We start from the raw sequence: 72,089 nt of genomic DNA on the forward strand, positions 1-72,089 counted from the left end.
AAAAACACTACATAAGGGAATATCAGTCCAAAAGATAGCATATAGACCCATGGTCCTAAAGCATATATAAAAAGTCAGATATTTTTCTTTACTACCAAACTTTTTAATCACTCACTTATATGCACAATTCCATAAACAGCTTCAAAGATGCAACAATGTTTCCAGTATGGAACCATAAAAGTGTGTATTGGAAATAAAAGCAATCAACGTCATCTATTAGAATCTGGATTCTAATAAAAAATAGCAAGGCCTCAGCAACTATGATCATAAGAAACCAGACAAGTTTTGTTAAACAATACAAGAGAGTACAAAGACGAGAGGAAATGATAATTGACACAGAGTTCCTTGTCACTCCATTTGGAGAGCATCACCTTGCAGGTTCTTACAAGTCGCTGGTTTAATATCATTGCCATAGTTCAAGTAACCTACCATGAAGCTCACTCCTTTTACCAGGTTTTGATTTCAAACTAATTAAGAGAGAAGTAGACAGAGCGCAGATGTCAACACCAAACAAGAACATCATGATAAACAAGAAACTAAACCTTTATAAATCGGTAAGTGAGAAACCTCCAGAAAAACTATAGAGCTTGATGTTATAACTCATTGTATGATTATCTAAGATAATACTATAGAACTTGATGAAAAACTATTTTTATGAAAGATTTTATAAGCCTACTTGAAAAAGAAAGGCAATTTCCAAAAGTTGCATTAAAGAAACTCGTCATGTATAATGATCCTTTCTTAAAGAAACTATATTTATGAAAGATTTTATAAATCTCTTTTGTATATATATAAACTTTTTTAGGATGGTTTAGGGACTTATTTAATATTTTAGTAGTAGTTTAGGGATGAAGTTGTATAACATCTCTTAACATTATCACATCGTCAATTTAACGATGATGACGGTGAAGTGATTATTTTTTTTATAAATTAATAATGTTAGTGATGAGTTTATTACTTTAAAAACTTGACGAGAAATGAAAATGAACTCAAACGTTAATGCCGTGCAGTTCACCCAAGAAATTAAAAAGCAAAAATAAAATAAGGGTAAACTATACTTGTGACCACTATTGTATTATCCTTTTCATTTGACCATCAATATTTTAATTTTTCAATTAGATCATCTAACTATTTAATTATTTCAATCAAGTCACTAGTCGTTAACATTTAATGAAGACGTTGTTATGACCGTTAAAAAAATTGATATAACTATACATTTGGTCATCATTAGTTATATATTCTATCAATTTAATCCTAATTTTAATGTAATTAAAAAATAACTTTCTATTAAGATATTAATGAGTAAATAAGAAAATAATAATTGAATAAGAATAGTAGGACATAAATTTGAAGAATAAAACAGATATAGTTGATAGACTAGTATGAAATATTAATACAGTCCATGGGAATGGCTTAAGCAACTTGGAGGTTTAGGGTTAATTATTGTTGTGAGAAATATGGGACGATGAGTTGACAAGTTTGAGGATAGAGAGGAAGGAAATGAGAAGCATGAAAGCCAGTGCAAGAAATGAGGCAACAAGAGCTCCAGCACCACGGTCGCAATACGCCCCAAATTTATCACAAATCTTGTCCAACCTCGCATGAGAATTACCGTTCTTCCCCAGCTCCGCCATGAACGCCGCCGCATTTGATACACCCGATAACAATGCCACGTTCAGCTGCCCCCATGCATGCATGCATCGTCCAAAATATAAACAAAAGCAAGCTCTGAAGTACGTAAAAAAACAATTGTAGTTAACCTACCACGTCCAAAATAGCAACCATGGGAAAACGGTAACCCTTGTAATCGAACTTGCTCCTCAACAGATCCGCCATTATCATCACCAAGTTGTGGATGCTGACCAGTCCCTTAGCTATAACAAAGAACCTGTATGACATGGAAAATATGAAACAACACTATTACTCATAGGTATAATGACAAAAAATGCCAGAAACGTTTCGTTTTGAGACAAATAGAGACCCCTATGAAGATAGAAAATGTTATCCAATGACCTGTCAACACTCTAAAATAGGTACTTTGACCCTAAAATAAAACGTTGAGGCCAAAATGCTCTAAAATAAAAGAGTAAAGGCTAAATAAGGAGCTATTTAGTCAATTTTAAGGGCCTTTTGTCCAAAAATAAACGCTGGGCCAAATTTCTTTAAAAAAAATACGAGTCAAATAATTATTTAATCAAACATTATAAGTATTTTTTTGGCATTATGTCTACTCATAAATCATAATATATGTATATAACGAAAGGAAATGAATGAATATGATAAGGAGGTAGGTTAGTTACACAAATGCAGGGGTGTGGTGAAACTTGGCAGTGATAGTAAGCTTGATAGGGGTGGTTCCAATGGTGGCGACCACAAAAGTTTTGGTCTGTTTGTTGAGAACCATCACAAGAGTTGCAGGTGCTGCAGCAAGAAATGCCAGCAATGTAAGCACCAGCAAGCTCCATATTCCTTGGGTACGACCAGATAAACATGGCCAATTTCTCTCCACTTTGTACAGCCATTGGAGGAACCAGAGATAGGTAGCTAGACTTGATGGAGGTTTATCCATTTATAAAGGGTTAATTAAATATCGTGGGATATCACGAAATCAAATGGTTGAGTCCAACAATTAATCAAATTAAGGCTGGGTGGTGTAACCAATAACCATCCACTTTTACCACTTTATATAATATTGGTGTCGGTAGTTATGGATTTCTTTTTCTTTCTTTTTTTGAAGTACATCAGTTGTGAATTTTTTTTATCACTCGTATTTAGTACCCTAAATATGTGGTGTGGTGGAGAAATTGTCATTTGCATGAATATAATATAACGTATCACATGAATCCGTGATACGGTCTCATTGATAAAAAAGAATGTTATTTTTCTTGAAGATTTTAAGTTCGAATAGTTACCTCTACAAGGTATGTATTGTCAATTGATTAAAAAAGTTCTCAATAAATTTTACTTCATAATCACTTTAAACTACTAAAAAATATATATAATGTAACACATAATATATATGAAAATGTTCATTAAAATATATACTACTATTTGGAAATTACGGAAGAATAATTATGTTTTTTTGTTAATTTTAATTATTATTTTTTTGATAATTTTGATTTTTTTTATAGAAGATTAGGCCTCATTAAAAAAAACCCTTCATACCCTCCATATTACAACAGTAACATGAAGGACATTAGAAGGAGGAAAAGGGTGTATGAATTTTATTAATCAGAACAATAATACACTGTCAGTACCAAACATCCTGCTGTTACACCATAACACTGATTACATAAGACTGAAAACAAGCTCCCTACATTAATACAAACATTTCCCTACACCATAACACACCAAACACATAACCTATTAATCAACCTATAACATCTTTAGCTAACTTGTCCGCTTCCCAATTGGAAGCCCTCAAGATATGCCTTGTAGTAATATCTTGTCCTTCCATACGAGAAGTTATATCCTTCACCAAGGACTGAAACATAGGGGTGCATAAATTCGGATTTTTAATCCACTTCAATGCAGTAGTTGAATCCGATTCTAGAATAATCCTCTGATTAAGAACAGATCCTGATTCTTTAAAAAGATACAACCCCCTTTTGATCGCCAATAATTTTGCCAGAATAGGAGGTCCACCCTAATCTTTTCTGAGAACCACTCAAGCAACACACCTCTGTTATCCCTAATCAGTCCACCTATACCTCTTTTATCCCAAACCTTCACCATCGCTCCATCAACATTAAGCTTTATGAACCCATCCAAAGGAGGAGCCCACCAAGTTGAATGAGAACAACCCGTTTTCTGTCTTCCCACCGATCTAACTAATTTTATATCACCCACTAAGGAGTCGAAAAGGATATGCACATCATTAAATCTAGCACCAAACCAAGAAGCTATTCTAAATCGAACAATAAAGAACAACATCACATCATCCACCTTCCCTTTCTGAAATATAACCTCATTCATGCATTTCCAAATCCTCCACAACACCGCCCTTGGAATGAATTTCCAAATAATGGATTTTGGAAGTAGATCATCCCACACGAAATCAATTATGTTATTTGAAATCACAAAAGAAACATTCCAAAAATTCAAAAATCTAGACCACAAACCCCATATTACCTCACAATACAAAAAAAAAAGATGTGAAAATGTTTATACATGCCTACCACACAACAGACATAAGGGATCATCAATCCCAGCCACTCCTCACTTCAACAATTCCTCCTTAATCGCCACTCTCTGATATGCAACTTGCCAAACAAAAGTTTCCACACGGGGAGGTGCTACCCCTACCCAAATATGTCTTTCCCAAGTATCATGATTCCCCTCATTACAATCCGGTCAAAGAAATTGTTGAAAACATTTTGATATTTCGATATAACAAATTAAGTTAAATGAATTTTAAGATTTTCTAAAAGATTTTCCGAGTATATTCGATATAATTATTCAAATAACAAAATATGACTCCAAATCTTTCAAATGTCATTTTTAATCCTTACTCAAGTGTAAAATTAAGTTTTAATCTTAAAATAATTTCAAAACAATTTTACAAAGTATTTCGAACTGTTTCAAGTCAAAAATTCCAGATTGTCTAGAGGGAACCGATTCCCCCTCCCCCCCCAAGGGGGAACCGATTCCCCCTCCCCCCCAAGGGGGTACCGATTCCCCCCTGATCAACGGTCAAAATATTTGAATTTTACACTTAGTGAACCGATTCCCTATGAGGGGGTATCGATTCCCCCCACGCTCCAAGCTGTTTTATTAATTGATTTCACACTAAACGGCTCTATTGACTCCACTAATCATCCCCAACGTTCAGAATCATTTGAAGGTGTATTTAAACAAGCTTAGAAGACATTGATCAACAACAAGAAAACACAAGAAACAAGAATCAAGAGAGAATCAAAGAGAAAGCATCAAAACTCAAGTTTGAGCATTTCAAGCCTATTTTTCATTCAATATTCATTTTGCTTTCAAGAACACTACTTGTACTCAATTGTATTCATTTTTTAGTGTTCTTTTATTTGTTATAGAATTGTGCAAACAATCTACCTTGTGAGGATTTCCTTGTAAGTTTATAAATTTGTAATCTTCTCTTTGAGAAAGAGTGTTCTCAAGAATTGAGTATATTCTTGAGGGAGTTGTAAGGTTATCTCTTTGGCCTCAAAAGAAATAACAAATTAGTGAATTTGTTGGAAAATCCTTAGTGTGGATAGTTAAGGTAGTGGACGTAGACTTTGGTTGAGAAAGTCGAACCACTCTAAATCGTTGTGCAAATCTTTTCAATTTTCTGCAAAAGCTTCCACCAAAATTTTAATTGCCAATTCACCCCCCTCTTGGCCAATTCCATCGATCGATTAACTCAACATAAATTATTGATACATGATTTGGTTGAAAAAACAACCCTTTCCATTCCCTAACCATATCCAACAATCTTCCTCATAAGGTGACAGATTGATATTATTCAACAGAGAAATCAGTTGTAGTCATTGTTCAACCTCCCAATCCACCAAATTCCTTCTCATTTGAATATCCCACACCCAACCCGAAGTTATTCACCCTAAACTCTACAATTTTACCCATTTTATTGTTTGAAAGAGCAAAAAGTCTTGGGAACTGATCTTTAAGGGGAACTTATGCCAAAACTCCACTAATTCTCCATTTTCAGTTTTCAAAAGCACATTTTTTCTAAGACAATCCCCAAAACCATCACTAGAAAAGAAGTTTTAAACAGCTCCTCTCCAAATCCAAGAGGCACGTGTTGTCCAAGTATTCTCAATCATATTGGAGTTCGGATCCAAGTTGTACACACAACACACCACCCTTCTCTACCAAGAACCCTTTTTTGAAGCAAATTTCCATACCCATTTCCCCAAAAGAACTCTGTTCAAAAATAACAAATTCGGGATCCCTAGACCCCAACCTTTTTGGCTTACTAACCAAATTCCAATTCACCAAGTGAATGTTCCTTATATCTGTCGAACCCCCCAAAGAAAGGAAGTAATGATAAAGTTTAATTTCTGTAACACAATACATGGAATTCGGAAGATAGAAAGAAAATAAATATGGAGAAAGCACAACACTGATTTTACCAACACCACCCTTCCTGCTAACGATAAAGAATTTGCCTTCCATCCAGTCAACATGTTGTGAAATCTCTGTACAATTGGCTCCCACAATGTAACAGAATTTCTCTTGGTCCCCAAAGGTAAGTCTAAATACTCTGTTGGAAAATAAGCCACTAAACAACCAATTTCCTTAGCTCAAGAAGCTACACCTCCTCCTCAACGTTAATTCCATAAATTCTTCTCTTAGCTAGATTTAACTTCAATCCCGCCAATAACTCAAAAATTAACAACACATTTATAACATTCATCAAATCACGAATAAAAGCTTTGCTAAAAGTTATAAGATGATCCACAAATTGCAAATGCGATAACTTGAAGGAACGATCATAAGCCCCTAACTCAAAACCCGAAACAGTCCCATATCCACTGCTTTAATTAACAGTTGTAACAACTCACCACCCAAATTAAACAACATAGGAGATAATGAACAACTTTGTCTTAATCCTCTTGCAGTGTGTATTTTCTCCGTATGTGTCCCATTCACTATAACCGAAATTGATATATGCAAATTGTGCTAACACGATTTTAATTCCTTGAAACTTGTAGATAATAATACTTTTGGAATTAAAAAACCTTGTTAAAACATGTAAGGAATTTTTTAACCCTTAAGCTATCATTACATACATCCTTTTAAATATACTAAATTTCTAACCAAATTATAAGGAATTCTGTAAATCCTAAAACCTTATGATTACAACTTTTCTTACAAATCTACAAAGCTCCTTATGAATAAGACAGACCTTTCGTAATTCTTACGATTTTACTATATTACGAAATTCTTGAAAATCCTAAAGCCTTACCATTACGAAATTCCATACTTTACCAACTTCCCTGTGAATTTATGAGAAAAAACTTATATTACACACGTCGACCCCACCAAAGTATGAACTATACGAAGCCTATGGAATTTCTAATGTTATAGTTTTAAGAACTGTAAAATTCCAGAACCCACTAAGTAGCATTAGTGGTAAACATGAATATTGTTCTCTTTAAAGAACCCGAATTCAAACAGTTGTGTACGTAGGGTGTGTGTATTGTCAATAAACTAAAAAAATCTGAAATGTCTAAGAATTTTTCCCATATTCATTTCTCCCGCAATGAAATAAAGTAAAAACATGGTGCTTAATAGCTGCAAGGCCATATGGGTGACTTTATTTAGAAGAGATGAATCCATATAGCAACCCAGCTGCATGTGAGTTAAATGCTGTTGTACTTTAAAGTTTGCAGACTTTATATGCTCATGTACAGTGGGTGTATTTATAGATCCTTCACATTGCTCAAAATGTGTAGTTAGTTATACCCCTCTACTACTGCGCTAAACTAAATTCAAATTTATCTATTAATTTGTTAGAGGGTGCTTACTTCTATTCCACTCCCATATAGTTTTGTATTGGCATGCAGAAACTTGATGCTGGGCCCGAAGATCGTCATCCTCGGGTAGAGTGCTCCTTCTAAAGACAGCAATCTGTGTGGCATATCCTGGTTCCTGGTCGGCAGCACCACCAACCCCACCGAACTCAACACTATAATTGTGTTTAACAGCCAACTCAGATGCCCAATGTTTGAATTGCTCCCTCGTCCACTCAAACTTGTGGTCATGGTTGCGGAATTTACATGATTGCGACTGAATCTTCTCCTCTGGATCATCTTCTTGGCTCGTTAGATTGGATTTCTGGAGTATTACATTGTATTCGTAGTTGGGAGTTGAAACAATAAGAATCCTCGGACGAAAAGAACTGAGCACAATGTCACCAAACAGACTGGCCTGATCCTCCTCCATATGTTCTATAACCTATTAATTTTCAAAATGTAAGCAATCAGAACAACCGAAAGGAAACTGCATTCTTTTATTGTTAAGACCAACATGATATGATTAGCTTTGTCCTACTAGAGTAGAAGATACGCCATGGATGTTGTTAATACCTAAAGAATTTTGTCCTACTAGTTACGTCCATGACTTGTGCTTAGTTACAAGACAAAAAGTGCTTCAATATATAAGCAAAATGTGCATGTAAACATGTCAACACTTCATGTCTAAACTCAAAAGAATAAATATATTAAGTTATGAAATTTTCCGAATAATTTTGTCAGTAAAAAGAACTACCACCACATTCTTCCAAAGTTAAGCATAATCAGTAATATGGCACAAGAAGAATTATTTAAGGTTCTCTGTAACCATCCTCATCCTGAATCGCACATATTTCCATTCCTTCATGCAACCACTCTTCAAGAAATCAGTAATCAAATATATACTCCGAGCTTTCCATGGTCAGTTAATTACTTGATCTTTCAACAACAATGCAAGGGAATGCTTTCTATAGTCAGTTCATTACTTGGTCTTATGACAACAGTGTAAGGCGATGAAGCAGCGATTTCTTTTCGTTCCTTTTCTTTGCCCAATTCAAGTATCATGTCCCATTGGGATTCATCTTCCCAAGAAGTATTCACAAAATTATAGTGTTCAATATCTAGTTCAAACATCATTGAAGCCATCATCAGTTCACCATTTAATAAATTATTCTACCAGAGTTGTCAAGAGCACGCCACACGGTGCAATCTAGGTACTAAACCATTAAATTGCTTGAGGCATAAAGCACAAAGAAGCATTTCCCTAAGTAAAGAGTCCAAACCTAACCAGACTTGTCACTTGTCCTGTGAGAGGTCTAATGGAAAGTGTATTTCCAAAACTAGGCCCAGAAGAAGAATTGAACATATATAGTTTTGTTTAAGCGTTCTAATAAAGAATAAAGACTACAAAGTTGAAAAACATAAGTGCAAGATCAATTATCAATGGTTTGAAGGAAAAGGTTCAATAAACGGGTTAGTTCTAAATACCTCTAAGCATGTGCCAAGATCAAATCCACACAATCGAGAATCAAAATCTGTGATAGAACCATCATAGAGAATGGCAGATTTTATACTCCTACACGGTGCATCAGGATCTAACTTCATGACTAGTTTTGAATGAAGAACCTGTGCAATGAAGATATCAAAGATATTCAACCACCACACACTTTAACTTGTGAAAATATACTTAGCAGACAGATAATTTAAAATTCTTATCCACACATTTATTCAACAATTTGTTTTATTCATATCTTTCAAATAATGCTCAAAATTGGTCTACTCAAATTCATTTGGCCGTATATAAACCCGTAATACGATAGAACACACCTTTGCTGCATGACTAAGGCTCTTCTGTGAAATATCAACTCCGACAATTGTTTCCAAAGAAGTTGGATACTCCAACAAAGACTCCAGTAAACTACCAGAGCCACATCCAAAATCAACCTACAACAGAATATAGCATGATCTCATGCTGAGCTTGTTTATTATCAACACTAACAAAAATGAGGAAACAAGACAAATACCAAAGAAGTAACACAAGATTCTTTAATCTGTTGCACTGCATATTCTACACGTTGCTTTGAAAGTGGTGGGCTGAAAAGTGCCTGTTCCATTCTGTCCTCTGGGGGTTCTGTCACTTGCAACAAGATGATCGTGTACTCCAAGAAGCAAGCTAATGCAAAGAAAACCACGTACGGCCAATTAGATCTCTCAAACAATTTAAAGAAAAATGCCACAAGAATAAAATAAGCTCCATCTATTGTTACTAATATTTGTTGCCCACATGAATGCTTCGAGTAAATATACATTAAACATATAGTTGCAAAATTGTATATACAATTGAAATTAATGAAGTGCATATAAACGGACATTAGCATAGTAAAGTGTTTCCTGTGAAAAATATATTACACTTCCCCTGCTGACCACAATTTCTTTAATCTAAGAGATACGTTCATCCAAAGATTTAGACACCACCAAAACATTGCAGGCAGTCCACATTCCTAGTCAAGACAAGGAAATTTATAAACTATTATTTAGTATTTAAAAATGTGTTTACTCACGTGAAGATAAGAATGCAAGAGCATTTTCCGAATCCTTAGCTGCAGCCAAAACCAAATCTTCAGGAGGCAACTCTGTATAGAAACAGGCAGACTGGCCAACAGACATCTGAGAGACAACAGCTTCAAGACCGGGAATTACTGCTCCAGTCCCCATCTCAAACTCAAACTCCTCAATACTTTCAAGAAGCTCTTTCTGAAGTTCACCTTTTTTCACTAAAGATACAGAATAACATACACACGAAAGGGATCCATTAGATGGACAAAGACCAGAATCTGGACCTTCTATATTTACAGAGCTTGCATCATTTTCCACCACACAATATGAATCGGGATCTTTCCCTCCCAAAGTTCCATTCTGCCGACAGTTATAAACAGATCGACACTGTACAACTTCCTTGGAAAAATTTTGGGGATAAAATTTAATGCCAAAGACATTGGCTAATTGGTTTTCCTTCTCCAAAGGCATAGGTGTGTCCTTAAAATATGTGTTCAACCATGATAAAACTTTTAAAGAAACACTCTGGACAGCATCATTTTGCTTCTTATACAGAATATCGGGTGTACACTCCAAAATCAAATTTTGACACCTAGAGTATATTTTTACTTCACAAGTAAAACTACTTCCAAATCCCACTGATTTTGCATCAACAGAACCATTTCGACTGGTATACTCTCTCTCTTGCTCAGCTGATTCTGGAACCTCAGGTTTCTTGTTTGATATTGACAACTCCGATGATGCTTCTAAAGGAATATTTGACATGCTAAAGACAGGTTCTAATAGTCGGTACTGGCGACAGAATGAACTTAGAATTTCTCTTGGGAAGGAACCCTTCCAGTTTGTCCTTGTAGTAAATGTCAGGGGCAACTCAGCAGAAAGTATAGCCTCTCTGGACAACTTATAAACTCCACTTGGGATTTTACTTATAAGCATTCTGCATAAGTCCATCCAAAAAGATTATATGGTGAACAGTGACAAACTCGAGAGATGCATCAAACTAGAAATATCACTAATGACTGATAACTTATTGAATAAGCAGTCATATTGCAGCTAATACCCTTCAGTTCCACTTTTTCCAACAACTAGGCACAATGACACTTCATCATCAGTCAAAGAAGTATTCATCGTGTATTAATGAAAAGATTTCCAGGGCAATTGACACCTACTCCTTTGTCTTTAATGAAATTAAATACTCGGGACATTTTTGCCGCAGCACAAGCTTAATAAAGCAGTTTGAGGAAATTAATATAGAAAATCCATTTAAATATCTAGATATTGATGATTTTGGAAATTTTTGAAATGGAGTTGATTAATACAGATAGTGGCTGGTACCTTCTATAAATCCAAAGTTAATCCCTACACTTTAGGATTAGTTTTTCATATATATTTCCTTGTTTAGGTAGTTTCTGTGTTTAAATAAAGAGATTAGGGGAAAAAATTCCTAAAATATTGGTAGTTCTATTTTTCCTAGATTTAAGGGATTTGTTTGTTGCTAGAACTGAGGATCATACCTGTCGTCATATTTCTCCTATATATTCAAGCAGTCTTTTTTATGAAAGTAAGCCAGAGTTTTCTTCTTTGAAATTCTTTAGTTTCTTTCTTAGGCCGATGCATTGAGGTAGTATTGAGCTTACAATTGCATAAGCTTGAAAGATGACATGGGAAAACCTAAAACTATCTGGAACTATGAGATTTCTTATGGTTTGATTTTGAATTCCATAACAGAAAACACTTCAAAAGAAACAATCGAGCTTGATTTCTAAGCCCTTCAAGTTCAAACGGATCAAAGTAAGACATACTAACAGTTGTTTAAGCCAGGGATCATTAGCACCCAGGGGCTTCACAAGTCCTGTGCACTAATTTGAACCCCCAAAGTAAAAAAGCTTTAACAGATGAAATAGTATCAGAAGAAAGTTTATATGTGAATGGAGAAGAAACCTGTAATATGATTGTAAGGTGACATCTTCGTGGAAAAGATCTTGTCCTTTCCAAGTGTAACCAATGGAAGCCAAAATTGAATCACCATATATATCTTGGCCACAAATATAGGTGGCCCTTGCATTCAAAGTTCCTCCAAGTGTAACACCTTTAGCATTTAAAGATCAGACGACTTATCCAGCAGATATGACTTTGGAGCCGCAAAGTAAAATCTTGTTTCAGATGAAGCTTTACCAATAGTCCTGTTGAGAACCAATGACAGTTAGTTCCTTCCTAAAGTTATTTAGCATGACTAATAATAGATCAAATTTTGTCAATAATATATAATTAAATATATTATTTATAACATGAAAGGTTATTTAATGTTAGGAATGGAAATTAACATACTTTTTCAAACCAAAGAAAAAAAGAAATTAACAGGGTAGTTCTGCTGTGTTGCGGCCTAACCTAAGTGGGTTTTAACCTAAAATGTTACCATGTCCAACCAAAAAAGCTATAAAATTGGTAATAATTTCAGTTACAACAAAGAATGTTATATTGCGGCGGGTTTTAACTTAAAATATTACCTTTCTACTCAAAAAGTTACACAATTAGTAATAATTTCTGTAACAACTGAGAATGTGTTAACGGTAGCTTTTAGGTTGAAATCGGAATAGTTACAATTTACATGAATTGTTACACAGTTTACTCTAAAAAGGCACACTCCTGGTAAGTTTTTCGGTTACAACCAATTTTATGCCTTTTTTAGCCTTATATTAACTGGTTGCATTTTAGACTTAATAACATACTTTTTTATATTAATAATAATTGCGAAAATGTAAGATTAATAAGATAACATTAGTACATAAGTAGATACCAACTTGAGTATCTAATAATTTTAGGGGCCTTTCCTTGGTATTTATTTAAGAAACTTATTCATTGCGAAGTTTTGCTTCACAATGTAACCAGGTCAAACTAAATCTTCAAGGACCGTGCTGCAGAATTTCCATTTATAACAGTTTCAACGTACCTGGTGATGAAAACCATGTTGCCATCTGATAATCCAAGCTTTTGTGCAATTGTGTCAAGGTAATAACCTGCTGTTGAAATATTAAGTATCAGTGGTTCAACAGCCTTTTCAGGTGAACATGGTATATATGGCCATATTTGTTATGTATTCAGCGACATCAGACTGTTGAGATATTGATGATTCTATGACATCAGAAGGATAAGGATCTTTCCTCCAAATCGAGAACTGTCCCTCAGGACTAACAACCAACTCTGGTAATGCAGCAGCAGCTCTCATAATATATGATAAGACCAAGAAAGGATCAGACTCCACAGTGGGATTAATTATTTTGCAAAGATTATAGGGTTTTCCGTCACATATAGCAATAACAGAAGCCGGAACTGAACCATTGAGATCCCCAATTCTTCGTAAAGCTGCTTTGAAGTGACTGCTCAGAGGATGCAGGGCTGAAAGGAACTTATTCGATGATGAAAAAATAAAGGTAGAAAAGATCAGAATGAAAAATGATTTAATTTAAAGAAAAAGGACTATGCCCTTAATTATAATATAAAAAAATAGATAAAATTGACATTAATGCATGATAAAGAGATGACTTAACAAATGAGTAAATAAAGCAGAGTTAAGAAAAGCTGGCCATTGCAACTAAATATCTTGTGCTTATAGAGATAACAAGAGGAAAAGGCCAGGGGAAGAAGAAAGTCATTCTATTGAACTTGCTTAGTGAAGATGAATCAGGAAGCAATGCATTCTTTAAAAATAAAATTTTCACACTAACTCATTCAAATTTGGACAAATGTCAGGATAAGTTAGCTTCCCCAAGCTACCAGCAAGCAAGGGTATGTCAAATGTCTTATACTGTTATCTAGTAGAAAGTTATACAGTTCAATGCAAACAAATGATTACTTGATGTACAATGAAACAAGAATAAAAGCCCACAGACAATTCCATGTTTACATGCATCATGGTTATTAGTTGTGTATAGTTTGAGGGAAAAAATAGTAGCATAAACATACATACACCCCCACCCCCAATTAATGCACTTTGAAATGCACAAATCCACTCCATTAATGACACGCACCAAACAATAAATAGTCCACCAACCTCATTTGAGAATATAAATTTGATGCGAGCAATCAACTCTCTCCATGCTTCCTCTGCTGTGGGATTATCTGCAGAAGGCTTGATCCCAAGCTGCAATTTTAAAATAGAAATAAAGAAAATTAAGAAGATGATAATAAGAATGACACTATAAAAGGGGATTGGTTGGGTAATAAGAATTAGGAAAACGGCCTAATAATTAGATATCTAGAAGGAAAAACAAACTTAAAAGATTACTCTCCATTATAAACATTAGAACTGTTAAAGCTTAAAATTGAATAGAATCATGCCAAGTTTGTATGTTTAATTTAAGCTTCATGCAAACTAAAAATAAAAGAGACTACTCTTCAGTTCACATTTATTGAAAAGAAAAAGATAGCTTGCTACATCCACATATGGACTTATATATCCCAAAGTTATTATAAACTCAAGATACAGAACAAGTGTCTCAGAATTGTAATGCATACAATACGATGACATTGTACCTTGACAGTAGCACTCTTAAAAATAGCTTAATAAATTAACTATTTATGAGATTGTACAAAAGTGTGGAGTTATATTCATACGAGTTAAATGTCAGCTCCAAAAGCTATGGGATACTCAAACAAGTTCCTATGATCCATGCAGGAATTAGGTTACAAGCTTCCACAGTGCAAAGTCAAACTTGAGCAATAACAAATCCTTGCATTACCAGGAAAAAGTTTTGAGATATTTATTTGAAAGTGAAAGAAGAACTATATGAGGATGAAGGAGAAATCTAAAGTACTATTATTAAAGAAAGCAGATAATATATCAAAGCTTAATATGATGACAATATAATAGCAACCTCTAATGAATAAAGAAGTTTGGTTTTGTTCCATTGAAGATATCTTTAGGAGCTGAATTCATTTTGGTGGCATTGGATCATGATGGTTCATTTAGTGGAGTTCTCTTCAGAGGTGGATTAACTCGTTTTAATGGTTGTGGCTGTTGTTTTACTGTTCTGTTATGTCCTTAGGTGTTGAGTTGTTTTTCTTTTGCTGAATCTGTAACTTAGGAATAGGGTGATTGTCTCTGGGGCTTTCTGGTTGATGAGGTGAGAGTTTTAGGTGATTCTGGTTTTTTGTAATGGTGTCTATCCCTATATGAGGGTATTCCAGGTGTTTTCAAATGTATTGGGTGTTTTGTTTAATGAAATATGAGATACTCTTTTCCTCCTTCCAATGTTCGTTAACATACTTGTTCGTATGTGGACGAATACGAAGGGGGGTTTTAATGAGACCTCCAATTATTATAAAAAAAAGGTTCAAAAGACTCCGAAAAGAGTTCTGACTTGAAGGAACATATTTCACAAAAAGAAAGAAAAAACAAACCAACAGGAAGTTGCATCCACTAGCAATCATTAACATGGTTACAATTTACAAATAGACAACGGCATTAGCCAAATTAATTTTAAATATAAAAGGATTCAGAACTGAAGGAGTATATTCAGACAAAAGAAGAAGAAAAAAACATCTGTCAACAGGATATTGCATCTTCTAACAATGATTTACATGGTTACAAATAGATAATTGTATTAACCTAATTAATTTTAAATATCTGTGCAACAGAAAGTTTAGACGGAATAAACAAGAAGATGATCTAACATAAAAGGTGAATCAATTGCAATTTTCTTTGGATATAAATCTGGAAGAATTAGTAAAAATCAGAAAATTCCAAAATGATAAGAACCCTGCCTTATCTTTGAATACCTTATTGTACACTTTTAAACTTCAAGAACCCAAGTAAGAAAGTTCATTATAGTTCAAGCAAAAAGAAATTATAATTTCTGAAATTAACTCAAAATATTATCAAACTTTTCATCAAGAAAAGCTGACTTCAAACTAATGACTTTCAAGCTACAACCTTGTAACCCTAGCATGGTGAAGGGTTTTTTTTTCTATCGAGTTTCAGTTTATATTCCTCAACCTATCACCAAAACTCGCAATAAAACAAACAATGCAGATACCCAAACGCCTATCAAACTAGAATTATAACGATATGGTGAGCAAGGAGATGTAAACCTTTTCCAACGCCATCTGAGCAGCAGACTGCTCAGCGTCTTTCTTTTTCTTAAAGGATTCAGACACAACAGTACAATCTGGAAGCTCCAAGGTACAGCGATAATGGCAAGGCCCCTTCTGAAGGATCGCCAATCCTGGGCATCCATTTTGAGTAGGTTCCTCTACTTCCTCAACCGTATAAGAAGCTTTACTCCCAAACTTCTGGTGTATAATAGCTTTTGGCGTAAGCGTTGGCTTTCTTATTGCCTGTGCCAACGATCCTCCAGTTTCCATGTGACCTCCAGGTGTTTGAATAAATCAATCTGAAAAAAAAAAGAAACCGAAAAAAGTTAAGCAAAATATCACGTAAGCAAATAAAATGGCAAGAACAACTCAATCAAACTTGCATTTCACCAATGACAAAAACTAAACCCTATAATGAAAAATTAAAAGGATAAACAATAACCTAACCGCATTCCACAATGAATTGATAAAATCATAGAAAATGAAAAATATAGAAATGAAGAAAGAACCGTTAATTTGTTGAATGGTGGAAGACTGAAATCTGTTGTGTTGAGAAAATGAAGCTAATTCCAACTCCAAAATCAATGTTCTGCAATTGCCAAACACAGAGATGAGAATAATAGATAAATTTGACAGAAAAAATACTGGGTGTGGCCATGCAAGAAAGGACGGGAGTCCTTAAGGAACAAGTTGGGGAAAGCAAAATACTTCGACAATAAGTAGACCCCTTTATTACTTAGGTTTAAATATAAAGTTCCCCATACTATACAAATACTTTAATTGGGTAAACTATGTATTTAATATTTAAACTATCAATTTTAATCTATTTTAGTACCTAAATTTTATTTTTTTTCAAAATCATATCTAAAGTTTATTTTTTATTTCATTTTAGTACTTATACCTCGCCGTAAAAAACTTTAGTTTTTATTTCATTTTAGTATCTCGTTCAAAATTTAACGTTAAGTTTTGAAAAAAATGAAAGTTTAGATACTAAAATGGACCAAAACTGATAGTTTAGGTATTAAACACGTTAAGTTTTTAACAGTGATGTATTAAAATGAAATAAAAACTAAATATTAGGTATGGTTTTTGAAAAAAAAATGAAAATTTAGTTATTAAAACAGGTCAAACTGATAGTTTAGATACTAAATGTGTAGTTTACACCTTAATTTGTATACTTTAACCTTCTTTTTTGCAACAAAGAGTAAACTAACGGCTACACATTGATATTGTGTTGGTATTCCTGTAATATTTGTTTCACTTCCTCGGCTGCCTCCATAACAACCTTGCATTCCGAGCTCCACCTATTTGCTAATTTTGTCATTCCATCCGCAACTTGATTTCTAAGCCTGGAAAAATATTGAAAATTAACCACCCAGTTCCTTTGCATCAACTCCAGAATGTTGTGTAATAGTGTAAACCGAAATGTACCATCCTTAGCTTGTTTTATCACCTTGATCTTTTCCAAACTATCCATCTCAACTATAATTTGTTGACAACCCAAGTCTCATGCGCACAGTAAAACACAATACACTCCCCATAACTCCGTTTATAGTACTGAGTTTATGTCGATTAACTTGGAATAATCGACCTGCCAGTTACCCAGATGGTTTCGGAACACCCCTCCACACTTTACCAATCCATTTTCCTTACAACGAGCCACGTCTGAGTTAACCTTAAACCATCCCAACGATGGTGGTTGCCATTTTTCATTGTCCGATAACTGTTCTTATATTGTAAAAGTTCTTGTCGCCCTTTTCTCTAATGCCCTTTTCATAATATCCAGCCAATGGAGACTGTTTTCCAGTGTTGGTCTTTTATCGGATAAAAGGTTATCAAAAGTCACTGCATTTCTAGAAATTCAAATATTCCATACCAACTCACCGAACAAAATATCCCAATCATCATTCTTTTCAATGTATTGAGCATAATTGCGTAGGTTCATTGTTATCCAATCGGCAATATTCAGTTGAATAAACTCTTGCAATCGTTCTTGTTTTACCACTCTCACCCATATTGTATGTGCTGATCGAAAAAGACGTAGTGTATGGTTTATATCCTCATTCGAGTCACTGCAAAGGGGGTGGCTGCTATCAAAGCTGAGGTGACAACGTTTACGCTCCGCATTAGTCATCACCCGCTCACAACATACAAGCCACATAAACGTTTTCATCTTTAGGGGTCCTCGATACTTTGCTATCACTTTCCATACCGTCTCCCCATTTCCTTCATTAAGGTTTGCGCGGATGGAGTAAGCTGACTTCACTGAGAAACTGCGATCATTACTTGGTACCCAGCCAACAATATCTGGTCCGAAATATTATTGCGGACTTCTCTTGGTTGCGATTCGGAGTATAATATTTGGTGGCAAAAGATGCACAAAGCACTGTCATTTCCAATTCCCTTGTCCATTTGCCATATCAGACACTATAACTCTTTGCAATCCCACCGCTCCTATAGCTATAACATGTTCGATTAGAGGTCCGATATCATCAAGCCAACCATCAAACCAGAAATCAACCTCACAACCATTTTCCACGCACCATGCTATGTTACGACTGACATCCCCCAAATGCACTCAATACTATTTTTATTTGAAATTTTAATTAATAATTAAATGTGAAGAATTAAACAAGTTATTTAACTTTTTTATAATTAAAATAGCAATAAATGATAAAAAAAATTGATTAGGTTAATGATAAAATTAAATACAAATTAAGATAATAGAGAAACTAATGAAAATATGAAATAATCAAAATTTTAAACAAAAATAATATAATAATGTAATAGTATAAAATAAAATGAAAACTAATTTTTGAAATAACATATGGACCTTTTAATATATTTAAATTATTACTAGCCCATCCTATTTATATTGTTCATTTGTTGACTTTCACGTAGTTTTAGAAAGAAAAAATTATGCAAGAGATGTGTTGTAAAACAAAATAAAATGATAATTTTATCATCAAAAAAATTTAATTTTACTTGGCTGGGAAACTAAAAAAAAGGATGAAAAATAAAATATGTCTAGTAAAAGTTGTTAAAATTTTCAAATGGACAATTTAAATGGCACAATTTTAAAGGAACATAGGGAGTACTTATATTTTTAAAAATTGTATATTTGATAATAAAATTAAAAAAGAACTTCATTCGTCCTATAATTTTTGTCTTATATTAACTAAACACAAAGTTTTAAAAGATAAGTTTGACCATATTTAAGTTATATAAAACGACAGAAATGACAAAAATATCCTTCAAAGTTATCAATAGATTTGATAGATTAGTATCCAATGTCACGCGTTACGTGTGATTTACATGTTTATTTTTTTGGTAACTACACATTTAGTACCTTAAGTATAACTTTTGTTTCACTTTAATCACCCAATTATTTTTTATTTCAAAAGCATACCTAACAATATATTTTGATTTTATTTTGGTCACTTACCGTTAAAAATTAACGATGATGTTGATGTGCCATCATAAGGTATTGTCGTGTTATCATTGAATTTTTTTAAAAATTACCATGTTAGTAGTTCTAATAATTTTTTAACTATAGATGAATAAAATAAAATCAAAATGTAACATTAAATATGACTTTGAAACAAAAAATAGTTAAGTAACCAAAATAAAATAAAAAGGGTAATTTAATTTTGTTTAAGTTAAATTATAAATGAAACTTAAATAATAGTTATGCCAACCATATAATAATAATTTGACTTGATTCCACATTTAGGTGTATTTTATTCAATGTCCCAATTTGATTTGTTAAATATTAATGATTTATTAAGTTGTGTTAAATTAAGATCAAATTGATATAATATAAATATTTTTATAATTAAAACTATTATTACATCATATCACAATTATCATCATTAATAATTTTTTTGTGATCGATGACTAAAATAGAAATATAATGTTGGTGATAATTTCATTAGAAAAAGTTTGATGACCAAAGTAAGAAAATGATACTTTTTGATTACCAATAAGACACTTTATCCTAAATTATAACATTTTAACTTCTAGGATAAACTACATATTTAGCTACTTATTTATTCTTGTGATTCTATTTTGATCATTTAACTATTTTTTTAAATCATATCAAATATTATATTTTTATTCCGTTTTGATAACTCATCATTAAAAAAATAAAAACTATTAATGTAATAAGTTTTTTTTAATAATGATCTGACATTATTTTATGATAGACACGCTAATTTCACAGCTTGCGTAGCATGGGAGGTTCTGAATTTTTGTGTCCATTTCTGATGGCAACAAAAAGAACAGGGTTCCCATAAGAGACATCGTGCCCGAGGTTAATCAATTCAAGGTTATCATTAGGGTTTTCACGCTTATAATCCACATTTTCCCCAAATATTTTAAAATTCGAAATCTCTAATCCTTAGTTTGTCCTCCGCCGGGAGAAGAATGTGAGCTGTGTCAGATGAGTCTCCCGAATCTTGTGTGGAGTCTTCCCTCAAATTTTGGTTAACTTTCCTTTCCCAATCAAATTGCTGCTCATATTCAAAGCAAATTTGAAATGTAACACTTGAACTAATTCTGATTTGTATATATAAATTTACAGTTGAAATTACAACAAACGCAGCTTCCCTTGCCTATCATACATGGATGTAAATAGCAGTCGAGGTCACGGTCATCACGACTTTGAACATAACGACTCTTGTTGTGATCATTGTAGATATTACAATCATGAAATAATAGTTTCAAACGGCATTATAACCGTTATATAACGATGTCTGCTCCGATAACAAATCACTAGTTAAATCCCTTCCATCGTAACGTTGCTCGCAGTCGGATTCAACCTGAAGATATATCTCCAAAACCAGCTCACCTTCAAAGCTACAAACAAGACAAAAGATGATTTCCGATTACGGTGTATCGTAATCTAAATGTCATGTTTTATGACCGTTGTTTAAATCACTGACGTCTTTTTGTATGGGAGCTCCGATATAGTATATCAGTATGCAGCAGCATACAAGAGTTAGTAAAAGTGCAACGCCCCGCCCTGCTATGAGTCCGGCAAGAATAATCACAAGCAGAATCATCGCACACCCTGAATTCCCCTTTCTAATATTCTCAGTTCCCGATTCATCTTTTTCATCAACACCATGTTCTTGCTTTTCCTTTTCCAGTTGAATACATGGTTTGTTGTTACTCTTCCCTTGCTTCTTCCTCTTTCCATGGAGAAACTTCTTAGGAACAAATTTCTTGATTAAACTCGTTTTGATTCTTGAACTCCGACTACGCTCACTCTTACATGTTACGGCTTCCGTTTCATCTTTCAACTCGACTAACTCACAAGGATCAGGCAACTCAGCTCCTCTTCGTTTAACGACCGATTCATCTGTTCTTGGTTTCAACCCCATTCGAATCCTAGGATAGAAGAGAAGTACTGTCTTATAAAACTCAATTATCACAAGTGAAAGAGCAGCCATCATGATCCAAATCGCAAGGCTTCTGGTACTAACAGCGAGAGCCACCATTAAAGAAACTTTAAGCACCACAGGAAAGTTTTCTTCTCTGGAAACAGATACTGTTTCACCACCATCCATGTCAGGAGATTTTAGGTCGTCATTGCAGAGATTCTGTGGGCTGGAACTGGATTTCCTTTTGGAGGATTTTCGGAAGCGATCACGGTTCTTGACGAAAAGATCGACGAGGGAGGTCGGAAAACCGGTCTCCAACACTAGGTATCCGCCGCGTTTGGGGGTACAGTGGAGGCCGGCAACCAGCCGTGAGATACGACGAGTTACTTTGCTTTTCTTCCATGGGAAATGCATGGCGAAAGAAGAAAGAAAACACCCAAAACAAACAATGGGTTTTGTTTAGTTTATTGAGTTAGTTTCTTGGGGAAGAAGTAAGGAGGATCAAATTAAAAAGGACAATTATATGAAGATGAAGATGCAGATGCAGATGAAGATGTTTTAAAGTAGATGAGACAGGAAAGTAGAAGACGCGTGGGGGACGAGTTTGGTTTCGAAGGAAAGTAGACTGCACACTTTTATTTATTTATCTATTATTTTTTTATAATTTATAATTAAATATAAGAGATAAAAGCTATTGTTCCATAATGACGTTGCTGTTTTTTATTTTCATTTTTATTATCTATTGTTAATAACGATGTAGTTATTTTACTTACCCAAAAAAATATGAATTATTTTACTAAATTAACCATTAAAACTATTGTTAATAGAGAAGTTCCTATAAAAATTAGCATAGCATAACAACTTAGATGATGGATTTATTCCAAAGACAAAGTAAAAGTCAGAAAAAATATTAAAATTAAACAGTCGTTTTAACTTTAATTCATTTTTCTATCATTTTGGCCTTCAATGTCTTATTTTAAGACAAAAATACTACTTTGTAAATAAAAATAATTAGTTAACATATTATTAACGTTTTAGAATAAGGCCATTTTTATTTTAAAATGAAACTTTAAATCTAAAATACTCTAAAAAATAAAGAATAAAATAACTATTTTAATAAATATTGAACAGTGGTTTCGATATTATGCCAAATAAAAATACAAACAAAGCTATTTATCCATTGTGTGGATGTGAAACTATTACGAAAGAAACTAAAAATGTATTTGCATAATAGGTTAACTTAACGGTAAAAAATTATGAATTGTTTAGAAAAGGTTGAATATATTTTTATTAAGTTAAAGCGATTATAAAATAATTATGTTCTAAATACATTTTAACTATTTGACAATGAAAACTTAATCGACTTGTTGCAACCGTTGATATTCGAATCTGCGACATCTAAAAACAACAATGATTCTTTTAACCATTAAGATAAATTAATTCGTACATAAAACGTTAAATTTAAAATAAACGAAGTTAAAGAATATTTACATAAAAAGTGCATTTGACAGTGCAAAAATAGAAATCACATTTATTGCATGTTATGTATGTATAATTAAAAATGATCATCAGGTCAACTGCCACTAACAAGTAACATGAGAAAACTAGAGGAGATGTATTTGCTTTGCTTTAATGAAAATAATAACATTAAATATTATTGTAAAGATGGAATCGAAAGCTCTGTCAAAATCTTCAGGGAGAAGTAAATCTATTGTCACGTTTTGATTAATTTTTTTAATTCAAATCCACTTTCAGATGATTCGAAATATAATTAAACATATTTGATAAAGAATATTCTTAATAACAAAATCAATTTTTACATAATTTATAATAATATTATTAAGTAATAATATAAATAAAAGATGGATTCAAAATTATAAAATCCATATAATAACGGAATTATTGTACAGGTGAATAGAACAGAAAATAAAAGAGAAAATTAAATTTTAAATGTAAAAACTATGGTTTTGGGGGCCCGAAAGTGGGGATAATAATAAATGTTTATTATATACAATCAATCATTTTTATAGTAGAAAAAGCGAAGAAGGCTTAATTAACGGTTTAGTCTTTGAAGTATATACTTTTTTCTATTCTGGCATGTGTTTATCCTAAATTCATTTATTTCGGTTAATTATTTATTTCACAGATAGTGTTAATCACATTCAAAAAAATTATGTTATTAATATATGCGTATATTTTGAAAAATATTTTTAGATGTATCACTGGATAAGAAGATAAGATCGATCCCGAGAAGATTAAGATGTTAATAAATATTTTCAAAAGTATTTTCAATCAAATTAATTTAAAATGGTCAGTTATCAATTTTATGCATTATTTTTAGGTTTTCACGGTTGATCAACTAGTCGCGATGTGCTACTCTGATTGGATGAAATAATTTTAAGGTTTCGACTAAAATCTCTATAGGTATACTTTGTACTAAATGGGACGAAAGAAAGTTTAGCTCCTAAAATGAGAAAACGTGTATAATTTAGGGGTTAAAGCGAGAGTTATGCCAAGCAAGAAAGGGACATTATTTTTGTGATAATAAGAAAGTGACATTAATTTTTGTGAGGATAAGAAAGGGACATTAAAATCATAAGCACGCGGTGATATACTATTCAGTATTTAAGATGCTTTTGCTCTCTTTTTTAACTTTAAATAGGCTTTTTACTACAACTTTGTATAATACTTTATTTAAAAAAAATTAGGGGTGTTTAATGGTTACTGGTGGAGTGAAATATGATATCTTCCAAAAATTTTGATTTTAATAATATTCTAGATTTTTAAAAATTTAAATATCAATTTGAGAGCTTTTTTTTCCTACTACAACTGCTACTGCTGGTACTATGCCTATTATTTCAGTGACTTATCGAATGATTTTTCCATTTTTCAGATTCAAAGCAACTCATATAAAAAGGCTGTCCGTAGGTTGGAGGCATTAGAGAGCCTGTTTGAAAAGCATGAAACTGCAAAATCCCCGCTTATACAGCAAAAGCTTAAACTGTTAAACAGGAAGGAAGAATTGACATCCAAGATCAGATCAATTAAGAAAACAATGCGTTCTTCCACAGTTTTGGCTTTTAAAGATGAGCTTAAGGCCAGAAAACGGGTTCTAAGGAGGCTAGGGTAAGAAAAACCGTTTATCTATGATTGCTTCGCAGTCATTGGCAAAATTTCTCATTGTCTCATGACTTGATGGAGCTTTGTATTTGATATGTTTTGCTCTGGAGCTTTTTTTTTTATTATTTTCCATCAGTCATAGAGACAACATAAGATGACTGACAGTCTTTTCTACAATCAAAATAAAGATCCTCCTTCCTCATTTTCCATATGATTGGAATCTTCCATATACAACCTTATTTTTATTAAACAACCAATCTACTTTTTTTTTCTGCACCTTCCAAATTTTTTTAATAAAATATTGCTTTGTTTTCTTGGCTGTAAATGCTTAATTATGCATGCAGTTTGTTATGTATTTTAGTTCCGCCTTGCATTCAGATTTATTCATGGCTCAGGCAGTGTTGTTAAGGCATTGTGTCTTAGCGCCAGAAACAAATGCACCTCAGACCCCTGCCTGATTGAAGTACTCTTTACTCTTCTTTTTTAACTGCGCCTTTACTATTAAGAAAGGAGATAATATCACACTTCCTACTCAAATTTTAGTATTCAGCAACAGACATGTGATTATAAGGGAATCATATAATATTGGCCAAAAAGAGAATATAATGTTGCATGTTTTTTAGAATAGCTAGAGAACTCTTATGTTTTGTAGAATATACTGGAGCACTCTTTAGAGTTTGTTAATATATATCTTAAGTTCTATATTGATGCACACACATGCAGAAAAGTACATATACATGTTGTACCTTTTCTGGTCTCGTGTGTGTTACAGATGCATTTGTCGATGTTGATCTGCATTAATTTTTTTACTGGAAGAATATTATCTTTTTATTATTTTATGAAGTTATTAGAGTATTATTATTATGAGATTTTCTTTAGAAGTATGAAGTATCTTTATGTTATTGGAAGCCTTTATTTAGAGTTCTTGTTTTAATTGCTTTAGTTACTTATTTTATTCAAACAAATAATATGTAAACTCGATTTAAATAGAGGTTGGTTGACTGCAATAAAATTAAATGAGATTATTTATTCAATTCTAAGAGGTTTAAGACTAACTAGTCTGAGGTGAAGGGTTCTCTTTGGTGAGTTCCACACATTCACCATAGGGTGTCTGCAAGTAAGAAACAAAAACAAGGAGAAAACCCTGCTATTTTAGACGGTTTTCCTACAAATTGTCTGGTAACTTGATCAGTATTGTCGGACCTTAACAGTGTTTCTGCCTTGGGCAATACACCGGTTCTAGTGTCTAGAGTCTGCCTTGTGCCCTTCACAATGTTGTAGCCTTTTAACTTAAAACTTCAACCATATCCTATTACTACTACTACTACTACTACTACTACTACTATTATTATTATTATTATTATTAGTGGCTTAGGTATAACAAAACTTTATCTTGTTGCATAGACACCTGTAAAGCTAAAATGTTCTCTTATATCGGATTTTATTGCAGATATATTACAAGTGATGATGTTGTTGAACTGAAGGGCAAGGTTGCTTGTGATATCAGGTGCTGATGAGTTCACTCTGACTGAGATTATGTTCAGTGGGGTTCTGAAAGATGTAAAGGCAGAAGAAATTGTTTCTCTTCTCTCTTGTTTTGTTTGGCAGGAGAAGCTCCAAGATGCTGCAAAGCCCAGGGAGGAACTAGAGTTGCTCTTTACACAACTACAGGATACAGCACGGAGGATGGCCAAAGTTCAGCTTGAATGCAAGGTATACTAGATACTTCATCTTTCTGTGCCTTCTATTTGTTTCCATTTTGCAATCTTGGTTTTGGATTTTGGGTGCGAGTTGGATAAGATGTCTGAGAAGGTTTGAAACCCATTTTTGGTTTAAAGGAAATAGATGTCTGGTTCTAAGTTGTGTTTCAGATATTTGCTCATTATGTTGGTGGGCCAGTAGGTTGGTTAGGGTCCTCTTTGGACATGACAAGAAAATACCAGAGTACCTTTTTTCCCCTTTCTGGTATAGGAAGGGAGAATTAAACCCTGTACCTTGGTTGGGTTGCTATGAAGCAATTCTTAATTTTTTTTTGGTCAGAACTACTATATTAGTAATGACATAGGAGTGGTTTCCATAAAATAGGAACTGCGTATGGCCTAAGGCATATCTGTCTGTCGGTCCAGGCATATTCTTAGTGGAACTTGAGCCAACTTGTAGTGAAAGGAGAGATTAGTTCACTAAAATTTGATGTAATGTCTATATATACTCACTATGCTTGTTCTTCAATTATGAAATTAGATATGGTATCCTTATAAACAGTTCCTATGTTCACTGTTTACCATTATCAAAAGCTAATTTCCATTCCACGAACGCTATCTAATCCTTTAAGCAACAACCATTTCAACCCTTGGGTAAAACTTGTTTAAGGATCAACTATCAGCTAAGGGAAAAAAAGGAGGAATTTGAATTAGGTGATTAGTTTCTCCAACAACGCTGATAGATATCACTCATTCTTCTGAACTCCACCATCACCCTTCTTCTTCCCAATATTCCATCTCAGTCTCTGAAACCCAATTTGATCGAACATGGGGACATAGGTTTGATTGAGGTGCGATCCATGACAGAAGAAGCGGTCAAGCCAGAATAGTTCCCCAGGTCTCTATATATGTCATACAGGGTGAGTCCAACATTGCATCAGGAATCCTGTTGCTCAACACATGCATAGAGTGCACTATATCCAATGTGTTCTCAAAGAATGGAAGCCTCTGAGAAATGCTAACATGCATTGGGATCAACCCCTCGATGCAATCAAACTATTGAACGGTCCATTCATGTTCATTGAATTTGTGACGATGGTGATGTTCCGCTCTCTCATCCTCGCCGCAATAGTGCCAGTCTCACCTCCAATGTCGAGTCCGATTCGGATACTACCGGCTGGTTTCGTCTCAAGAATCTGATCGATTCCATATTCTAGTCCTCTGTCGTAAAGCCATCTTCTTTCTCGACCTTGCAAGTTGAAGCAGTCCTTGCAATCAAAGTTCGCCGGAAATTTGTTGCGGTAGACAAGGCATTGGTAGCTTTTGCAAGTGTACGGATCCCAAATAATGCTGTAATCTGATGGAATTGACCAAAGGCTATCAGGAATCGGTGTTGGCCCGACCTAACCGACGGGGATTTGGGACAGCATCGTCGACGAGAGAGTGGTTCACAGCCCTTGAGCATAAGTTTTTGAGCAAAAACATCATCCACGGGACATTCGCCGCTAATGTCATATGTCATGTACTGAGAGAGTTCCTCTTGGAACGTCAAGCAGGCTGCTCCAACATGAGGATAGATCTCATCAGATGCAATTCGTGGGGAGTATCCTAATGGGAGCTTGTGAGGGAGAAGGGCAAGCTTGAGTTCATCGATAAGGAAGCAGGACGAGGAATGTCGAATACATCAGCTTGTTCGTGTTGACGGGTGAGCTCAATAAGGAGGGCTTAAACGAGAAAGTTGGTGGCGTTAATCTTGTGGTGCAAGTCAGCAATAAGAGAATAAGTGGAGAAGAATTGGGACTTTGTGGAGTTGAGGTCCTGCAAGAGATGAGAAATGGAATGAAGGATGTTGTCTTTGGATGATAAGATGAAAGGATGAGTAGTAAAGATGAGGATGATAACAAGGTTGGTGAATATGAGCATCAGGTTGCAGTGAACAAGTTGTTTGTATACCATGCTGCTTGCCTTGCCTGTGGGTTTCTTCCTGAAAATAATTGAGAAAGGAGTGCAGAAGATATAGACTGGACCTAAAATTTAAAATTTTAAAAAGAGATGTACTTATAAAATTAGAAAAATCTAAAATTTAAAATAATTTAAAATAATTTAAAAATTTTAGAGAACGATTATCTTCGTATGCCATTCAATCCATCCTGAATGCAGAATTTACAATCAATTCAGGTGATGGGAGTTGAAAGCTAATAAATAATTCGGTAGCATGGATGCATGTCACATGCTATTGGAGCTTCGTTCATTGTAATTGTAATGCGCCCCTTGAGCCTCTAAAACTTCCCAACATATTGATATTTTAATAGATATAAAAGTACGGAAAGTTTTTTCCTTTTTATTATTTATAACTGCCGATGTTTGACCAAACAGTTTCACTCATATTTTACACTCTTTCATATTTTACAGGTTTGTATAACAAATAAATATTTAAAGTATATTGATAACTCAGTAAAAAAAATTATATTTAGGATAATTTCACATAAGTTATTGACTATCTTAAAATATATATAAGTTCATATAAATGTATTTAGGAATATATAATTGTATTTGATGATTTAGATTTGTCGTGACATTATTTTGAAAATGGTGTTATTTTACGAGGAAAATTATGTTTTGCTGATGATATGTAGGTTGATGAAGTAAAGGTGAGCATGTAAAATTGTCGCAACATTTCTAGATGGTGAACAAAGGAGAATTACCAAAGCAATTTGAGATGAATTCTGGGCACAAAAAGAACAAAAATGAAGAAGATATTTTCAAAAAAGTATACAGTTTGCCTTACAGTTTTCCCCTTTTTAATCTTCATTCTTTTCTATTTTTTAAAAGTAATGGAGGAATGGCATTTACTTCCATACATCAGGAATCAAGCAAATAATATAGCACTTTAAGACAACTGTGCTCCACGTGCCTTCAACATATGCCTAGGTCTCTCACAGAGTCACCGGTAACAATTGATTAAAGCTTAAAGAACAAGTGTAGTGTCAACAGAAAACATCAAAAGGTATATTACTGAAACAGTCAATATGAGAACACTTCTAATACCTATTAGCTGAAGTTTCAACTAGATTTCATTGATTGATTGATATACAAAAGCACATATTTAAACACATATCAGCTAGAAAAGATATATGTATTAATTTGTTGGGAAATAAACGAGTAACAAGTAATTTCCCTATAGCCAGATTAGTGAGAATACAAAATAAAAGCGGAAAAAATAATACTCGAAAAATTGATAACGGAGTTCAGCCAATTGTGCTTACTTCTCCGGACTGCTGCAGATCTTTTACTAAAGAGAAAAAATTACAGGTGAGAACTGGAAGATTTTGGGATGATTTTGAAGCAAAATGGGATAGGGTATTTAAGTTGAAGCTTAGGGACTAATCTTGTAAATACCCTAAAGTGTGCAATGGCTAAAAGAGTAATTAACCCATTTACAATTTTAATTAAAAATTGGTTCGGTGCCAACCTTTGAATAATGGACTGCCATTATTCAAATCATGCACCGCCCTTTTGAATTTCCAGTGGCGGTGCCCCCTACTGCTCCCCTTTTCTGATTTTTAAAGCCACCAATTTTGACTTTTCTTTTCCAACAATCTCCCACTTGAAGACTGATTTTAATCTTTCTTCATACCTCGATCAATGCAGCAGCATTTATGGTCTTGTTACTCTAGCATGCCAACTGAAGCTGAACACAACTTCAGTTTGTCCGTGGTCACTGTCTTTGTCACATGTCTGCCGGATTTTGAGCTCCACTAATCTTTTCAAGTTTCAAAATCCCATCTTCCAGAAGAGATCGAATAAAATGATATCTCAATTGTATGTGCTTCGTCCTGGAATGAAAAGACGGATTCTTTGCTAGATGGATAACACTTTGACTGTCGCAATATAAAACATTGTTTTCTTGTTTCTTGCCTAACTCTTCCAAGAAACTTTGGAGCCAAACCATCTCCTTGTTGGCTTCCGTAACAGCGACATATTCTGCTTCAGTTGTGGAGAGAGCAACTATCTTCTGTAGTTGAGAAACTCAACTCACTGCAGTACCTCCTAGAGTATAGACATACCATGTAGTACTCCTTCTGATGTCAACATTTCCGGCTAAGTCAGCATCTACATAGCCTGTCAGTATCGTATCTCCACCTTTGAAACAAAGTCCTTTGTTTGTAGTACCCCGCAGATATCTGAGGATCCATTTGACAGCTTCCAGTGTACCTTGCCTGAATTATTCATGTACCTGAGAACAGCTCCCACTGCATGAGCAATATCTGGTCTGGTACAAACCATGGCATACATCAGACTTTCAATTGTTAAGGCATACGGCACCTTCACCATGTGTGCACGTTCTTCATCCGTCTTTGGTGACTGTTCTTTGGAGAGTATAAAATGAACACCTAAAGGTGTACTCACTGGTTTAGTATCTTGCATGTTGAACCTGGAGAGTACTTTGTTAATGTACTCAGCCTGTGATAACATCAAAGTCCCCGACTTTTTGTCTCTCTTGATCCTCATCCCAAGAATCTGCTTTGCAACGCCCAGATCTTTCATTGCAAACTGCTTCGACAATTTTTGCTTCAAGTTTATAATCTCTTGCATGTCTGAGCCTACAATGAGCATGTCATCAACATACAACAATAAAATAATGAAGCTGTTGTCGAACCTCTTGATGTAGCAACAATGATCTGCTTGGCATCTGGTAAAACCACTGCTACTCATGAAGCTATCGAACTTCTTGTACCACTGTCTAGGAGCTTGTTTTAAACCATACAAGCTATTCTTCAACCTGCATACCAGGTTTTTGTTTCCTGCCTCTATGAAGCCTTTTGGCTGCCTCATATAGATTTCTTCCTCTAAATCACCATGAAGGAAAGCTGTCTTTACATCTAACTGCTCAAGATGTAAATTTTCTACAGCTACAATTTTCAACACCAGTCTGATTGTAGACAGTTTTACAACTGGAGAGAAAATTTCATTGTAGTCAATACTTTCCTTTTGCTGAAAACCTTTGACAACCAATCTTGCTTTATAGCGTTTACTCCCATCATGCTCTTCTTTGATCATGTAGATCCACTTGTTATGGAGCGCTTTCTTGCCTGGTGGTAATTCAGCTAATTCCCACGTCTGATTTGACATAAGCGAGTCCATCTCATCTTTCATGGAAGACTCCCACTTGACTGAATCCTCCACTTGTATTGCTTCATCATAGCACTCTGGTTCACCATTGTCGGTCAGCAACAAGTAGTGCAAAGAAGGAGAATACCGTTGGTTGGTTTAGGAATTCTGGAGGAGCGTCTTAGTTCCGGTGTGCCTGGTTCTTCTTGAACTGCTTCATGACTGATCTGAACATCATTTCCAGAAATCTCCTCGAATTCAGCAAATTCCTTTGTTTCAGCTTTGGTATTTGAACTGCTTGATTTTACAGTTGACCTGTCTTTGTACATCACATTCTCATTGAAAATGACATATCTGCTTCTGATAATCTTCCGATTTCATAGTCCCAAAACGGTAACCGAACTCATCACCGCCATAACCAACAAAGGCACATTTGTTGGACTTAGCATCAAGTTACTTCTTTCAGCAGAGTCTATGTGTACATAAGAAATACAACCAAACACTCTTAAGTGTAAAAGGTTATTCTTTCTTGGTCCAAACTTCCTCTGGTATTCTACCATCCAAAGGAACTGAGGGCCCACGGTTGATCAGGTAAGCTACAGTGTTGATAGCTTCAGCCTATAGAAATTTGGGTAATCCGGCATGTATCCTCATGCTTCTGGCACGTTCATTTAGAGTTCTGTTCATGCGCTGCTACGCCATTCTGCTGCGGTGTCATGGGAACTGTTGCCTCTATCTTGATCCCATTGTTTGCGCAGAAATCTGAATCTCCTATTTTTGTACTCTCCTCCATTGTCAGACCTCAACCGCTTGACTTTAAGACCAGTCTCATTTTCCACCATGACCTTCCATTTTCTGAAGGTATCAAAGACTTCTGATTTTCTTTAGAAAATAAACCACATTCCTTGTAGAATCATCGATGAATGTGACATAATATAATGAGCCTGCAAGAGATGGAACTGGAGATGGTCCCCATACATCAGTATGAATCAACTCTAACTTTTCAGCCTTGGGTGTCTTACCAATCTTGCAAAGCTGACTTTTTTGTTTGCCAAAGATGCAATCCTCGCATAGTCCGACATCTACATTCTTTAGTTCCGGTAACTTCCCCTTTGACAAAAGTGTCTTCATCCCTTTCTCGCTCATATGACCAAGCCTTTGGTTCCATAGGTTTGATTTTCCATCAGCATCTGCTACTGCAATGATTCTTTAAATTTGAGGTTATAGAGAGTGCCAGTTTTCTTACCACGAACAATGACGAGTGCTCCTTTAGTAATCTTCCATTCACAGCCTAAAAGGTTGTGCTAAATCCTTCACCATCAAGCTGTCCTACAGAAATCAAATTTCTTTTGAGGCCAGAATATGTCTCACTCTTTCAGCGTCCAGGTGGTCTGGTTTGACAACTTTAATCGAATGTCTCATTTTTCGACGATCTTCAAGGTTTCATCATCGGCTAGATGAACCTTCCCAAAATCTCCACTGACATAGTTCTCAATGATTTCTCGGCATGGGATGGAGTGGAAAGATGCCCATGAATCCAAGATCCAGGATTCAATTGAACTGTTGACGCTTAGAATCATGGCATCACCTGTCTCCTCTGTCATGTTTGTAGATTCCTATGCGCCAATATCTTTCTTTAGTGCTCGACAATCCCTTTTAAAGTGACCCTTCTTGCCACAATTATAACAGGTAAAATCTTTCTTTCCCGTTCTTGATTTTCCCCGTCTGGATTTCGATCTGCCACGATTTGAATTTCTTTATGAAGTTCTCCCTCTGGACTCCGTGTGCAAGGCTGAGGAGGTTGATGCTTCACCTGATTCTCTCCGTCGAATTTCTTCGCTCAGTACCAGATTCCGAACATCGTCGAATTTCAATTTACTATTTCCCGACGAGCCGCTAACTGCTGCAACAGTAGCATTCCAATTATCTGGTAGAGATGATAAGAGAATTAAAGCTCGAACTTCATCATTGAAATCAATTTCCATGGAACTCAACTGGGTTGTGATTGTGTTGAGTTCATTCAGGTGTTGAGCCACTGATGCCCCTTCCGTCATCCGCAAATTGAATAATCGCCTCATCAAATGAACTTTGTTTGAGGTCGATGGCTTCTCATACATACTAGAGAGAGCCGCTATAAGACCCGCCGTGGTCTTTTCCTTTGCTATGTTGAAAGCAACATTTCAGGACAACGTCAGTCGGATAACTCCGAGTGCTTGTCGGTCGAGAAGAGCTCAGTCTTCATTCTTCATGCCCTCTGGTTGCTTTCCTAAGAGGGGTTGATATAGATTTTTCTGGTACAGAAAATCTTTGATCTGCATCTTCCAAAAGCCAAAGTCCGCACCATCAAACTTTTCAATTTTCATATTCCCTTCGTCTGCAGCCATCGCTCCCACTCGAATCTGGCTTCTTCGGATCGTTTCTGACAATTTGTGCGAACCACCGTGTATTATAACACCTCCATCGACAAATTCGTATCGACGACAAAATTTTACTATTCACGAAATTTACTATTCATGTGAATAGTAATGAATAGTAACCTCGCAAAAAATTGACAAAATTCACAACCTAAAGCTCTGATACCAGTTGTTGGAAAATAAACGAGTAACAAGTAATTTCTCTATAGCCAGATTAGTGAGAATACAAAATAAAAGCGGAAAAAATAATACCTGAAAAATTAATAACGGAGTTAAGCCAATTGTGCTTACGTCTCCGGACTGCTGTAGATCTTTTACTAAAGAGAAAAAATTACAGGTGTTTACAAAACACACTTGAGAGAGAACTGGAAGATTTTGGGATGATTTTGAAGCTAAATGGATTAGGGTATTTATAGTTGAAGCTTAGAGACTAATCTTGTAAATATCCTAAAGTGTGCAATGGCTAAAAGAGTAATTAACCCATTTACAATTTTAATTAAAAATTGGTTCGGTGCCAACCTTTGAATAATGGACTGCCATTATTGAAATCATGCACCGCCCTTTTGAATTTCCAGTGGTGGTGCCCCCCACTGCTCCCCTTTTCTGATTTTTAAAGCCATCAATTTTGACTTTTCTTTTCCAACATAATTAATACCATGATCCATTGTATTTTCCCAATTTTAAAATGACGAACAATGTGTACTAGAAATATTTTCCCACAAAAGAAGAATGAAAAGAATAACCAAAAAGCTTGCCTTTGTTGTTGCCTGCAGAGCAGCACGTATCGCATCTCGCTCATCTTGCCTAACAATGACTGCAGTTCTAGTAGATTTCCTTATAATTCTTTCACCATCTACATCATCAGGGGCATCATAATGTTGTGGAGTGGTAGTCTTTTGAGTAGCATTTTCATCTTTGGAATCACCATCTAAATTTGAAAGGACTTTCTTTTTCCTCTTTTTTTCGTAGAAGACTTTCCAGGAAATATCAGACGCTTCTTTGTGCGAACCCTGCTAGAGCAACTCAAAATAAAAATAAATTGGTTATGAAATGGAGATGTAAATACAATATAAAAAAGGTAAAAGAAGCTAAACCTTTCATCTGCTTCATTTTCTACTTCCTCATCTGGCTCAGGTTCCTAGCAACCGTGGAAGAGCCAATTTTCAAGATAGGGAAGGTGTAAAGTTTTCTTAGCATTAAGATATCTTAGGACGTAAGAGTAATTATATAATATTAATTAAATCTGAAGTAGAGAAGAGAGCAATACAAACATCTTCATCGAAGTCACTATCGAACATATCATCAACCTCTGGTTCTTCTTCATAATTGACATCATTCTCCTCATGGGGATAGAAATACAAACAGAAAATTTGTAAATGTCTATTAATCTTTTAATCAAAACCTAAAGTGTACAAACTATAGGTGGTGATCATAATATGTCGTTCTAACAAAAACTTTATTTCAGAGTTTAAACCAATTCTAGGGAACATGAAATTACCCATATCTCAACACATCAACATCAATTCTATAATCTATTAATTTGAAAAGAGTAACTCCGCTGGAAAAATGTATGTTTTTACCTCTTTAAAAGATTCTTGATTCCAAAACAACTCGTCCTTTTCAACTTCGTCGTCCAGCAACTTTGTCATCCTGGAAATAGCAAATAAAGGGTTTCTATATCGATTATATTCGGAAAATTTTTAGAAAAAAAGAGAAGAAAACAACAGTACATCATTGCGAGATAGTAATATTAAGTTGAAGACTTGTCTTCTCCCTCTCGTTGATCGAGAAGCACGGTCCGGAAAGGCGGTTGTATCTTCTTTACCGGTTTCCATCCATAAAAAAGTAAAAACTTCACCACTTGCGACACCGGGGAGGAAGAGTAGATCGGATAGGTACCGGAGACTTTTGGCGCGATTGAGAACTTAAGAGATAGAAAGACGACAAGAAGCCGCGAGAATGTTAAAACTAACCATACCAAAAGCTACCTACTGGAAGGGCTTTAAAATAAATATGGTAAACTACATTAATGGTCAATAAAGTATTTGTAAGTTTCACTTGATTGTTGACAGTAAGATAGTATTTGTTCATAGATAATTTTTAAATTTTCGATATTAAATGTTCACACTTTTGACATATAACACCCCCAACCCGTATCCGACCCGGATACGAGTATGAGGTGTCATATTGACTTTTCAAACTTTGACTCTTGACAAAATTCAAAGAAAATTTAAACATGTAACATCCTAAGTAACGGGTTAGTGACTAATTTGTAAAAATTCAGAATTTGGTGATTAAAGTAGAATAATTATATAGTTTAAAAATAATTGTTAGTAAATATGAAATGAATTTAAGGACAAAATGGTCATTTGCAAGGAAAAAATTATAATTAAAAATTTTTATGGGGATATATTATAACCCACGTGGGGCTTGAGTAGGAAACAAAGGTTTCCAGAATTCTCTCTTCTCTTCTTCCAAACGTGAAGACCAAGTTTAAGGTAAGAATCTGAACCTTGGTAGTTCTTTGATTTTTAGCTTGGAAATTGAAGTTTGGATGTTATATAAGCTAAAGGAAAGCTTATATGATATTAAGACAACAAGATAAGTGATTTAGAGAGAGATTTGGAAAATGAGTTTTTAGATGAAATTTTGATATGGATGAGTTTTTGAAGTTTGAATAAGATTTTTGACTTGTCAATAAGTTAATTAAGAAGTATGAGGTGATAGAATTGAAATTAGAACAAGTTGGAATTTGAGCAAGATTCTTAAATTCTATATGGATGATTAGTTTTTTTTAGTTTTATAGGTATTGAATGGATAATAATTAGTTTAAGTAAGTGTATGAAAGCTAAGAGTATTAAAGGGAGTGAAATATGTATGTTTGAGCTGAAATGAGATGATTTTCGGGCTCAAAATAGGATTTATGGGCTAGGGGAATCGGTACCCATTCAAGGGGAATCGATACCCCCTCAACGTATATGAATTTCCAGAATGCTAGAGGGGAATCGATACCCCCAGGGGGGAACCGATTCCCCCATATAAAAAAAAGAGAAAGACTAAACTATTAATTCCTTAAATTGGTAGGCTATTAAAGATTAATTTCAGGACATAGACATCTGATAATCATCTTGAAAATTATGTTTATGTAGATACTGAGCCTACACGAGTTCGGGAATAATCTACAAGTAGGATCGATCGAGGAAAAGACAAAGAAATATAGGTGAGTGCATATGCATAGCATAATTATAGAAATATACTCAATTCTAGACTTGTGATAAGTCTAGATTTTTTTATATCTTGGCACATGAGCATATTCTTTATTATGAGACATGATATGAATTCCTATAAAATGCATTATATGACATGAATATGCAGGAAAAGTTATGAGCTATGTGAAAAGGTAAGAACTTACATGTCTACGCGATATATACTACGTGAAATGTAAAAGCCCATGTTATGTAGATGAGAACTATAGGTATAGTTGGCATGCCAAGGGTAGAGGGTCTACGCGGTCCTTCGGGACAAAATTCTACGCGGTCCTTCGGGATATATATATATATTCTTTGGAACATGTGTGAAGTCTGGTGAGACACATATGTGATCCCTAGCATATGTATATGATTCTTAAGGAATTCTATGTGGTCGTTATGGACATTATTATATGGCACTACGGTGCAATTCTACGCGGCACTTCGGTGCATTTATACGAGCTGTGGTGACAGCATAGTGCACAACCTCACATTACTCAGATACCTTAGGTTCTCAATATGATATCATGGGCCAATAAACTTATTAATACGAATTCATGAATGTTAAATTAATATGCTTACAGGTATGGATATTGATGATGTAGACTACATTGATTAAGTACATGCTTCCATCTCATTTCATATGATTATGACATTTTCATTACATTGCCTTGTTATTATTATTACATTGCCTTACTAAGTCGATGACTTAGCGTGTGAGTGTTTCACACGTAGGATCCGAGAAAGTAGACGAGACAGGTGAAGCAGCTTGACAGTATTACTCCTGCAACCACCAGATCAGAAGCAACTTAATCAGTAGGTCATTTTGTTATGTAAATGGCAGTTGGCATGTAATTAAAGGGTTAAGTTGTGTATGCTCTGAATATTTTGGTAAACTTATATTACAATATGTATATTATCGTATTTTCTTAATATAAGTTCAAATATTTTGCTATTATTGGTTAAGAGTTGTGTTTTAAAAGTCAATGTAATATCTCTGACTCATATCCGGGTCGGGTACGGGTTGGGGGTGTTACATTTAATGGTATCAGAGCTATGGTTTAGCCTATTCTAGGCATGAACCAGAGTCTATAAAGTCTTTAAATGGAATACATGCCAACAAATAGTGAGAACTTCTGATATGGTATAGTATGAGTATGCTGTTTTGCTAATAGAATAATGTGTTTATTCTTATTAGATATCCGGACATAATAGCTCCCGAAGTGAAGCGGGAGAAGATAGGCATGCTGAAAGCAGTAATTCACCTGCCCTGGCCAGGCAAGGTGAAGAACAGGCATCTCAAGGAGTGCCTGTGCAAGATCAAGATACGTTCTTCAGAACGTTAGATGCTATTCTAACGCGTCTTCAACCTTCTGCTCCACTAACTCAGAATAAATGTAGTAAAAGAGTTGAGAGGTTTAGGAGCTCCCGAATTTAAGGGAGAAGCTGAGGAAGGTCCAGTGTCAGCGGAACTTTGGTTGAATGATTTGAAAATCATGTTAGATGGTCTCCACTGTTCCGAAGTGGAGAAATTAGATGGAGTTGTATCTTTATTGAGAGGTCAGGCGAGGATATGGTGGACGAACGTCACCATGAGGATGTCAACCGACCAGTTGACTTGGTCTTTGTTTTTAGAAGAATTTAAAAGCAAGTATTTTTGAGATCAGTTTATCCGACAAATGAAACAGGAGTTTATGAATTTGAAGCAGATGAGCCGCTTTGTATATGAGTACGAATGTGAGTTTAATAAGCTGAGCAGGTTTGCAGCTGAGCTTGTGCCTACTGAAAAAGATGCTTGCGAATGGTTCGTGGAGGGCTTGCGCCCTAGACTTAAAGAATTGTTGATAGTGTTGAATTTGTCCTCGTTCCAAGAGGTGATCAATCGCGCCAAGGCTCTTGAAAGAGCTCAGAATGAGAGATTCAGGGATTTTAGAGTTCAAACATCAAAGAGAACGGGTGCTTTTTCTAGCTCAGTACCATCAAAAAGGGGAAGAGACTCGGGATTTCGATCACAGGCTAGATCAGAATCAGATCGTCTGCTAGGGGAACAAGTCAGGCAAGACCTAGACAGACGCAGTCAGTGGAATCTGGTGCTGGGAGATCTACTCCGAGTCAAGGGAGACAGTGTCAGCACTGTAACTTCCGCAATACCGGGTTAGTGACCAAATTGTAAAGTTTCATAATTTGGTGACTAAAGTAGAAGAATGAAGGAATTCAATGATTATTTGAATATATATTGAAGGTTAGTTGGTAATTATTAAAGGAAATTAAGGGTATTATGGTCATTTGACCAGAAGGATTTTTATATTTTTTTTAAGGTAATATAAACGTGGGATATGTGAGAACCATCCAGAGTGCTCTTCTCCTTTCTTCTTCTTCATACGTGGGAGAGCAAGGCAAAGGTAAGTTTAATTTCAGTTGGTTAATTCTTGAGTTTTAAGCTTAGTTTTGATTCTTTGGGTATTAAATAAGCTTAAGGAAAGCTTATATGGGATTTAAACAATAAGATAAAGGAATTATGAAGGAATTTGCCATATGAGTTTTAAGATGAAATTTTGATATGGTATGGTTGTTGAAGTTTTATGGATGAATTTGACTTGTCATCAATCTAATTAAGAAGTATGAAGTGTTAGAATGGGAATTAGAACACATTGAAAATTTGGTATGATTTTTGAATCTTATATGGATAATAGGATTTTGATGTTTAAGATGAAATAAATGAATATAGATTGGTTTAAGTATGTGTACTAGAGTTAAGAATGAAAAGGGGATGATATATGAAGTGTTTGAGTGGAAATGAAGTAATTTTCGGGTTGAAAATATGATTTCTGGGCAAGGGGAATCGGTACCCATTCAAGGGGAATCGATACCCTTCAAACGAACAACATTTCCAGAATGTCATGAGGGAATCGATACCCATAGTAGGGAACCGATTCCCCCTAAAGGAAAATGTGAATATTGGTTAATAAGTTCGTTTAAATTGCTAGTATCCAATTACAAGGTGTAGGTATCTAATGATTGCCTCAAAATGTACATGTATGTAGATTATACGCATAAAGCAACTCCGGAACGTTTGGCAAGTAAGATCGATCAAGGAAAGATAACAGATCGATATTGACTAGTGAGGCCAGGTGAGTGCGTACTATTAGAATATACGTATTGTGTATGGAAATTTGACTTGCGACAAGTCTGTTTCCAATATGTTGAATATATGATTGTATGATTATGTTTATATTACATGAATATGTTTAGTTGTATTACATGTTAGGTGGTATGAATTATATGATATGTGTTATATGGCAATGATTTATGATAACAAGAGAAAGGATATAAATTACATGAGTTAGATATATATATATATATATATATATATATATATATAGGAATTGTATAACCAACTTATGAGATTAAATGAAAAGTGAGATAAGTTAAATAACATTGATTTATAGGGCAATATAAGAATGATATATAAATGAGGAGACATTGACAGAAGTGATTATATGAATATGTAAACAAGTTATATAGAGAGGATATATGAGCGGAAATGAACATATATACATGAGTCATATGGTAAAGATTTATGAATCTATAGGAAAATGTTATGGGAACTATGTGATGATAAGTTATGAGAAAATATTATATAGGTAACAAGCTATGTGATATACTTGGTGTATGAGAATCATACGAGAATAAGAGATGACAATGAGTTACATGCCAGATGAACACAAGAGAAGTGTTATAAGCTACGTGACAGATGATTATGAAATCATACGAAAAGTGAAATGTACATGTGAATACATGTTAGTGAAATAAGCTATGTGAACTAGTATAAATAGTATATGTGATTACATAAGTTATATGATATAAACATGTGATATAATATAAGCTAAAGAATTATAGGATATGAGATAAGACAGACATATGTGGTTATAAGAGATATGATATGAAAAATAGGAGAAAAGGAAAATGTGATATGTAAAAGTGAACTATATATATATGAATATGAGAAATGATATAAGCCATGTGACATGATCTATATGATTACATGAATATGCAATATGTTATACATGTGATATGATATGAAGTATATGGTTACACCTACATGTGGTATGTGACAGAAGAGAAAGAACAAGTGATATGAAATGTTATAAATGATAATGCCCATGTTATGTGATATGAGAGCTAGGGGTATAGTTGGCATGCCAAGAGTCGAGGGTTTACCTATGTTCTACGGAACATATGGACAGTTTTACCTATGTCTTTCGAGACATATGGACAGTATACCTATGTTCTAAGGAACATATGGACAGTTTACCGAGGATCTTTATGACCTCTGGACAGTTACCGAGGATCTTTATGACCTCTGGATAGTTACCGGGGTCTGTGTGACCTCTGGATAGGTCCTTCGGGACATTTATATGAGTTGTGGCGACAGCATAATGGTGCACAACCTCAATAGACTCATATATCTACAGTTATCACAGGTGCACATGGGCTAATAAGAGATAACATGGAATGTAATGTATAAGATATATGTGATGTATATACTTATGGTGATATGTCATGTGTTGCTTGAATTATAATGATGTTGATAAAGATAATAATATACATGGGCAATGCAATTGGAAGACAAACGAAAAGTGAAAGTAATACAAGAAGATATGTTGCGTGTGTATGACATGATTATATATTGTTATCATGCAATAGATACATGCATATTGAAATGTCATGATTCAATGGTATGAATGCACGTTCATGAATTTATTGTTATATGTTTAATTATTGCCTCACTAAGTCAACGACTTAGCGTGTGCTTGTTTCACACGTAGGTTTCGAGAAGAATAAAGAGTAATGCGGAGCAAGACAGGTCAGTTCTCCTTACCAAATGTCAGATCAGAAAATGTATGTACTGTTTACAGAGTGTAGTTGGCATGTAGTCTAAAGATATAAATGGTATGAATTCTGATATCTGTTGTAAACGTTTTGAAATAATTTAAATGTTATCAAAGTTTTTAAATTACCCACTATTTTATACGAATAAATGTTTGAAAAGTCAATGTGACACTTCGGACTCGTATCTGGATCGGATACGGGTTGGGGGTGTTATATTTAATGGTATCAGAGCTAAGGTTTAGCCGATTCTCGGCATAAACCGAAGTCCAAAGTGTCATAAAAGGTGTACATACCAACATAGATTGAAAAAAAAAATTTATGATCTGATTGTGTAAGGAGTATGTTGTCTTGCTAATAGAATAAGAATAGTTAAATACAGTAGAAATCCGATCGTGATAATTTCGAAGTAAGTGAAAGGTGATATTCCTGATTGTGATAGCTATTCACTTGCCCTGGCCAGGCAGGATGAAGAGCGGACACCTCAGGAAATGCCTAGTAAGATCAAAAGTTGATTTCAGAAAGCTGAAATCATATCTGAATAATGATAGAAAGTTTTCATCGTTTGGAATCGGAAAAACGATATAGAGTTATTATGTGGATAAGATAGAATATGGTGAACCGGTGTCACCATAAGAATGTTAAAAAGATCTAAGGACGTGATGAGTACGTATAGAAGAACTCAAGGATAAGTGCATCAGTGACAAGTGTATAAGATGTATAAAGTCAGAGCTTATGAGTTTGAAACGAAGCGATAGTATTGCACATAAACAAGAGTATGTTTATGATAAGGGTTTGCAGTTAAGATGAAAAGAGTTAGTATGGGCTAACTAGAGTATGTGATAAAAATGTACTGGAATTATAAGATTATAAGATATTGTCAGGATATGATAACCAGATCTGCAATGGATCTGGATACAGTTGCATATTTGGATCATAATAATGTGGTATAGTAAAGGAAAAGGAAGTAAGAATTTGTATATTTAAGTAAAGATGAGGATTGATAAGAAGAGTTTGAGAATGTGTATATCGATGATCAGATTATAGGACACAGGAAGTCAGAATGTTGAGTTGAAGCAAAAGAAATTTCAGGATGTATGAGAATAGAGGTGAAATTGATAAGTTGAGTAAGCGAATGTTGAGATAATTTCTATTTGAAAGGATGTATGTGTTTGGTTGATTAGAGTTTGTACCCTAGATTAAACATATGTTATTGACTAGCTGTCAGAGTAAAGGTGATAGAGTTATAAGATTGAAGGAAAAGATAAAGTTGAGTTAATTGATTATGATGTGAATTTGAATATGGTTGTATATTCTGAGCAGATAACTATGATGTAGAAACTGAGATAAGTATTTCATGGAACCTTTAGGAAGAAAAATACAAGTATAAGAGTGATAAAGAATGAAGTTATGTATAAGAAATGGGTTATTAGAGTAATGAGGATGCGATGAAGATTGGTACATAAAGATGAGTATAAGTGATAAGACAAGAGTATGTGAACATGAAAGGAAATATATGATTTATGTATAAGGAATAAGGAATAAAGAAATGAAAGGTATTGATTTAAAGGATCAGATACGATAAATATGGAAGTACAGAGGACAATTTTGATATAAAAAAGACAAGTGTGCAAGGTGATGTGAAAATATTGTTTGACTCCTTAAAGTATATGTTTAATCACATTGTAGAAGATTTAAAGTTGTGTTTGGTTAAATGATGACGAAATACAAGTTTGGTATGGTTATAAGGTAATTAGGAAGTTATGAAGAAATAAATGGATTTATGATATAGAGATGGATGTTACTGTCAACATGATGAGTGACATTATATTGAATTTTAGAAAGGTCAAAGGAAAGATGCATAATCGAATGAGAGAAAAGACAACAATGGATTGGTATTATTGGTTATTGTTGATATGATAAGCAACAAAGGATGAATGTATAAACGAAAAAGATAGTCGGAAAACTAAAGGATTGAAAAGTAAGTTTCTGATGATGACAAGAAAGAATAAGTCAGGGAAGCAACATAAGAACATTAGAAGATATGTTCTTATTAAGATGTGCAGTGAAAATTCGAGGACGATTTTTCTTAAAAGGAGGGGAGATTTGTAACATCCGCAATACCGGGTTAGTGACCAAATTGTAAAGTTTCAGAATTTGGTGACTAAAGTAGAAGAATGAAGGAATTCAATGATTATTTGAATATATATTGAAGGTTAGTTGGTAATTATTAAAGGAAATTAAGGGTATTATGGTCATTTGACCAGAAGGATTTTTATATTTTTTTTTTAGGTAATATAATCGTGGGATATGTGAGAACCATCCAGAGTGCTCTTCTCCTTTCTTCTTCTTCATACGTGGGAGAGCAAGGCAAAGGTAAGTTTAATTTCAGTTGGTTAATTCTTGAGTTTTAAGCTTAGTTTTGATTCTTTGGGTATTAAATAAGCTTAAGGAAAGCTTATATGAGATTTAAACAATAAGATAAAGGAATTATGAAGGAATTTGCCATATGAGTTTTAAGATGAAATTTTGATATGGTATGGTTGTTGAAGTTTTATGGATGAATTTTGACTTGTCATCAATCTAATTAAGAAGTATGAAGTGTTAGAATGGGAATTGGAACACATTGAAAATTTGGTATGATTTTTGAATCTTATATGGATAATAGGATTTTGATGTTTAAGATGAAATAAATGAATATAGATTGGTTTAAGTATGTGTACTAGAGTTAAGAATGAAAAGGGGATGATATATGAAGTGTTTGAGTGGAAATGAAGTAATTTTCGGGTTGAAAATATGATTTCTGGGCAAGGGGAATCGGTACCCATTCAAGGGGAACCGATACCCCTTCAAACGAACAACATTTCCAGAATGTCATGAGGGAATCGATACCCCATAGTAGGGAACCGATTCCCCCTAAAGGAAAATGTGAATATTGGTTTAATAAGTTCGTTTAAATTGCTAGTATCCAATTACAAGGTGTAGGTATCTAATGATTGCCTCAAAATGTACATGTATGTAGATTCTACGCATAAAGCAACTCCGGAACGTTTGGCAAGTAAGATCGATCAAGGAAAGATAACAGATCGATATTGACTAGTGAGGCCAGGTGAGTGCGTACTATTAGAATATACGTATTGTGTATGGAAATTTGACTTGCGACAAGTCTGTTTCCAATATGTTGAATATATGATTGTATGATTATGTTTATATTACATGAATATGTTTAGTTGTATTACATGTTAGGTGGTATGAATTTATATGATATGTGTTATATGGCAATGATTTATATGATAACAAGAGAAAGGATATAAATTACATGAGTTAGATATATATATATATATATATATATATATATAGGAATTGTATAACCAACTTATGAGATTAAATGAAAAGTGAGATAAGTTAAATAACATTGATTTATAGGGCAATATAAGAATGATATATAAATGAGGAGACATTGACAGAAGTGATTATATGAATATGTAAACAAGTTATATAGAGAGGATATATGAGCGGAAATGAACATATAATACATGAGTCATATGGTAAAGATTTATGAATCTATAGGAAAATGTTATGGGAACTATGTGATGATAAGTTATGAGAAAATATTTATATAGGTAACAAGCTATGTGATATACTTGGTGTATGAGAATCATACGAGAATAAGAGATGACAATGAGTTACATGCCAGATGAACACAAGAGAAGTGTTATAAGCTACGTGACAGATGATTATGAAATCATACGAAAAGTGAAATGTACATGTGAATACATGTTAGTGAAATAAGCTATGTGAACTAGTATAAATAATATATGTGATTACATAAGTTATATGATATAAACATGTGATATAAGATATAAGCTAAAGAATTATAGGATATGAGATAAGACAGACATATGTGGTTATAAGAGACATGATATGAAAAATAGGAGAAAAAAAATGTGATATGTAAAGTGAACTATATATATATGAATATGAGAAATGATATAAGCCATGTGACATGATCTATATGATTACATGAATATGCAATATGTTATACATGTGATATGATATGAAGTATATGGTTACACCTACATGTGGTATGTGACAGAAGAGAAAGAACAAGTGATATGAAATGTTATAAATGATAATGCCCATGTTATGTGATATGAGAGCTAGGGGTATAGTTGGCATGCCAAGAGTCGAGGGTTTACCTATGTTCTACGGAACATATGGACAGTTTTACCTATGTCTTTCGAGACATATGGACAGTATACCTATGTTCTAAGGAACATATGGACAGTTTACCGAGGATCTTTATGACCTCTGGACAGTTACCGAGGATCTTTATGACCTCTGGATAGTTACCGGGGTCTGTGTGACCTCTGGATAGGTCCTTCGGGACATTTATATGAGCTGTGATGACAGCATAGTGGTGCACAACCTCAATAGACTCACATATCTACAGTTCTCACAGGTGCACATGGGCTAATAAGAGATAACATGGAATGTAATGTATAAGATATATGTGATGTATATACTTATGGTGATATGTCATGTGTTGCTTGAATTATAATGATGTTGATAAAGATAATAATATACATGGGCAATGCAATTGGAAGACAAACGAAAAGTGAAAGTAATACAAGAAGATATGTTGCGTGTGTGTATGACATGATTATATATATTGTTATCATGCAATAGATACATGCATATTGAAATGTCATGATTCAATGGTATGAATGCACGTTCATGAATTTATTGTTATATGTTTAATTATTGCCTCACTAAGTCAACGACTTAGCGTGTGATTGTTTCACACGTAGGTTTCGAGAAGAATAAAGAGTAATGCGGAGCAAGACAGGTCAGTTCTCCTTACCAAATGTCAGATCAGAAAATGTATGTACTGTTTACAGAGTGTAGTTGGCATGTAGTCTAAAGATATAAATGGTATGAATTCTGATATCTGTTGTAAACGTTTTGAAATAATTTAAATGTTATCAAAGTTTTTAAATTACCCACTATTTTATACGAATAAATGTTTGAAAAGTCAATGTGACACTTCGGACTCGTATCCGGATCGGATACGGGTTGGGGGTGTTACAAGCACTGTGGGAAAAACCATTATGGGCTTGTCGGATGGCTGCTGGGACTTGTTTTCGATGCGGAGATGCCGGACATTTTATCCGGGATTGTCCATTGATTGTTGGTGAGCCTGCACCATCTGGAAGAGTTGGTTCTTCCTCACAAAGAGGACGAGGAAGAGGCAGAGGAAGGAACCCGTCTGAATTCTCTGCTCAACCTGAAGTTCGATCCACTGCTCGGGTATACAATCTAAAGACAAGTGAAGACTGTGATGACCCTGATATTATAGCAGGTACTTTTCAGTTGTATGATAAATTAGTATTGGTACTGATTGATCCGGGTTCTAATTATTCTTATATTATAAGTAAGTTAGTAAAGGAGTTGGGGATTCCCTTAGAAGCTACGAGTAATGAGATTATAGTAACAACTCCGTTAGGCCATAGTGCCCGGGTGAATAAAGTCTGTAAGGGGTGTCCCATAAAGGTTCAGGGAATTGAATTCCCTGCTAATCTGATGGAATTACCCTTTGACGAGTTTGAAGTGATTCTGGGAATGGATTGGTTGTTTCATTATTATGGAGAGGTTAATTGTAGATTGAAAAAGGTAACCCTGAAAAGTCCAGGAGGAACAGAGATAAGTGTGAGCAGTGAAAAGTTTAATCCCTTAGCAAATGTAATGTCAGTAATGTCAGCTAAGAAGCTATTGCTACAAGGATGTCAATGATTTCTTGCAAATGTAATAGATTTAAGAGCTATAGAGAAAGGGCTAAAGGAGATTCCAATTGTTCAAGAATTCCCTGAAGTTTTCCCTGCTGAGTTGCCAGGATTACCTACGGATAGAGAGGTAGAATTTCAAATTGAAGTAATGCCAGGAACCGCTCCTATTGCAATGTCACCTTATCGGATGGCTCCGAAAGAATTGCAAGAGTTAAAGAATTAATTGCAAGAGTTGTTAGAAAAAGGATTTATTCGACCAAGTGTGTCACCTTGGGGAGCTCCGGTGTTATTTGTTAAGAAGAAGGATGGATCAATGCGTCTCTGTATTGATTATCGACAGCTTAATAAGGTGACCATCAAGAACAAGTATCCCCTTCCGCGCATTGATGACTTGTTTGATCAACTAAAAGGAGCTTCGGTATTTTCGAAGATCGATCTACGTTCGGGTTATCATCAATTGAAGATCCAGGAGAAAGATATTCCGAAGACGGCTTTCAGAACGAGATATGGTCATTATGAATTCATCGTAATGCCGTTCGGAGTAACGAATGCACCTGCTGCTTTCATGGATCTCATGAACAGGATTTTTCAGCCCTATCTGGACCAGTTTGTTGTTGTCTTTATTGATGACATACTGGTTTACTCGAAGTCCATTGAAGAGCACAGCATACATCTGAGGCTAGTTTTGCAAATTCTCAGGGATAAAAATCTCTATGCGAAATTGTCCAAATGTGAATTTTGGCTAAACGAAGTAATTTTCTTGGGGCATGTGATCTCGGTAGTTGGGATTAGAGTAGACCCTCAGAAGGTTAAAGCTATAATGGATTGGGAAGTTCCTAAGAATGTGTCTGAAGTTCAGAGTTTTCTTGGACTTGCCGGTTACTATCGAAGATTCGTTAAGAATTTTTCGATGATTGTGCTGCCTCTAACAAAGCTAATGAGAAAGAACGTACCATTCGTTTGGACTTTTGAATGTCAAGAAAGTTTCGAAGTTTTAAAGAGAATTCTGACGGAAACTCCGATATTGGTTCAACCGGAATCTGGCAAGAATTTTGTAGTATACAGTGACGCATCCCATAACGGGTTGGGGTGTGTATTAATGCAAGAAGGAAAGGTGGTAGCGTATGCATCGAGACAGTTGAAACCACATGAAAGGAATTACCCCACTCATGATTTAGAAATGACTGCTGTAGTGTTTGCTCTCAAGATTTGGCGTCATTATCTTTATGGAGAGCATTGTTATTTATATACGGATCATAAGAGCCTGAAGTATCTGATGACTCAAAAAGAGCTAAATTTGAGGCAACGTAGATGGGTAGAGTTCTTGAAAGATTATGATGTGATAATTGACTATCATCCCGGAAAGGCGAATGTGGTAGTAGATGCTTTGAGTAGAAAGACGTTTGCAGCTTTATGAGCTATGGATGCAAGATTATCTTTAACGTGAGACGGTGGTCTTTGTGCAGAATTAACCCTTAAACCAGCATGGTTGGAACGAATAGGAGAATTGCAAAGTAAAGATGAAGTGTGTTTGAAAAGAATTGAACAAGTAAAGAACAAAGAGATTAAAGACTTTGAGATTAAGTCAGATGGAAATCTATATTGTAAAGGAAGAATTGTAATACCCGACAATGACGACTTGAAGAAAGAAATATTAACAGAGGCTCATTGCAGTCCGTTAACGATGCACCCGGGTGGAACCAAGATGTATATGGATTTGAAGGATCGATTTTGGCGGTCAGGGATGAAACGAAGCATCACCGAATTTGTGTCTAAGTGTTTGACATGTCAACAAGTCAAAGCCGAGCATCAAGTTCCATCAGGATTATTGCAACTGCTTTTCATTCCTCAATGGAAATGGGAAAATGTTACGATGGATTTTGTTTCGGGGTTACCCTTGACTCCGAACAAAAGAGAATCAATCTGGGTAATTGTTGATCGATTAACTAAGTCAGTGCACTTCCTTCCGGTGAGAACGGATTTCTCTATGGAAAAGTATGCAGAGCTGTATATTAGAGAAGTTATTAGATTGCATGGAGTACCTGTTTCCATAGTCTCTGATCGAGACCCTCGATTCACTTCTAGATTCTGGAAATCTTTGCCTGGAGCGTTGGGAACTCGTTTAAACTTTAGTACGGCTTTTCATCCTCAGACTGATGGGCAATCAGAGAGAACTATTCAGATATTGGAAGATATGTTGCGAGCATGTGTTATTGAGTTTAAAGGGTCATGGGAAAAGTATTTACCGCTGGCAGAGTTTGCTTACAACAATAGCTATCAGTCGAGTATTAAAATGGCTCCCTATGAAGCTCTTTACGGAAGGAAATGTCGTACGCCTTTGAACTGGTACGAGCTCAAAGATAAAGAAGTGCTTGGTCCGGAGTTGATTCAGGAAGTAGAAGAAAAGGTCCAAATAATTCAGAGTAATCTCAAAGCTGCAGCAGACAGACAGAAATCATATGCATATCTAAAAAGGAAATAAATTGAATTTCAAGTTGAAGATAAAGTGTTTTTAAAAGTGTCTCCATGGAAGAAGGTGTTGAGATTTGGTCGAAAAGGAAAATTGAGTCCTCGGTTTATTGGACCATATGAGATTGTAAAGAGAGTAGGACTTGTAGCATATCAGCTAGCTTTACCACCTGAGATGGAAAAGATACATGATGTCTTTCACGTTTCAATGCTTCGAAGATATAGATCTGATCCCTCTCATATCGTGACACAAGAAGAGATTGAGGTTCGACCTGACTTGACGTATGAGGAAGAACCTGTTCATATATTAGCTTACGAGGTGAAGCAACTAAGGAATAAAATTATTCCTTTGGTCAAAGTGTTGTGGAGAAATCACAAAGTAGAAGAAGCAACGTGGGAGCGTGAAGAAGATATGCGACATCAATACCCTCATTTGTTCGTGCAATGAAAATTCGAGGATGAATTTTCTTAAGGGGGAGAGATTTGTAACATCCTAAGTAACGGGTTAGTGACTAATTTGTAAAAATTCAGAATTTGGTGATTAAAGTAGAATAATTATATAGTTTAAAAATAATTGTTAGTAAATATGAAATGAATTTAAGGACAAAATGGTCATTTGCAAGGAAAAAATTATAATTAAAAAATTTTATGGGGATATATTATAACCCACGTGGGGCTTGAGTAGGAAACAAAGGTTTCCAGAATTCTCTCTTCTCTTCTTCCAAACGTGAAGACCAAGTTTAAGGTAAGAATCTGAACCTTGGCAGTTCTTTGATTTTTAGCTTGGAAATTGAAGTTTGGATGTTATATAAGCTAAAGGAAAGCTTATATGACATTAAGACAACAAGATAAGTGATTTAGAGAGAGATTTGGAAAATGAGTTTTTAGATGAAATTTTGATATGGATGAGTTTTTGAAGTTTGAATAAGATTTTTGACTTGTCAATAAGTTAATTAAGAAGTATGAGGTGATAGAATTGAAATTAGAATAAGTTGGAATTTGAGCAAGATTCTTAAATTCTATATGGATGATTAGTTTTTTTTAGTTTTATAGGTATTGAATGGATAATAATTAGTTTAAGTAAGTGTATGAAAGCTAAGAGTATTAAAGGGAGTGAAATATGTATGTTTGAGCTGAAATGAGATGATTTTCGGGCTCAAAATAGGATTTATGGGCTAGGGGAATCGGTACCCATTCAAGGGGAATCGATACCCCCTCAACGTATATGAATTTCCAGAATGCTAGAGGGGAATCGATACCCCCAGGGGGGAACCGATTCCCCCATATAAAAAAAAGAGAAAGACTAAACTATTAATTCCTTAAATTGGTAGGCTATTAAAGATTAATTTCAGGACATAGACATCTGATAATCATCTTGAAAATTATGTTTATGTAGATACTGAGCCTACACGAGTTCGGGAACAATCTACAAGTAGGATCGATCGAGGAAAAGACAAAGAAATATAGGTGAGTGCATATGCATAGCATAATTATAGAAAGATACTCAATTCTAGACTTGTGATAAGTCTAGATTTTTTTTTATATCTTGGCACATGAGCATATTCTGTATTATGAGACATGACATGAATTCCTATAAAATGCATTATATGACATGAATATGCAGGAAAAGTTATGAGCTATGTGAAAAGGTAAGAATTTACATGTCTACGCGATATAGACTACATGAAATGTAAAAGCCCATGTTATATAGATGAGAACTATAGGTATAGTTGGCATGCCAAGGGTAGAGGGTCTACGCGGTCCTTCGGGACAAAATTCTACGCGGTCATTCGGGATATATATATATTCTTTGGAATATGTGTGAAGTCTGGTGAGACACATATGTGATCCCTAGCATATGTATATGATTCTTAAGGAATTCTATGTGGTCCTTATGGATATTATTATATGGCACTACGGTGCAATTCTACGCGGCATTTCGGTGTATTTATACGAGCTGTGGTGACAGCATAGTGCACAACCTCACATTACTCAGATACCTTAGGTTCTCAATATGATATCATGGGCCAATAAACTTATTAATACGAATTCATGAATGTTAAAGTAATATGCTTACAGGTATGGATATTGATGATGTAGACTACATTGATTAAGTACATGCTTCCATCTCATTTCATATTATTATGACATTTTCATTACATTGCCTTGTTATTATTATTACATTGCCTCACTAAGTCGATGACTTAGCGTGTGAGTGTTTCACACGTAAGATCCGAGAAAGTAGACGAGACAGGTGAAGTAGCTTGACAGCATTACTCCTGCAACCACCAGATCAGAAGCAACTTAATCAGTATGTCATTTTGTTATGTAAATGGCAGTTGGCATGTAATTAAAGGGTTAAGTTGTGTATGCTTTGAATATTTTGGTAAACTTATATTACAATATGTATATTATCGTATTTTCTTAATATAAGTTCAAATATTTTGCTATTATTGGTTAAGAGTTGTGTTTTAAAAGTCAATGTAATATCTCTGACTCATATCCGGGTCGGGTACGGGTTGGGGGTGTTACAAAACATTTCATTAAAGTAAAAGCGGTTTAGTTACATAAACTGACCACAATAACCAAAATTAATCAGAGCATACTTAATTCAACCAATTAGTACATGCCAACTATACTCAAAATAACCAAAAACATTTAAATCCTCTATTTTCTTATCTGAAATTTTGTAAGGGAGATGCTGACCTGTATTGCTCCTCACAGCTTCTATATTCACTTTCTGTAACCTGCGTGTGAAACACTCATACTCTAAGTCGATGACTTAGTGAGGCATAAAGAAAACACATCTAATGGAATTCATACCCACTAATCATGCATGACTGTTTTATGCTATCAAATTATACAACTCAATTACATATACATCAACATATATTCATGTATATTATGTAATAGATACCATAACCCCTATCACACATATATCATATCATGCAATTCATATCACACATCATATCCATATATCACATACATTGTTCTCATATCACCAACCTGTTTATCCTTACTAATTCCCTTGTCATTACTTCAATTCCGTCATATAAGCATATAATGAATATAAACATATTATATATATTTTAATATGCCACAATACATTACTAATTTCTATAATCATATAATACATAAACGCATAGCATCTCATATCACCATGATATATATGCACTTCTACCATGTCACGAGAAATACACATATCATTATATCAAATTATGTTCTCTTTTCAAAGTCCATGTACACATGTGAGAACTATAGATATGTGAGTCTATAGAGGTTGTGCACTATGCTGTCACCACAGCTCGTATAATTGCACCGAAGTGCCACATAGAATTGTATCGGAGTGCCGCGTAGAATTGTATCGTAGTGCCATATAATAATGTCCATAAGGACCACATATCATTCCTTAAGAATCATATACATATACATATACTAGGGATCAAGTATGTGTCTCACCAGACTTCACACATGTTCCAAAGAATACATATATGTCCCGAAGGACCACATATCATTCCTTAAGAATCATATACATATGCCAAGGATCAAGTATGTGTCACACCAGACTTCACACATGTTCAAAAGAATACATATGTCCCGAATGACCGCGTAGACCCTCGACTCTTGGCATGCCAACTATACCCCTAGCTCTCATGACACATAACATGGGCATTAATATTTATGTTAACATACATTCACATATACACATAGTCATGTAGTTCTTTCACATAGCTCATCGTCATATAAATCACATATCCCATATACATATAAACACATGGTTCACTTACGCGTAGAACATTTCCATATAATCGCATAGTCATATAATATTTCATATAACATATATTTTCTCTTTCATATATCTCATATCATGTATCATATCTTGTGATCATATAATCATGTTACTTATAATCACATAACTTCTACTCATAGGGTTTAACATCATTAAACTTAGTTCCCTTTTTCATATCATCATACATTTATATTTCTTATATGTCCTATCAATAACCTATAAACTTACTCATATTCTCATATATCATATTTTAATATAATTTGTATAGTAATACTCTATAATTGTATCATATAATGATTTTACCCAAGTACTCCTTTATAAAGTTTATATTACAGGTTCAATTAGTCTCATTCTATCTTATAAATAATTTCCACTTATTTTATATCATTTTCCTTTTCCACTCACATAAACCATCTATTTATTTAGTCAATTTCTCATGACTTCCACAATACTCTTTAATAAAACTTTATAGTTCTTCACTTTAATACATAAACCATAGTTTCCTTTAATTTATCAATCTTCCCTATATAACTTATGTATCATTATTTATGCCCTCGAATTTATACTATTCTCTTAGAGTCTCTTAACATCTATCGTATAATCACTTATACCATATCATATGACTTATACTTGATTATCTTATTCTCTCGTGTTCATTACATTTCTTATGACTCTATCATATAACTTATTCCATGTTTTTCCATTATTACATAATAAAGTTTTACATAAATCATACAAAGCATATCATTATCTTTAGTCATGCATACATACAATCAATGTAATACAAATAATCACATATAATTATAACAACACATAATCATGTCCATGACTTCATGCATATTACTCTAGGAAATAGACTCATCGCAAGTCTTATTTCCATTAAACACTACATATCACTAGTATGCACTCACCTTGGCCTCACTAGTCAATTCCAATCTCTTATCTTTCCCTTGATCGATCTTACTTTCCAAATGTTCCGGAATTGCTTTACACACAGAATCTACATAAATGTACATTTTGAGGCAATCAAGAGATACCTACACCTTGCAATTGGATACTAGCAACTTAAACGAACTTATCAACCCAATATTCGCATTTTTCCTTTAGGGGGAATCGATTCCCTCCTGTGGGGGAATTGGTTCCCCTATGAGTTTATGGAATTTCTGGTTCGCTTGAGGGGTATCGATTCCCCATTGAATGGGTACCGATTCCCCTTGCCCAGAAATCATATTTTCAACATGAAATTTACTTCATTTCATCTTAAACACTTCATATTTCAACCTCTTCTATATACTAAACTCAAACACACATACTTAAGCCCATTTGTACTCATTTAATCCATCTTAATTCTCAAAATCCTCTCCTCTTAATGAAATTCAATAATTATACTCAATTTTCAACATGTTCTAAATTCTTTTTTATCACTCCAAATCTCTTAATTCAACTATTGACAAGTTAAATTCAACTTAAAATTCAACTTATCAACTTTATTTCAAGATTTCATTCAAAACTCAAAATCTTTAATCTCTCATATATTTTCATCTTGTTGTTTTAGAACCAATTAAGCTTTCCTTAAGCTTAATTACCATCCAATGATCAAAACCCAACCTTTAGTTGAACAATTAATCAACTAATGAAGAAACTTATCTTTGCCCTTGAGCTCTTACGGGAGGAGAAAGAAGAAAAGAAGAAGAGATGAAATGTTTTCATCTTCCACGTTTCAATCTACTATTAAAGGGGATAAAAATATCTTTATTGTCAAATGACCATTTTGCCCTTTACTACTTTGGATAATTACTAAAAACTTCCAGGGATTATCTCCACATAAATCATTGAACTTTTCAACTTTTCCACTTTAATCACCAAATTCTGAAATTTTACAATTTAGTCACTAACCTATAATTTGGGATGTTACATGACATTTATGATGTTTGAACTCGAGTCCTCAAGAAATAATAACAATTTATTTATTATATAAATCATTTGATTCGTGTAACAATTGTTATCTTAATAACAGAAGACAATGTAATATGTTAAATTGACCTATTTAACACTCCCCCGATAATTGATTGTCTTTTTGATAAGTGTCTTTGCTTAGTCTCCAATTACTTTTTTTCGATTGACGCTTTTACAAAGATTGACGCTTTTACAAAGCTAAACGAGCAACCTTTTTTTTTTAGTTAAACTGGGCATCGTTAAAAATCCCTTCTAAACATATAAAAGAAAGAATGTCCATTGCCATTAACCAAACATAGCGTCTTGTACAATATTATCAGCTAAACACAAAGGATAATCATGTTGAAAAAAAACTGAATCTGAAGATGTGGACGTAAGGTTGGCCAATCTATGTGCTACTTAGATCAATATTATTCAAAATTTATCACTTAGGTGAAAATAAGTGAAAATAAAGTTTTTAAAAAAATAAATTTTAGTGTTCTAAATATAATTATATTATAAATTTTTGAAAGATCAATTTTATACTCAGAAATCTAATTGAGGTGAATTTTTAAAATTTTTGGTTTAGAATAGGTTTACGAGGTCAGCCTAGCTGCCCGTTATATCAACTATTAACAAATCCTCTGCTTCCCTCGGGGGTTTTGCAGAAATACAGTATTCTCCTGTCGATTCCACATTTTTTTAGCAATGAAATCTGCAACGTCATTGGCCTCTTTCGGTATATGTTTTAGACTAACCAACCAATTCATCTTTAACGGCTTCTCAATGTGTTGTAGTATCATTAACTTCCTTTGTTCCACCGATCTACTATTGATTAGGTGATTTTTTTAATTCACGCAACTTTTTGAGATCTACGTATTCACAATAAGCCAAACACGTCTTGTTTTCATCTTGAAAAACATTATTTTGACTTTTTTAATTTTTTTATCGATAATTTTAATATTTGACTTTGATTTTTTTCTTATCATGTCGAAAATTTTGATTATTTTTATAAAAATATATAATTGTTTAAAATAATTTGATACGTATAGTTTTATTGCATCCTGATATTTTGCTCAATGTAATTTTAATTTCTTTTCACTTTAATCTTTGTTGTATAAAATAAATTATAATTAAAATAAACTCATCGACAATTATCATCAACCTAACAATATCAACTATAAATTAAAACAACCATACAATATAATCTATACTAAACTAAGCTCACATTTTTTATTTTTAACTTTATGAAACCCGACCGTTCTCTCCCTCCCTCCTCTCATCCTTTGATTTTCTTTAACCAGCAGCGACACCGATTTTGATATTGATTGCTGACCGTCGATTTATTTTTTTATTTTTTAATAAGAATAATTTTATATTTGTGGCACATTTATCCATGTCTTTGTGTAGTTTTCAATCGTTTTGACCGTTATTTTGGATTATATTTTTTCTCAGAGTTTTAGCTGACAACTGACATCGCAACAATTAATCAAGATAAAGTTTATTTATTATCACGCTGATCTTCCTTGTTTTGGACAATCAGATTGATTTGGATACGTGTTTTGTGTTCGTGTGGATAGTTTTCTCACGGTGCTCGACTATGATTTGTGGTTTTTTGTGGTATTTCAGAAGCTTCATCCCTTTTTATGGTTAGTTTATTGATATAATCAGATTTGTTCGTATTTTTATTTTGTTCGAGTTTTTGTTAGGTTTTAACCTTTATTTCTTTGGTCAATGTGTGATCTAGGTGATTATTTTTTTTTGTCAATAGTTATAAAAAATATCCTAATTATATTTTATTTACAGTTATGCTTATAAATTTTTATTGTAATTTTAAATATTTTTAATAAAACTATCAACTTTCTATATAAAAAATAAGTTTATGAAAATGTTCATTTTAGGTCTATGTAATTTTAATATCCTTTTAAGATTTTACGACATAATTATATTCATAAACAAAAATACTCTCGATTCCCTTCATAACTCGTAGTCTTCTTTTAAAAGGATGATTTCTAAAAAAAATATAGTTTTAGTCTATGCACTTTTATTTTCTTACAATTTGGTATAGTTCCAAGTTTGTTCATTTTTTGCGATTTGTGAAACACCAAAATTTAATTATTCTGTTTTCACTAAAATGATTTGTTTTTAAATTTATATTTTAATCAAATTTTGCATTTTAGTCTTAATTTTTTTTCTTCAAAGAAGAGCAGAAGCAGAGTCGTCCTATTGTTAGGAAATTAAGATATAATTGCATTATGATGGTCAAATATGTCTAAGAATTATAATTCTTAATAATTACAAGTGAGTGTAACTGTTAATATAGTATTAACCAGATATAGTAATTTTTCCAATAAAGAGTTCGTTTGATCCAATGGCTCAACCATAAGCTTATTTGAATTTTGGATCAATTTGAGGGCGAGTTTGGTAATTAAACCTGATATCTTTTTCCACTAATTTCATCAAGCCTATTTCCATTAAATATCAAAACAGATTAGCAAAATTCGAAAGTGAAACTATCGTCTCGTATATTCGCTTGCCTTACCTTTTCCTTGACTCTCTGCTTTGTAATTGTACTGCTCCGGTACTTAATCTAACCTTTGATTTTAATTTTTTTTACCTTTAATTTCTTAGAACCGGCCGAATCTACTCTTGATTTTGTTCGCGCTTTCATAGATTTTTGCCTGTGTCTAAGCGACTATGTTTTTCACCTTTCAAGAATGCAAACCCATGCTTTTTTATAAATATTTTCTTTACATCACATTGTCTTCGCTGTATCTTCTAGGGTTCTAATCGTTTTCAATAATCTCATTTTTTATATTCATTTCTTGTATTTATTTGTCTCCTTTTCTGTTTTAGTTCACGGTCTTTCAGTAATGCAGATTGGATACTATTTTATTTTGTTTCAGTCATGTTTGACTGTTATTTGCTCGAATTTGATCTGCTTCTTAATTCTTTATTTTTTGTGTATATATATAATTTAATTTCTCTATGAAGCTCTTACCTGCTTTTATTTTATTTTCTGTTTTTTTTTTGTTTCATTGCACTGTCGATTTCAGCTTAGATAGTGTAAATTGGCTTTGAGATTGTTGGAACTTCACATTACAACGATGGCAAATTTACAGATGACCGGTATTCTAGAAAAGGTATTGTTATATATACTGATTTAATTGAAATTTTCCGGGTTTTCTCTGTCTTGCTTTAGCTCTTACAGTTTGCTTAAGTTTATAGATGCATGAGAAAATAAAGAGAAAATGAAAAAAAAAACTTATCTGATATCGTTTTGTAATTTACTAATTTCTTCCTATAGATGACTGGGAAGGATAAAGATTATAGATATATGGCTACGTCTGATTTATTAAATGAGCTAAACAAGGAGGGCTTTAAGGCTGATTCTGACCTCGAGATAAAGTTGTCAGATATTATCCTCCAGCAACTTGATGATGTAGCTGGTGACGTTTCCGGATTGGCTGTCAAATGGTAAGCTTTTTATTCCTTGACGTGGTGTTTTGCATTCATAAGTTTGTATATTTTAGGTATCTTCTTTTGAGTGGTAACATGCTAGGTCAGTTTACAGGATTTTTCCTGGTTCTTGTATTGCATTGTTTTGAGTTTACTCTTATTTTATCTTCTATTGCAGTCTTGCTCCATTGGTGAAGAAGGTTGGTGAATCAAGAGTTGTGGAGATGACCAATAAACTCTGTGAGAAATTGCTTAACAGCAAAGATCAGCACCGTGACATTGCAAGCATAGCTTTGAAGACAATCATTGCTGAAATCTCTACTCCGTCGCTTGCACAATCTGTTTTAGTTTCTCTATCTCCTCAACTAATAAGAGGAGTAACTGGCGGGTATTTTCCAAACACTGCTTGTCAATGCTTTGTGATTGACATCTTCAGTGAATTCCACTATCAAAGTGTTTCTTTTAATGTATTATTTTAGTTTCTTGATTATATTAAGTTCTGGTGCAGAAATTTAATTCCACTAAGATTTATGGACAATGATATTTGCCTCATAAAGTTCTCATAAATACTTCTTTTACTGCTTCATCATGCTAATCATATATAGGACCATGAAATGGGATGAACCTTGAGGCTGATATCACTTCCTTTGGCAATGTTGTCTTTTTGCAGTGAAAGAAATATAGACATGTTTTCTTTTTCTTGCTTGCTTTGAATATTTTTTATTCATGGTTATTTATTTATTATTTATTTTAATATTTTTGCAGGGGACTAGCACGGAAATCAAATGTGAATGTCTTGACATTTTATGTGATGTTCTTCACAAGTTCGGAAATCTTATGGCAACTGACCATGAGATACTTTTGAATGCATTGCTATCACAATTGAATTCCAATCAAGCTAGTGTTAGAAAGAGGACAGTTTCTTGTATTGGTAAGATGTGCTGAATCGGAACATATCTGTTTGTTTGGTGATCTTTTTTATCATCCTTTTTATTGATTGAATTTTTGTTCCTTTAAACTTGATTTGATGTGCTCAAACTTATATTTCATCTTGGAATCCTTTGTGGAGTAACAGTTTGACGTATGGAGAAAGCTAATTTTCCTTTAAACTTATTTTTTTTATTTCCTTAAGCTTTCAATTCCTGTACTTGTTTTGCTCACTATGGAGAAAGCTAGAGGCCTTCTATTTCTTGTCATGTATGACGTGCATGCCAATATGTAGCAATGAGGAGAGGTTTCACTTCTTTGATACCTAATATAATGTTGTTGTGTTTATTGACAATCGTAAGGAATGAAGAGAAAAATAGATTTTGATTCATATATATCTTTTAAAATGTACGTCATAGTGTATTTATTTAGTTTGTTACAAGGAGGCTGAGGCCTAAGGGGAATTGGCTATATCATTTAGATTAGCTCCATATTCTGTTTTTATAATCTATTGACTAATCTTTCTTTTGTTTTCAGCATCTCTTTCTTCAAGCTTGTCAGATGACTTATTAGCGAAGACCACCTCTGAAGTTGTAAGAAATTTAGGAAGTAAGGGAACAAAATCAGAATTGATCCGCACGAACATTCAGATGATTGGTGCTTTGAGGTCATTACCTCTTTCGCCTCATATTGCTTATGATTGAAGTTTCTAAATTTGCTGTACTTTTTTCTTTGAATTTTAGTTGCTAAACTTGTTAACAGTAAAGTTAATTTTGTTGAAAGAGTAAAATACAAAACCCTCTTAAGGTTTGTAGAAAATATCCTTAATTGGCCCTGGTTTTTGAAGAATACCTTCCTACACCTCGGGCTTTGCTTGGGATTGAAAAGTTAATGTTATTAATCAGTAAGTTAGAATGAAAAGATAAACATACTCTTTCACTTTGTCTTATTTTATTTTAGTTTATATTTTCTTTTCTTTTTTCACTTAGATTTCTTTTTAAAAGTATAATTTTAGGTAATTCTAAAATCATATTATAATTTTGTCCTATTTAGTTAAAGTTATATTATTAATTAATTACATATTAAATATTTTAACAATAATCTATAATTCAGTTATATATTAACTTCATGAATGAATCATCATATATTGAATTCTTTTGTTAAATAAATTAGTTATCATTAATTTGAAAACAAAGGTGTTTAATGTTAAAGAAATTTATTAGAACAAAAACAAATCAGAAGCAAATGAAACTGAAAACAAATTGTTGATATTTTCGGCATTGAAGTAAAATTTTGAACTAATATTAGTTTCAATATTGGAATCCTTAAATTTCTTAATTTTCAAGAGTGATAAAAGAGTATTTTCAAATCAATGGGGTTAAGTTTATTTTCAACAAAATCACATGGATGACTATTATCTTCCTAATTGAGTATATACAAATATTTATGTGGATTTTATTTCTTCTAAGTTTGAATGTTGTATTTGATAGAAAATGTTTCTTTTAGCAACACGGCGCTATTTTATTTTTATCTTCACGGAGTCTTAATATCTTTAAATCTTTGAGGTTATGATTTCAATGTGTTATTTGTTGTTATGGATGTTGTTAATAAAATATATGTTATCATTGTATTCTAGCCGTGCTGTTGGGTATCGTTTTGGACCACATCTTGGAGACACTGTGCCGGTGCTTATTAAGTACTGCACAACTGCATCAGAAAATGATGAGGAGCTTCGAGAGTATAGTTTGCAGGTGTTGTATATGGCTTCATATCTTATAGGGTGTACTGTGCTTTAGTGCTTGATAATTCTGGGTGGTTACATTTATGATTTAATAATTGACATGCTCATGATCAAATTTTGACTTCAGGCACTAGAAAGTTTTTTGCTTCGCTGTCCTAGAGATATTTCTTCCTACTGTGATCAAATTCTTCTCCTTGCTTTGGAGTATTTAAGTTACGATCCAAACTTTACTGATAACATGGAGGAAGATACTGATGATGAGAATCACAAGGAGGACGAAGAAGAGTATTATTTTCATTTGCATCAAAGATGATTTACAGTTTAAATCTGCATAAAAGACTGGTTATTTAGCTCTAGATCTTTGTTGTTTTACAGTGAGAGTGCAAATGAATATACCGATGATGAAGATGTAAGCTGGAAAGTTCGAAGAGCGGCTGCTAAATGTTTAGCTGCATTAATTGTTTCTCGCCCTGAGATGCTATGTAAACTGTATGGGGAGGTATACATTTTCCCTTTTATCCTGAACTCTAAGGATTGTTCCCACACACCATTTTAAAGATGTAATACTCTCTTGGTGCAGGCTTGTCCCAAGTTAATTGATAGATTTAAAGAAAGGGAAGAAAATGTCAAGGTAATGTTCAAGCAATGGTTTATAGATTTCCTTATGTCGGTTTGTTTATCAAATAATAAAATATTGCAGATGGATGTTTTCAATACGTTCATTGAGCTACTACACCAAACTGGGAATGTGACTATGGGACAGACTGACTTGGATGAACTCAGGTGAGTTTCTTATATCATTGAAGCAGCTAAGTTTTGTTTTCTCTTCAAGTATTTTTTATTTATTTATTCTTATTGGTGCTTTGCCAATCTGGAGTGACCTGGATTTTGAAATTCATAGTGGCTTGCTTAAATTTGAAATGACCATTACCCAATCATGGTTTGGAATGGCTCAAAATAATATCTTACATAACCCCACCATCAACTTATAGTGTGGAGAATACTTTACTTTATTGAAATTTGCAGATTTATGAAAATAATAGTACTACACAAATTTGTGCTTGACATTTTGTTTTAGTATGTTCGTTGTTAATATTCTATAGAAGATAAATTAGGTTGTTGGATTGATTCTCAACTTCAATCACTCTTGGCCTAATTATTAACTGGTCTTTCATTGTTTTAGAATTAATTAGTTAATCTTATTACTTTCTTCCTTCACTTTCAAATTTTTTTTGACACTATTCAATCAGTTATTTTTTCAAATTTAAAATTATTTCATGAAGTTGGATTGAAACTCTAGAAATGTTAGTAGGTTTCATAATTATTTTAATTGTTCTACTGCTACATGAAATATAATTGAACTTTAAGGCTACCTAAAACTTGAAATGACCTGAAGTTCTTATCATATGCCTTAAGTTTATATTAGGAGTTTAAAGGTGTTGAGCTCATCATCTGCTCCAAGTTAGTATGAGTAATTGTCTTTGACATCATGTAATCGAAGTTCCAGAAAACTGTAAGCTGTTCTTTGCCCTAATTACCTCACACAAATAAAGGAATTTTTGCTCCCTTGCATTGACGTAGAATTTTATTTGAACATCTTGAAGTTCTCATCTTCTGCTCTTGAGTTGATATTAGGAATTTAGAGGATCTGAGGTCCTCCAATAAACTTGGGGCTTGAGCTTTACTGAGTTCTACCTGGCTTAATTCTTCTGCTTGAGATTGACTCATAAAATAATTAAGCTACCTGTGCTCGATTCCATTAAGCTCAATTGTCATCAATTTGATTAACAAGCTTGAAACTTGAGCTCGAACTCGAATGCTGCACTCAACTAAGGTTTGAAAAATTGAAGTATATAGTACTTTATTTATCTATGAATAAAACAGTAAAATATTTTTAAAATTCTGAAACATGATAAGGTATTCAGCCACTTGTGTGTTGTAATTCTCGAACCATTACTTGTATAACTTACTCTTTAGCTTGGTTCTACTGTAAGCAAGTCTAGTATTGCGAAGCTCAAATTCACTCAACTTGTTACTTGAATGGCTCAGGCTCTATCTTAGCTCAAGTGCAAATGAGTTGAATTTGAGTATTCATTGACCAAGCCTAATTTCCTCATAAGTTGCTGAACTCATATAAACCCTGATCATTATTGTTTTCTTTCATCGACACTTTTCTTGTCTTCATCTTCTTTCTTGTTAGATGGATTTGAATTCATTTTTTAAATTAACTTTAACCTGTTGAAGAGCATTTATTGATTCATCTGTAATAATGAAAATTTTCAATACCTTTTTGGATGCTTGTGCCTTTTCAGCCTGATTCACTCTTGCAATGTTAATGTTATACAGTCCAAGATGGCTATTGAAACAGGAGGTGCCAAAAATTGTTAAATCCATAAATCGGCAGCTACGTGAGAAATCTGTCAAGACAAAGGTAAGCTTTGCTTACATATTTTATAGGATATTGTATATTTATTTTTTCATAACATATAATTCTATCTACAGGTTGGTGCATTTTCTGTTTTGAAAGAACTTGTAGTTGTCTTGCCAGACTGCCTTGCCGATCACATTGGAACCCTCGTACCTGGAATAGAGAAGGCACTAAATGTATGTGATTTTCACACTTTTTTGGTGTGTTCGAGTATTTTATTTTTATTTTTTCATCTTTCCAAATATTTCCTTTTGTAAATATTTCAGGATAAATGTTCTACTTCAAATCTGAAGATTGAAGCACTTATATTTACAAGATTGGTGTTGGCATCACATTCTCCTTCTGTTTTTCACCCTTACACTAAGGTAAATTAAGTTGTTTATGTGGATGCTCAAACTCAGTGCTTTTGTGACTCTGAATGGCAAAGATCATTCACCCATTGTTTGAAAAAGGGTTGTATGCTTCATGCTTTTCGAATATCACAGATTAGTTGAAAAATGCTGTTGTTTTACACTTCCATCTCTCTGACTGGGGGTATTTGGTTTCCAGAAACTAGGAGAAATATACAAAAGGTGAAACCTGGAAGCTTGTTACTCTAGATGTAACATGAGTATTTTTTTGTTCATCATTTCAGTCTCTAAATTCATTCTGATCTTTCAATGATGTTAAGACTGCTATGAAATTAAATTGGCTTGATGCTTCTTTGCTGAGAAACTAAGTTAATCCACGAACCATTTGATCTCTCTGCTTAAAACTGTTGTAACAAGTTTTTTATTCTGCTTCAATTTCAGCTCCTTCATCTGTTCTCAAAAAACGACCATGTTATTTTTTTGTTAGTTCTTTTTGAATTTTGAGCCTCTTGGTAAGCTTAACATATATACAATATTTCTGAGGGTATAATGCTTCCCTCATTGTTTTATCTGGTTTTTGGTGACCAATATTAGGTTGTTCTATGATAACAAGTTGGTAAATTGTTATTCAGGATCTTTCTTCTCCTGTTTTATCTGCTGTTGGTGAGCGTTACTACAAAGTCACAGCTGAGGCATTGAGAGTGTGTGGAGAACTTGTTCGTGTAGTGCGCCCAAATCTTGAGGTGGAACCTTTCTCTCGCAATTTGAGATTTTGTTTAACAATTCTCTTTGTTGCTGGAATAAGTCTTATCCAGATTTAATCCTAACATGTTTATTTGGGTAATTCCAAATTTCATTTGAGTTATTGATTACAATAATGATTCTATGGTGCAGGGTTTTGGTTTTGATTTTAAACCTTTTGTCCATTCAATCTATAATGCGATAATGTCCCGCTTGACTAACCAAGATCAAGATCAGGTAAGAAGAGTTTAATTACTTTTCTCCCTCCATGTTCCATCTGTGATGAGTTAAATGCTTTTAAGATTAGTTTAATTAATATTATGTTATTTTTCCTGTTTCCTATCGTTCTCAGGAAGTTAAGGAGTGTGCTATTACTTGCATGGGGCTTGTCATTTCAACTTTTGGTGATAACCTTGGAACAGAGTTACATGCATGCCTTCCGGTACTTGTTGATCGAATGGGAAATGAAATAACTCGGCTCACTACTGTGAAGGTTAGTTGCTTTCCATACTCTTGATAATCATTTGTTTTAGTTGAAGCATTAGATTTATACGACGACAATTTTTGTTGTCTCAACCTGTGATAACTATCGTTTAATTTTTGCAGAACATTTAATCATGCATGCTCTTGTTTTTCTGGACGAGTTTCTTTATTAGCCCCACTCTTCATAGCTCTCAAATTTAACCAATATGTTTGCATTTTTAATACTTATAAAGATAAGTACCGGTACCAATGTGAAAAAATAAGTATTAAAAACAATGATGATGTGGCAAGACGAAGTGGCATTAATATGCCATATATTATGTTTACTGGATGAAAGTGGTGTCTGACAAGTCATTTAGTGATATTAAGCCTAGTTATTAGATTGACACATGGGACGATGGCTAGTGTACCAGATTGGTCTTTTACTGGTACCAGGGGAAAAGTGGATTATGGCCATGTCCGGATGTCATTTAGTGATATTAGGCCTAGTTGTTAGATTCAGGGTTTCAAATCGCGGCGTTTTCGTTCATTTTGGATTTACCATGATTGTGGCCGTCGCGGGCGCTATTGCGGGTGTAACGGGTAACTCGGACGGCGGCGAAACCGCTATATCACGGACGAAATCGCGTTTTCGGAACGTTTTTTGAAACCCTGGTTAGATTGACACATGTGACGATAGCTCATGTACCAGATTTGTCTTTTAAAGTACTGGTACTACTGAAAAAGTTTATCATAAGGGGTTCTCAATGAGATTTATCTCTTTGTCAAAATACTGGTATGTTGTAATTGGAACGTGTGACCTCACAACCAACTTTTGTCTATTTTATTCTAATGAAAACCATTTTTGTATTCTATTTTCTTGGAAATCCATTGTGAATCTTCTGAGAGTGGAACTTTTTGGCATCTAGAGTATACTCCAGGATAACTATGCTCTTTTTAAAAGGTGATTAAATAGTATTATATTTTCTCAATTGCCTCAATGGGGACTAGGGTTAGCTTTTATGTATTTATATGCATAGTGACTTTTACCGTCATATGATAAGATTGACACATGTGACTGTAGCTCATGTACAAGATTGGTCTTTTAAAGTACTGGTACCACTAAAAAAAGTAAATTGTATGGGGTTCTCTATGAGATTTATCTCTTTGTCGAAATACTGGCATGGTATTATTGAAATGTGTGACCACAACCAATTTTTGTCTATTTTACTCTGTAATGTAAAAACATTTTTTGTATTCTATTTTCTTGTAAGTCCATTGTGAATCTTTTGAGATTAGAACTTTTTGGCATCTAGAGTATACTCCTTGATAACTGTGCTCTGTTTAAAAGGTGATTAAAATAGAATTATATTTTCTTAATTGCCTCAACGGGGACTAGGGTTAGCTTTTATGTATTTATATTGCATAGTGACTTTTACTGTCATATGATAAGATGTCCATTAAGCGGTAGGCTTTGAGTTTTAGCATAATGCTGTTTTCTCTCTACGATCCATACAAATTTTCATTAAATGAATTCTAAATCCAATGCTGTGTCTAAAGATAAATGGTAATCTTTTAATTGACAAAATAGTGGTGGTTGGAAAATTAGTTAACTTTGTGGTTGCTTTTGTTCATGGCCTAACACATGGCTATGTTAAGTTAGGGGTGCTTTAGCATAGTCAATTTCATGGAACCGATGGTATCCAATTAAATATTCTCTCTTACCTCAAATTGTTTAAACTTCGAGAAATTAAGGACTGTTTTCTTATAAATGCACGTGCCATTGGCTGGGCTGCATTCTCTTATATCTTTTAATGTCTTTGTCTATGATATATGTTTTTTTAGTGAAGTTGTTTCTGATTTCTGATTTGTTGGATGGAACACATTGGTTTACTTGATTATAGATTTTATGATGCTACATGGAATTTTAGAATTGCAGCATAATTATTATTGGATCTGCTTATACTTCTTTGGCTTCATATATTGAAGTTACCTTTTTAGTTGCTGGTTGTTTTTCTACATGCTCATGCAAGCTTGTGTTTGGCCTCTGAATCTGTCCAATTTTGAATATAGGCATTTGCTATTATTGCTGCTTCTCCACTCCGGATAGATCTATCGTGTGTTCTGGAGCATGTAATTGCGGAGTTGACTGGCTTCCTGCGGAAGGTATGGAAGTTTGCATCTTGTTGAATTAATGAACTGTTTGCAGTGATACTTATGGTTGATTTATAAATACCATTGGTTTGGAAAACAGGCAAATCGGGCTTTAAGGCAGGCAACACTAGGGACACTAAATTCATTAATTGTTGCTTATGGGGATAAAATTGGCCCGTCTGCATATGAAGTTATCATTGTGGAACTTTCAGCTCTGATAAGGTTCTCTTCCTACTGTACCTATCATTATTATTATTATTATTTCTCTTGGTTTTACTGTTTTGATGCTTTCTAAACCACTCTATTTGTGTTAGTGACTCTGATTTGCATATGACGGCTCTTGCACTTGAACTCTGCTGCACCCTAATGGCCGGCAAGAGATCTAGCCAAAATGTTGGTTCTGCTGTTACAATAGAGTTCTTCCTCAAGCACTAACATTGATCAAGAGTTCATTGCTGCAGGGCCAGGCACTATTGGTATCTCCTTTTCAATTTGATGAGGTTATATCTGCTGTAAAAATCCCTTTTTTGTGTGTATAAGCATTCTTTGTCGGAAATTACAGGCTTTGCAAAATTTTTCGCTGGCTTGGTGTATTCCGAGAACACTAGTTTTGATGCATTACTGGAATCTCTTCTTTCAAGTGCAAAACCATCTCCTCAATCTGGCGGCGTTGCGAAACAAGCGTTGTATTCGATAGCTCAATGTGTGGCTGTTCTCTGTCTTGCTGTAGGTGATCATAAATGTTCAACTACAGTCAAAATGCTCACTGAAATCCTTAAAGATGATGGCACAACCAATTCGGTATTCTCCTTAAATCTTTTCTTATTTTCCTCGCGATGTTTCTACTACTGCATTGGTTGTATTTTTACCTGTAAATTGGCAATTGGCCAGTGTTACTGATTTATATTGGTGTTATATCTTTGCTGTTGGATCTGGATTCTAGTAATTAAGTGGGGTTTTATTTCTTTCTATACGGATCCAATTAGCTCAATTCCAGCTTCTTGCTCTGGATGGCATCATTCCACTGTCTTCTGTATTTCCCTTCCAGATTGTTCTCCACTCTCTTTTTAAACATGCATCAAACAGGGTATGAAATTAACATTATAAGATGGTGTTTTTGTTTAATTAGATGGATTTATAGCATTTTCAAGCAGTATATTCTTTCTCCAAAATTTTGAAATACTATCACTTTTGACGTTTGTACGAGTTCAAAACTGTTTCAAGCAGTATGTATGTGTGTGTATAACCAATCTTCTAATATTGTACTTTATGGAAGTGTATGTGTATATGAATATGTATATAAATATATGTATTAATTAATTATAACTACCTAAACAGCATCTAGCCTTGCTCTGTTTGGGGGAGATCGGGAGGAGGAAGGATCTGAGCTCACATGCCCATATTGAGACTATAATTATTGAGTCTTTCCAATCTCCTTTTGAAGAGATAAAATCTGCTGCTTCTTATGCTCTTGGCAATATAGCTGTCGGGAATCTTTCCAAGTATCTACCTTTCATCTTGGACCAGATTGATAATCAGCAGAAGAAACAATACCTCTTGCTTCATTCTCTTAAGGAGGTATGTTTTCTTGAAATGGCACTCAAACCTTGCTGGATATTTTTGTCTGATGCAGCATCTATGTTAATGCTAAATTTACTTCTTGCAGGTTATAGTAAGGCAATCTGTAGATAAAGCAGAGTTTCAGGATTCTAGTGTTGAGAAAATTCTCAAATTACTTTTTAATCACTGTGAAAGTGAGGAAGAGGGGGTCAGAAATGTGGTGGCTGAGTGCCTTGGTAAAATTGCACTCATTGAACCAGTAAAACTCATTCCAGCACTTGAGGTATTTTCACAAGTCCAATGCCCTTTGAGCTTCTGCTGAGCTTTTGGCATTTGAGTCATTGAGTGTAATTTAATAATGCATTTGTTATTTTAAAATTTGAATTTCTTACAGTTGAGAACAACCAGTCCAGCGGCATTCACTAGGGCAACAGTTGTCATTGCTGTAAAGTATTCTATTGTTGAGCGACCGGAGAAGATAGATGAGATTATTTATCCTGAGATTGCTTCATTCCTTATGCTTATCAAGGATCAGGATCGAGTGAGTACCCGACTACTTCTTATTAATACCCAAAAGAAAAAGAAAAAATGCTTTTATTTTCTTATTTTTCTAAGCCTTATTCTTGTTTATCTGAAATCTTTGATGCAGCATGTTAGGCGTGCAGCTGTGTTGGCTTTAAGTACTTTTGCTCACAATAAGCCTAATTTAATTAAGGGTCTTCTTCCTGAATTACTGCCACTTCTCTATGATCAAACAGTTGTTAAGGTAACTAAAAGTTTACTTTCTGCTGATTGTATTGATGTTTTGCAGTTAATCAGGTTTTCAAATTAATTTGCTGTTAACTAAAAGATTTTCATGCAACACAGCTGTTAATTTTCTTAAACTATTAGCAACATCCTTTATAAACAAAAAAGTTATTATGCAAGGTGTCAGCTAATGGTGACTTTCTGGATTGTCCTTTACTGCTTTACGTCACAAATCTTTTGGTTTTCTTTTGTTTAATTCTAGTAACTCCCAAAATTGAAGAGGAATTCTTTTGGAAGAATATGCTTTTACTTCGTTAAGCTTAATGATCTGTTTATCCGGTGCTATTTATCATGATATTTCAGGTCTGATGCAGGTCTACATTGTTTCATTTGTTAATTTTGTTTGTTTGCATCATTCTTTTTTATGCTTGTAGTTTTCTACTAGTCGTCGTAGTTCTTTCCACTTTCTCTTTAACTTGTGGATATATGCCTGCTTTTTCTTATGTTTTATTTTAAATTCTGGCCTGGTGCAGAAAGAATTGATAAGAACTGTCGACCTTGGTCCCTTCAAGCACATTGTGGATGATGGTCTCGAGCTGAGGAAGGCAGCTTTTGAATGCGTAGACACATTGCTGGATAGTTGTCTTGATCAAGTGAACCCTTCATCTTTCATTGTCCCTTTCCTCAAATCTGGACTTGATGGTAAGTTGCTCCCCCTTTATATTGTGGTTACAAACCTTGTGTACATTAGTCGTTATATTTAGTTGAGTAATAATTAGATGATTTATTATACCAATTAACAATTTTGTTAAAGCAGAGGATAGTTTTATCATGGGTTGTACCTGAAACCAAGATCTGATTAAAATAAATTAAATTATTATGTCTTGAATTATTCTCTGGATCAAAAGCTCATCTTTTCTGGTCATGCACAAAAATCTTAATGCAACAGTTACAGGGTATTAGGGTTATTTGGCTGAAGATAATACATTTTTGCCTTAAATCATTTAACTGACTTAGATTTTTCACATTTTGTCAGACCATTATGATGTTAAGATGCCTTGCCATCTTATCCTTTCGAAACTTGCCGATAAATGTCCATCTGCTGTATTACCAGGTGAGAGACGAATTGGGTTGTCTTAACTGACGATCCAGGACTGTTTTATTATCATTGGTTTAATCGTCTGTAATTTGATATTCAGTGTTGGACTCACTGGTGGACCCTCTTCAAAAGACTATTAATTTTAAGCCAAAGCAAGATGCTGTCAAACAGGAAGTAGATCGTAATGAAGATATGATCCGTAGTGCTCTGCGTGCAATTGCATCATTGAACCGAATAAGGTTTAGCATTTCTACACATTACACATGATGTTCCCCCCCCCACTTTCTACTCCATTTTAGTTTATGATTTTGGTTTGCTGAGATGATTTGTCTAATATTGCAGCGGGGGAGATAGCAGCATGAAGTTGAAGAATCTGATGAGTGAAATATCGAAATCCCTAACATTGTGGGACAAGTATTACTCCATCCGGAATGAGT

The 72,089-nt window shown here is 34.1% G+C and overlaps 4 protein-coding genes, 1 long non-coding RNA gene and 2 pseudogenes across 5 annotated transcripts in view; 2 read left to right on the plus strand and 5 right to left on the minus strand.

Annotated features, from left to right (window-relative positions):
• Positions 1-1,389: 1,389 nt before the first annotated feature.
• Positions 1,390-2,569, minus strand: LOC120195914 (CASP-like protein 1B2). The gene is made up of 3 exons (XM_039197848.1): positions 2,301-2,569; positions 1,814-1,888; positions 1,390-1,728 (listed from the first exon to the last, which is right to left on the minus strand). Exons 1-3 carry the CDS (start codon positions 2,567-2,569, stop codon positions 1,437-1,439), a joined length of 636 nt encoding a protein of 211 aa, XP_039053779.1. The 3' UTR covers positions 1,390-1,436.
• A 4,692-nt stretch (positions 2,570-7,261) lies between these two features.
• On the minus strand, positions 7,262-16,831 carry LOC120195780 (annotated as a pseudogene).
• A 4,026-nt stretch (positions 16,832-20,857) lies between these two features.
• Positions 20,858-21,934, minus strand: LOC120195915. Its single transcript, XM_039197849.1, has 2 exons — positions 21,076-21,934; positions 20,858-20,985 (listed from the first exon to the last, which is right to left on the minus strand). Exons 1-2 carry the CDS (start codon positions 21,932-21,934, stop codon positions 20,858-20,860), a joined length of 987 nt encoding a protein of 328 aa, XP_039053780.1.
• A 1,251-nt stretch (positions 21,935-23,185) lies between these two features.
• LOC120195916 (DExH-box ATP-dependent RNA helicase DExH9-like) lies at positions 23,186-26,374 on the plus strand. Its single transcript, XM_039197850.1, has 3 exons — positions 23,186-23,222; positions 24,331-24,646; positions 26,091-26,374. Exons 1-3 carry the CDS (start codon positions 23,186-23,188, stop codon positions 26,152-26,154), a joined length of 417 nt encoding a protein of 138 aa, XP_039053781.1. The 3' UTR covers positions 26,155-26,374.
• A 676-nt stretch (positions 26,375-27,050) lies between these two features.
• Positions 27,051-28,296, minus strand: LOC120195917 (annotated as a pseudogene).
• A 6,532-nt stretch (positions 28,297-34,828) lies between these two features.
• On the minus strand, positions 34,829-35,167 carry LOC120195875. The gene is made up of 3 exons (XR_005523122.1): positions 35,138-35,167; positions 34,961-35,004; positions 34,829-34,876 (listed from the first exon to the last, which is right to left on the minus strand). It is a non-coding gene; the product is annotated as an uncharacterized LOC120195875 (long non-coding RNA).
• Positions 35,168-58,493: 23,326 nt separating this feature from the next.
• The window catches only part of LOC120195955 (cullin-associated NEDD8-dissociated protein 1-like), a 13,749-nt gene continuing 153 nt past the window's right edge, over positions 58,494-72,089 (plus strand). Inside the window, 31 exon segments of the mRNA XM_039197883.1 lie at positions 58,494-58,565; positions 59,041-59,127; positions 59,292-59,461; positions 59,622-59,828; positions 60,205-60,374; positions 60,908-61,037; positions 62,007-62,121; positions 62,239-62,396; positions 62,487-62,610; positions 62,692-62,742; positions 62,812-62,894; positions 64,458-64,542; positions 64,614-64,715; positions 64,806-64,904; positions 65,522-65,632; positions 65,784-65,867; positions 65,983-66,123; positions 68,166-68,258; positions 68,347-68,468; positions 68,561-68,652; positions 68,655-68,722; positions 68,809-68,815; positions 68,818-69,047; positions 69,585-69,824; positions 69,913-70,089; positions 70,201-70,347; positions 70,456-70,572; positions 71,087-71,255; positions 71,590-71,667; positions 71,753-71,891; positions 71,995-72,089. The exon segment at positions 71,995-72,089 is cut by the window's right edge and continues 153 nt beyond it. Coding sequence (XP_039053814.1) covers positions 59,092-59,127; positions 59,292-59,461; positions 59,622-59,828; positions 60,205-60,374; positions 60,908-61,037; positions 62,007-62,121; positions 62,239-62,396; positions 62,487-62,610; positions 62,692-62,742; positions 62,812-62,894; positions 64,458-64,542; positions 64,614-64,715; positions 64,806-64,904; positions 65,522-65,632; positions 65,784-65,867; positions 65,983-66,123; positions 68,166-68,258; positions 68,347-68,468; positions 68,561-68,652; positions 68,655-68,722; positions 68,809-68,815; positions 68,818-69,047; positions 69,585-69,824; positions 69,913-70,089; positions 70,201-70,347; positions 70,456-70,572; positions 71,087-71,255; positions 71,590-71,667; positions 71,753-71,891; positions 71,995-72,089 — 3,640 coding nt within the window. The 5' untranslated portion in view covers positions 58,494-58,565; positions 59,041-59,091.

This window comes from Hibiscus syriacus, unplaced genomic scaffold (assembly GCF_006381635.1).
Source record: "Hibiscus syriacus cultivar Baekdansim isolate YM2019G1 unplaced genomic scaffold, ASM638163v2 tig00117021_pilon, whole genome shotgun sequence".
NCBI lineage: Eukaryota > Viridiplantae > Streptophyta > Magnoliopsida > Malvales > Malvaceae > Hibiscus > Hibiscus syriacus.

What these genes read in the sequence shown, in the direction of transcription:
- LOC120195914 (XM_039197848.1), bottom strand. Translation starts at nt 2,569, where the DNA reads ATGGATAAACCTCCATCAAGTCTAGCTACCTATCTCTGGTTCCTCCAA. An exon ending in CACCACACCCCTGCATTTGT is followed by an intron (nt 1,889 to 2,300) that starts GTAACTAACCTA and finishes CATGTCATACAG; the next exon opens with GTTCTTTGTTATAGCTAAGG. An exon ending in GCGGATCTGTTGAGGAGCAA is followed by an intron (nt 1,729 to 1,813) that starts GTTCGATTACAA and finishes TACGTACTTCAG; the next exon opens with AGCTTGCTTTTGTTTATATT.
- LOC120195915 (XM_039197849.1), bottom strand. Translation starts at nt 21,934, where the DNA reads ATGCATTTCCCATGGAAGAAAAGCAAAGTAACTCGTCGTATCTCACGG. An exon ending in TCCCATACAAAAAGACGTCA is followed by an intron (nt 20,986 to 21,075) that starts GTGATTTAAACA and finishes GTAGCTTTGAAG; the next exon opens with GTGAGCTGGTTTTGGAGATA.
- LOC120195916 (XM_039197850.1), top strand. Translation starts at nt 23,186, where the DNA reads ATGGAATCGAAAGCTCTGTCAAAATCTTCAGGGAGAA. An exon ending in GTCAAAATCTTCAGGGAGAA is followed by an intron (nt 23,223 to 24,330) that starts GTAAATCTATTG and finishes TCAATTTGAGAG; the next exon opens with CTTTTTTTTCCTACTACAAC. An exon ending in CGGGTTCTAAGGAGGCTAGG is followed by an intron (nt 24,647 to 26,090) that starts GTAAGAAAAACC and finishes ATTTTATTGCAG; the next exon opens with ATATATTACAAGTGATGATG.